Source organism: Oncorhynchus masou, chromosome 1 (genome assembly GCF_036934945.1).
Source record: "Oncorhynchus masou masou isolate Uvic2021 chromosome 1, UVic_Omas_1.1, whole genome shotgun sequence".
NCBI lineage: Eukaryota > Metazoa > Chordata > Actinopteri > Salmoniformes > Salmonidae > Oncorhynchus > Oncorhynchus masou.
In genome coordinates, this window is record NC_088212.1 from 61,019,648 (window position 1) to 61,091,380 (window position 71,733).

Genomic DNA, 71,733 nt, shown 5'->3' on the forward strand with positions numbered 1-71,733 from the left:
ACTTATTTTAATGAATTAACATTTCTAGTCATTGAGTTATTCTTGGTGATTTCAAGTGGAGGTGGGGACACTGTCACAAAATAATGCTATATGGGAACACTACTGTCAGTCAGTTTGGGTAGCATGCAAGCAAGTAGCCTATTCAAAGCCTTCATAGAAGGAAAGATTGACAAGACAAGGTCATCTGTGTGATTTGTAAAGATTCACTTACCATATTAAATAAACCAAAAATGAAAGCCTTGTGAATAATGTGATTTGTGATTTCAACGTGATGTACATTCAGCAAAGCAGTTCAAACATATGTCTGTAAGAGTTGTCATTAAATAAACAATTACGCCGAAGTAAGTAGTAGGCTACCTGCTTGAAGCGCACTGAGCCCAGGGTAATTTAGTAAGCACCTAAACAGGAAGACTGCACAAAGTTGTGCACTGTACAGTATAAAAAGTGATTTGAATACTACAGTACACTTCAATGTCCATTTCAATTTGCATACCAATGCCAGACACTGTTGCCGATCACGTTCTGTTGCCTCAGTCCAACTAGCATAATTTGCAGGAATGCCTGCCATTGAGGTACAACTACTCAGTCTTTGACAGTCTTCGCACTGCTATACAGTGTTTATGGGATGATTCTGGCGAAACCTCTTCAGCCTGTTGGCTGCAGCAACCACATAGAAGTGTTTCTGCAAGGAAGTAGAATTTAATTTAGATCACTTTATTATCAAAAATAATATTATTCAGACAATTCACTGTAACACAGATGAAAGGTGTAGACCTATGATGGGACCATGTATAACAGGCGTCAGTCCTCACCTTCCACTGTTTGTGAGCGGCCAGGTAGCGCTGGAGCTTGACTTGAGACTTGAGCCGCACCTGATGCAATTTGGCTTTATCCTCCAGATTGTTCAGCCAGGCATGCTTCATGCAGCCAGTTGCACTGAGTCGACTGCTACAATACAGACCCAGATAAGAGTGTCAGTACACATAGGTCTACGGACAAAATGGACATTCATCAAGAGAATTGGTTGACTATAATTTTACACGATGTGATATAACTTTCTAAACCGCATTAATCCTTTCTGTTTTATAAACAAGAGTGATTTCCGCTGCCATTGTGGGGTGGAAACATTCTCTAACCCATGCCTCATCTAATGCTGGTAGCCTATCATGAAATAGCTGCTGCTAACAGCAGGGATGTACCCATTCCCTGGAAAGTAAAGTAGCCTACAGAGGGAGGCTAATGATGAACCCACCATGGCTGAAAGTGGGTGTTGGGGTGAATAACACACGACTAAGTGCCCTGATTTAGCAATGACCAGATCATTAACAGTGACACAGCACAGAAAGAACAACAAGGAGGCTGTTGCCATCTGCAATCCGGGCTGTCGTTGTTTCCTGCCAGCTGATCACTCCGTGAACAGTCCAGTGTGGAAGCATACACACAACTCACTCAGGCCCTGGCAGCGTAGTTTGCATTTAAATGTGATTCAAATGTGCTACTTTCTATTGACCTTCTATATCCTGTTTATTCAACTCATTTGGATTTCATGGCACATATTCAAATAACCCATTTAGACAAATGGCAAAATGAACCAACAGTCCGATTGTGATTCAGTGGCAATGAGGTGCATTCAGTTGGAATATTCCTGCCGTACATAAACAATAGGTCTTTTCATTTTACTAAATGAGATGGTGCTACAGCCATGATTGAGTGGGGAAAACAATATAAATTAGCACCAACTACAAACATCTGCTATCTGAGCAGCTAACCGATCGCTGCAGCTGTACATAGTCTATTGGTAAATAGCCCACCCAATTTACCTACCTCATCCCCATACTGTTTATATTTATTTACTTTTCTGCCCTTTTGCACACCAGTATCTCTACCTGTACATGACCATCTGATCATTTATCACTCCAGTGTTAATCTGCAAAATTGTAATTATTCGCCTACCTCCTCATGCCTTTTGCACATAATGTATATAGACTTTTTTTCTTTTTTTTCTACTGTGTTATTGACTTGTTTATTGTTTACTCCATGTGTAATTCTGTGTTGTTGTCTGTTCACACTGCTATGCTTTATCTTGGCTAGGTCGCAGTTGTAAATGAGAACCTGTTCTCAACTAGCCTACCTGGTTAAATAAAGGTGAAATAAAATGTAAAAAATAAACGTCCCTTTTTCAGGACTCTGTCTTTCAAAGATAATTTGTAAAAATCCAAATAACTTCACAGATCTTCATTGTAAAGGGTTTAAACACTGTCTCCCATGCTTGTTCAATGAACTATAAACAATTAATGAACATGCACCTGTGGAACGGTCATTAAGACACTAACGGCTTACAGACGGTAGGCAATTAAGGTCACAGTTATGAAAACATAAGACACTAAAGAGGCCTTTCTACTGACTCTGGTAAAACACCAAAAGAAAGATGCCCAGGTGTCCCTGCTCATCTGCGTGAACTTGCCTTTGGCATGCTGCAAGGAGGCATGAGGATTGCAGATGTGGCCAGGGCAATAAATTGCAATGTCCGTACCGTGAGATGCCTAAGACAGCGCTACAGGGAGACAGGACGGACAGCTAATCGTCCTCACAGTGGCAGACCACGTGTAACAACACCTGCACAGGATCGGTACATCCGAACATCACACCTGAGGGACAGGTACAGGACGGCAACAACAACTGCCCGAGGTTCACCAGGAACGCACAATCCCTCCATCAGCGCTCAAGACTGTCCGCAATAGGCTGAGAGAGGCTGGACTGAGGGCTTGTTGTAAGTCCTCACCAGACATCACCGGCAACGTCGCCTATGGGCACAAACCAACTGTTGCTGGACCAGACAGGACTGGCAAAAAGTGCTCTTCACTGACGAGTCGAGTTTTTGTCTCACCAGGGGTGATGGTCGGATTTGCGTTTGTCGTCAAAGGAATGAGCGTTACATCGAGGCCTGTACTCTGGAGCGGGATCGATTTGTAGGAGGAGGATCCGTCATGGTCCGGGGCAGTGTGTCATAGCATCATTGGACTGAGCTTGTTGTCATTGCAGGCAATCTTAATGCTGTGGATTACAGGGACGACATCCTCCCCCCTCATGTGGTACCCTTCCTGCAGGCTCATCCTGACATGACCCTCCAGCTCCTTTACAATGCCACCAGCCATTCTGCTCGTTCTGACAGGAATGTCAGTGTTCTGCCATGGCCAGCGAAGAGCCCAGATCTCAATACCATTGAGCACATCTGGGACCTGTTGGATCAGAGGGTGAGGGCTAGGGCCATTCCCCCAAAAAATATCCCAGAACTTGCAGGTGCCTTGGTGGAAGAGTGGGGTAAGATCTCATGGCAAGAACTGGCAAATATGGTGCAGTCCACGAGGAGGAGATGCACTGCAGTACTTAATGCAGCTGGTGTTACTTTTGACCCCCCCTTTGTTCAGGGACACATTATTCAATTTCTGTTAGTACACATGTCTGTGGAACTTGATCAGTTTATGTCTCAGTTGTTGAATCTCATGTTCATACAAATATTTACACATGTTAAGTTTGCTGAAAATAAACACAGTTGACAGTGAGAGGATGTTTATTTTTTTTGCTGAGTTTAGATGAATAGAACATGAATTGTAAGGAAGATGTAATATACATACCATTTAGTTGGAATCAGCAGTCTGGTAACAAAGTCCTTAGCTTCCTCTGTGACATTCTCAAATGCCTCTGAATCAAAATCCCAGTTGGCGTGAAGGATGTTGTTCATAGTCTCTGCATCGTTGTCCCCCAGGAATGGAGACAGTCCACTCAGACTATTAAAACAGGGAGATATTCTTGGTTAGTCACATTTTCATACAGTCCTGTACATTCACTCATTAGAAAGACAAAGCAGTCATCGAAGTCATGATGCTACAGAGAGCTCTGCCTCAGTGTCCTGTTGCATGGAATGAGAGTATGGGCCAGTAATGTAAATACAAAGTTTGAGAATATGAATCTTAGACCCATACAGTGGGGCAAAAAAGCATTTCGTCAGCCACCAATTGTGCAAGTTCTCCCACTTAAAAAGATGAGAGAGGCCTGTAATTTTCATCATAGGTACACTTCAACTATGACAGACAAAATGAGAAGAAAAAAAATCCAGAAAATCACATTGTAGGATTTTTAATTTATTTATTTGCAAGTTATGGTGGAAAATAAGTATTTGGTCAATAACAAAAGTTTATCTCAATACTTTGTTATATACCCTTTGTTGGCAATGACAACAACTCTTCACAAGGTTTTCACACACTGTTGCTGGTATTTTGACCCATTCCTCCATGCAGATCTCCTCTAGAGCAGTGATGTTTTGGGGCTGTTGCTGGACAACACAGACTTTCAACTCCCTCCGAAGATTTTCTATGGGGTTGAGATCTGGAGACTGGCTAGGCCACTCCAGGACCTTGAAATCCTTCTTACGAAGCCACTCCTTCGTTGCCCGGGCGGTGTGTTTGGGATCATTGTCATGCTGAACGATCCAGCCACGTTTCATCTTCAATGCCCTTGCTGATGGAAGGAGGTTTTCACTCAAAATCTCACGATACATGGCCCCATTCCTTCTTTCCTTTACACGGATCAGTCGTCCTCCATAATTTGCAAATAAATTCATTAAAAATGCTACAATGTGATTTTCTGGATTATTTTTATCATTTTGTCTGTCATAGTTGAAGTGTACCTATGATGAAAATTACAGGCCTCTCTCATCTTTTTAAGTGGGAGAACTTGCACAATTGGTGACTGACTAAATACTTGTTTGCCCCACTGTACCACACTTCAACACAAAGACTGTGGGCAATTGCTATGAAGGTGCAGATGTACATGCCACGTTCCAGAGAAATTGAAACAAAACACACTCGCATGCTGATGCTTACTCTAAATAGAATAGAATAATTAAATTAGCATCATGGAGCCCTGGGTAGTGCTAGGTATTCAGGCAAGCTGGCGACATAGTAGGACAGCCACACTTTCTTATTTTGAGCGAACCCTCCTAAATCTCCTTGGACAGCTGTCCGGTTATTAGCATTAATTGAATCGTCCGGGTCCTGAGAAAAGACAGGCGACCATTGGGATGCACACAGTTCATTCAGGGCCATGGTTGAGGCTGACAGGCAACATTGTGATGGGGCAGCAGTAGGTATGAATTTAGTAATAGCTGAACAGTCCTAGTGTGAGTGACAAGAGACAAACGTGCGTTTACAGATGGATGGCAAGCATGTTTCCAGTGGCTAGGATACCATTGGTTGACCCTTTACAACAGATCAGATCCTCATGTTATGCCAGAGGAGACTGGTGGGAGGAGCTATAGGAGGACAGGCTCATTGTAATGGCTGGAATGGAATTCATGGAATGGAGTCAAGCATGTGGTTTCCACATGTTTGATTTTGTTCCATTTATTGCATTCCAGCCATTACAATGAGGCCATCCTCCTATAGATCCTCCCAACAGCCTCCAATGTGTTACAAGGTATGACTGATGCTGCTGCCGAGCAGAGGTGTGTGGTGAGTGTATTTGTCAAGCGGAGGTGTTTCTCTCTCTGTGTGTGTGGTAATACTCACAGCATATAAGTAATGACTCCTACACTCCACATGTCCGTTGGGAATGAGACAAAGTCGTAGTTGACCACCTCAGGAGCCAGAAATTCTGGAGTGCCAAAATTGACCTTTAGTTTCTCTCTGGGTCTATACCTGAGGGGAGACAAGCACATTTGAACAATGGGAACATAAAGATCTCACCTATTACAACAGAGCGTCATGGGTGGAGGCTCGGAGTTACAGAGATGGCCTACTTTTCACCAAACTGTCTACTGGGTGACTGTTACCATGACTACCCCATTGGCTACTCAATTGAGGATGATGGAAAAAGGGAGATGTCAATAGATGAGATTTGTAGATTAAAACAGCTCTCGTCACTTAATGGAGAAAATATTGAGAAACGTACTTTCTGGCCAGACCAAAGTCTATTATCTTGATCTGGTTCCCTGTGGAGTTGACACAAAGAATGTTCTCTGGCTGAGAGGAAATAAGGAGAGCATGTAAGAATCCTCACACCAGGGTGATACGTAATATAATTAAAATCCATGTCAAACTAACAAGTATTGCAATATATTCTATGTATAGTATATGATTTCTACCTTGAGGTCTAAATGGAGAATGTATTGCTGATGGAGGTACTGTACCCCCTCACAGATCTGTCTCATAAACACGATGGCATCCAGCTCTGTCAGCTGGTAGTTCTCGTCAACGATCCGGTCAAACAACTCACCACCGTCCACACTGCAAAGACAGGGAGCTGGTCAGTGCCGTAAAAGTGATATTGTTCTACTGTGCAAGAAGCAAAAGAGGAAATTGAGTGGCATAGAATTTAATTCCACTAAAACAATGCTTTGTAGCCTGGAACAGTGTTTGCCGTACCCACATGAAATGCAGATAGGTGGTGCTATTAGCAATTTCTAAATACTGACTTCATGAGAATAATGACTTACTACTCCATAATAAGCGTAAGGTTTGTCCGTGACTCAAAGGCATCATAAAGCTGAATCAGGTTCACATGGTTAAGTTGGTTCATCACCCCTATTTCATTCTTCACTTCATCCTGTGTTACCCGGTGGGAGGAAGGAGAGAGAGAGAATAAGGAAATAAGAGAAGAGAGAGCAGGAAGTCACTCAACCTCAGCAAAAATGAAAATCACAATCTATCACATTTCATGATTTCAGAAGAAAATAAATCTAACCACTCTGGAGGGTGCTTATGCCCATATCAATTGTATGTATATGACACTATACCTTAAACACTGAACATTGAACAATGTATTATGCAGACCTGGGTTCAAATCAATGATGAATATATACCCTAGATTGCTGATGCTATGTATTGGCCAGTGAGAGGCTTTGAAGCCACCGGTCAGCCATATTGGCACACTCCAGTAGGCACAGTCCTCCATAGGAATGAATGGAATTCTACAGTATTTCAATTAAATGTTCAAGGTCAAAATGACATGTATTTAAGTATTTTTGTTGTTGTAGTGGGAACAGTGACATTAGTAATCTATATTTTTTTTATAATTTTAAAGTTAACATGAAGGTGTCTGTAATAAAATAAATGTGGCAAAATGAACGTAGACGTTAATAATATTTTTTACAATTGGTGGGGGAGTGCTAAAATGGAGGCATGGTGACTTCAACACACCGCCCCCTATCAGTCATCTAATAGAACAGTTCTATCGCTTCTTATGCCAGGTGGACACTACATGACTTCAAAATCCAAACATCGCTGAACCTCTCACATTAAACAACTTTCTTTCCTGTGTTTATTTGTCTTGCTTGCGCACACTAATCGATCTGGCACATATACACCATATGTGCCAGATCGATTAGTGTGCGCAAGCAAGACAAAGTCACACACTACAAGATTCTTCACCTGATCATGAGGATTCTCCATACCACCACGCTGTCTTGTGAAAACAATGACATGATGATGTGATTCGATTGTTACCATAGCTAGAATGAGCTGTGGCTCAAAGCAGCCTCCGAAAAGCTTTCAGGCAGACATTCACGCTTGCCATACAGAGCTGACATTTGTAGCCAACATTTTGAAATGAATAACATTGCTTCTGAACTTCATAGCTGTAACGATTTTACACTTTAGCTTTGGTCAAAGGCAAGTACAAATGCATACCACCCCGCGTCCCACTGCTGGCTTGCCTCTGAAGCTAAGCAGGGCCGGTCCTGTTCAGTCCTTGGATGGGATACCAGATGCTGCTGAAGTGGTGTTGGAGGGCCAGTAGGAGGCAGTCTTTCCTCTGGTCTAAAAAAAAATCCCCAGGGCAGTGATTGGGGACATTGCCCTTTGTAGGGTGACATCTTTTGGATGGGATGTTAAATGGGTGTCCTGACTCTCTGTGGTCACTAAAGATCCCATTGCACTTATTGTAAGAGTATGGGTGTTAATCCTGGTGTCCTGGCTAAATTCCCAATCTGGCCCTCATACCATCATGTCCACCTAATCATCCCCAGCTTCCAATTGGCTCATTCATTCCTCTGTAACTATTCCTGAGGTTTCTGCTGTAAATGAGAATGTGTTCTCAGTCAACTTACCTGGTAAAATAAGAGATAATAAATAAAACACTAGTAGTAGTCATGGCTCCTGCAGGAGAGTACACTTTCTGGGTGATGTGACACTACGTCATCTCACTGGCTTCTTCTCTGGCGAGCGTTCATTGGCTACTGTTGATCACCTTTCACAAAAAAAATTGTTGCACTTCTCACACGACAAAAGCATTGCAGATTTTGCGACGATAAAATCAAACCCGTTTGAAAATATTGGGACGTCTGGGACTGCTCAACGGCGAGATCGGAAGCGCTCAGATTGTTTCTCTGATCCGCTCGCATTAAATGAGAGTCTGTGACGGCCGCATGCCCCGAGTAGGCAACGACATTGGCAACGACATTGGCAACGACATTGGGATTTTGTCTCTGATCTACAACAACTTGTCTGGGATAGCTAAATCGGTGTGAAAATTGTGTACTGTACACCCGGCTTTAAACTTGATGTCAATGAAAATAACAGATCAATAATTTAGATTTCTATGTGAATTTGGTCAGTTCACCCCAAAAGGTAGATATTGCGACTTTAATTTCATTGCATAGTATTTTTTAATTATTTTGAGACAGAGAGAGCTTTTGTGTGTGTGTGTGTGTGTGTGTGTGTGTGTGTGTGTGTGTGTGTGTGTGTGTGTGTGTGTGTGTGTGTGTGTGTGTGTGTGTGTGTGTGTGTGTGTGTGTGTGTGTGTGTGTGTGTGTGTGTGTGTCTGTGTCTGTGTGTCTGTGCGTGTGTGTACCCGTGCGTGTTTGTAAGTGTGACTAGCTCTTTAATCTGCGGCTAGAGAATTACTCACATTGAACCTCATAAATAAACTTAGAGAGAGGTCAGGGTGGGTGTGTAAGGTTGGAGTCAGAGAGAGGAGGGGTACAAAGACCACAGGTCTGTTGTTGTATATCCACTTACTCTCTCCCTCATTCCCTTTACTTTGATCAACTTCGCAGCGAGGATCAGGCCCGACGACAGTTCTGCGCACTTATGGACCTGCCCAAAACGTCCCCTGTGGAAACAAGGACACTTATGAGTGCATAGATACTTTACATACACTACCGTTCAAAAGCTTTTTTCTTATTTTTTGTCCATTAAAATAACATCAAATTGATAAGAAATACAGTGTAGACATTGTTAATGATGTAAATGACTATTGAAGCTGGAAATGGCAGATTGTTTATGGAATATCTACATAGGCGTACAGAGGCCCATTATCAGCAACCATCACTCCTGTGTTCCAATAGCACCTTGTGTTAGCTAATCCAAGTTTATCATTTTAAACGGCTAGTTGATCATTAGAAAACCCTTTTGCAATTATGTTAGCACAGCTGAAAACTGTTGTTCTGATTAAAGAAGCAATAGTACAGAGCATTGTATGAGATCTTCAGTTTCTTGGCAATTCTTCGCATTGGAATTGCCTTCATTTCTCAGAACAAAAATAGACTGACGGGTTTCAGAAGAAAGTTCTTTGTTTCTGGAAATTTTGAGCCTGTAATCGAACCCACAAATGCTGATGCTCCAGATACTCAACTAGTCTAAAGAAGGCCAGTTTTATTGCTTCTTTAATCAGCTCAACAGTTTTCAGCTGTGCTAACATAATTGCAAAGGGGTTTTCTAATGATCAATTAGCCTTGTAAAACGATCAACTTAGATTAGCTAACACAACGTGCCATTCGAACACAGGAGTTGCTGATAATGGCCCTCTGTACGTAGATATTCCGTTTAAAAAATCTGCCGTTTCCAGCTACAATAGTCATTTACATAATTAACTATGTCTACACTGTATTTCTTATCAATTTGATGTTATTTTAATGGAAAAAAATGAGCTTTTCTTTCAAAACAAGGACATTTCTAAGTGACCCCAAACTTTTGAACGGTAGCGTACATGTGAAAGAAACAGGTGTGAACGCAAATATTTGTTCATAGACATTTATGAACATACATCCTAGCCGCGCAAACACAGACTCAACGTTGTATTCTCAGAATCCGTGCTTCAGGTTATGTAGAACCTTTAAAATGCTAGAAGTCAAGGCTACATACACCCCGACAAAGGCACCAAAGAGCACAGCAAAGACCCACAAGCAGTCAATCTTGAAGGGTATCCTTTGCGTTGACCTCAGTCAGGGCTTTGCAGACATTCTCCAAGGACCTGTTTTACTCCTCTGGTTTCATTGGAGGTATATCATCATCCGCCACACATGGAGAGTCTACTAAGCCAACTTTTTTATGTAGCGAGAGAGCGCCTCTACTCTACATGGACCATGGAGATTTTAAAAAGCTCCTATGCAAATGGCCACTCAACACCTGCCCAAAATAAAACCCTGTCCATGACAAGCATAAAATAAGCCCGTGCTTATTTGCAGACTCTGTGGGGGATTAGCCATGTCTGCGTTGCCAGTTGTTCAGCTCTGCTGCTGCTACGTACTCTCTCTCCTTGCTTTGCCCATCGCCTTGTATCATGCTATACTGCACAGTCTGTCAGTCTGCTAGCCCTGTTTATCTGCTAATGCTGCACCTGGTTACCACTGCTGCAGCAAGCTGCTCCTCTTGTGTTTTCTACATCGTTGCTGTCAGTCAACATCATTGGCTAGATGCCAACCTGACAGTCTATTTATAGCAGTAGAATAACAGTTGGTAACCCTCACTTACAGTAAGTATGTTGTGTTTGGGGGGGGGGGTAACAATAATGGGAATAATATATGCAACACCACAGTCTGTGTGTATGGTAAACACATTCTCGTTGCCCTTAAGAATTAGGACTCACCCTCCAAGAACCGCGTTGGGCTTTACAGCGTAATAAGAGCCCATCGGGACTTGCTTGGCACTCACAATGCGGTGCTCAAAGGGAGCAGGCAAGGGTGGGCAGTCATCTGGAAGAGAAGAGCACCGGAGCATGATTTATTATATGCTTGGTGGTATGGGTAATGATCTGTGGACTTATTGGAAGATTGACAGACCACGAGGAGCATATTTCATACTGCATTTCACCCAGTAACATAGCGCTGTGAAATCCATATTGTGATGAAAATGACATTGATATTGCACTTCTTACCTATGACCAATAGTTGTGCATCCAGGCCTGCCGCCTGTGCAGCTGCTGTGGGGTTTTTAACAACTAAAGAGGGAGTTGGCTGAGGGATAACTGGTTTTGCAGAGTATTTCACTGTCTCAGACTCTGGTTGAGGCGGATCAGGTTTGTGCTGCTCTGTGGCCGCCACCGGCTCCGGCTGGACCTGAGGGACAATCGTTGCGGACTCTGGTTTGGTGACCACATCCAGTGGGCTTGTTAGCGCACTGCTGCACGGGGTTGGTGGTGTTACAATGATAACAGGTTCCTGAGGACTGACTGCAGCCTTTGTAAAGTCCTCTTCAGGAAGAGGGTCATCCTTGGAAGGAAGAGAAACTCTTTCAGGGGCTTGCTCCAGCGGTTGTTCCTCAGTGGTGGAGATAGGTGGCTGTGATACAGTGGGCCCTGGACCTTTTGGAACCTCGGGCTCCTTGACTTTGATGTACTGACTGTCTAACTCACTGCTCACCGAAATCATGGTCACATCAGGAGTCCTAGCAACACAGTAACATTACAAAACAGTCAACGTTTGAACAATGCATAGACCTACACTTTGTCTTCATTAATGAAACAACCAACGTGACAGCAATGTATTAGATTGCATTTTAGATTAGGGTGTGTTTATCAGTCACATGTACAGGGAAGCATATGTAATTGCAGGGTACAGTGAAAATATTATGCTCCGGGCTCCAAGAGCGCAGATCAAAATATAGATAGCCTATTTTGTTATTTTACCTTTATTTAACTAGGTAAGTCAGTTAAGAACAAATTCTTATTTTCAATGACGGCCTAGGAACAGTGGGTTAACTGTCTGTTCATGGGCAGAACGACAGATTTGTACCTTGTCAGCTCGGGGATTTGAACTTGCAACCGTTGCGGTTACTAGTCCAATGCTCTAGCCACTAGGCTACCCCCCCATCATCACTTATATTGTTACTATGAGTAGGGAGATACTGATTCTCAGTTCCCCCCATTCAAGTACCCCCCATTCTTGGAATGCCACTTAGAGTAGGCATGTAAAAATTGACAACAACAGAAGGACCCTTTGATGTTCTTTATCCTCTTTAGCATGTACCTCGTGTTGCTCACCCTACTCCGAGTGAGAGCCCACTGCCACTTGAAACCCTTTCATTAGAGACATGAAAAGGCAGCAGTGGGTTTTAGCTTGAGGATCATTTATTAAATCCCCCCTGTGCTTTCACATTTCTAGCTGAAAGTGTACGTCAGTGATTGCAGGTGCTTTGTTAGATCTCTTTGATGACAATTGATGTCAACTCAACAGATCCACCTGTCACGCTTTTCATAACCCTGTTGGGAGTAATGGTACGGCTATTTGTTGACAGCAAAAAAAAGCACTTAATAACAAGAGAGATTGCACTTTGGATAACTGGCATTTTCTATTGGTTAAGAATCAGTGACAGCCTACCTCCTCAGCTCAGAGAGCACTTCGATGGTGACCTCCACCTGAGCTACGACCACATCAGGGGCAAAGGTCTGGACTCTGGTGGGCTCTCTGCTCTTTAAGGTGACCTCTTTTGGCTTGCGAGAGCCTTTACTACCCCAATCACTATTGGTGGATGGGAATATGGCCTCCTCGACTGCAGGGCCCTCTGTGAGAGCTTCTGATAACCTGCAGGGATCAGGCTCAGGAGGAGTTGGGACTTCCACTCCATGGTCTGTGGCCTTCGCTTCCTTTACAGGGAGCTCTACCGCCTTCTGGTCACCTGTGGGAGAACAGCAGCATATTTACCAAAAGGAATTAGCTCAAGTAAACACTCTTGCTTATGGAATCCCCATCCACTCACATTAACTTTGCAGAAAATATCCAGGCAGTTGTCAGGAACTGGTCAACATTGACTGAAAGCACCTTAAAACGCATTTGATGTAAGAAATGGGATATACATTACCAGTCAAAAGTTTGGCACACCTCCTCATTCAAGGGTTTCTCTTTATTTGTACTATTTTCTACCATTGTAGAACAATAGTGAAGACATCAACAGTATGAAATAACACATGTGGAATCATGTAGTAATCAAAAAAAAAGTGTTAAACAAATCAAAATATATTTGAGGTTCTTCAAAGTAGCCACCCTTAGCCTTGATGACAGCTTTGCACACACTGTACACTGCGCACAATTGGTCAGTGTCGTCCGGGTTTGGCCGGTGTAGGCCGTCATTGTAAATAAGAATATGTTCTTAACTGACTTGCGTAGTTAAATAGAGGTTACATTTGAAAAAATTACATTAAATTGAAAAACATTAACTGAAAAATATGTATCAATGCCAACAGATAACACAGAGACAAGTCCAGCTTACCTGTGGCGATTTGTAAGCCCTCTTCCTGGACCTGAGTCCCCTGGTCGCAAAGAGTGACTTTAGGCTTTACTCTGCTATCTTCTGATTTTGTTTTCTGAGGGAAGAGAACATCTTTCATATATATTGTTGCTTACTACTTCATCACAATCAGGTTTAACAATCATTCTCCCACCAATGTGGTATCGTTTGAACAAGATAAACCACATATAGCAAACAGAATAAATAAAAAAGTTAAAAGCTGAAATATCTTATCTAAATGTTTGTTCACATTCACTCATCACCACATTGCCAATACGTCAGCCATGGAGTATGATTGAGGCATGGTCTTTTTTAGTATTAATGATGAACTGGTATGGCATATTTGAAATGACAACACATAACTGATAACAGATGCCTACTGGGCCGACTCAGCTGGACTCTGTTATTAGTTTACACTAAGCCATGAGTAACTGGGAAATGCCAGCAGTGGATATGGCCTGGAAGTACACCGCAGGGTCATAGCATGGGTGGGCAAGAAGCAATGTTGTTGTGATCTGTGTTCGCACGGCATACCTTACTGGCTCTCATTATAGAGTCCATCTGTCTGCCTAACACTAAATGAAACTGCACTATCTCCACTAGAGGTCCGACGGATTAATCGGAATGGCCGATTAATTATGGCTGAGTTCAAGTTTTCATGACAATCGGTAATCAGCATTTTTGGACACCGATTGTGGCCGATTACATTGCACTCCGCGAGGAGCCTGCGTGGCAGGCTGACTACCTGTTACGCGAGTGCAAGAAGCCAAGGTAAGTTGCTAGCTAGCATTAAACTTATCTTATAAAAAACAATCAATCTAACACAATCACTAATTAACTACACATGTTTGATGATATTACTAGTATATCTAGCTTGTCTTGCGTTGCATATAATCGATGCGGTGCCTGTTCAATTCTCATCGAATCACAGTCTACTTCGTCAAACGGGTGATGATTTAACAAGCGCATTCGCGAAAAAAGCACAGTCGTTGCACCAATGTGTACCTAACCATAAACATCAATGCCTTTCTTTAAAATCAATACACAAGTATATATTTTAAACCTGCAAATTGAGTTAATATTGCCTGCTAACATGAATTTCTTTTAACTAGGGAAATTGTGACACTTCTCTTGCGTTCCGTGCAAGCAGTCAGGGTATATGTAGCAGTTTGGGCTGCCTGGCTTGTTGCGAAGTGTGTGAAGACCATTTCTTCCTAACATAGACCGTAATTATTTTGCCAGAATTGTACATAATTATGACATAACATTGAATATATATTATATATATTTAGACTTAGGGATGCCACCCGTTAGATAAAATACGGAAAGGTTCCGTATTTCACTGAAAGAATAAACGTTTTGTTTTCGAAATGATAGTTTCCGGATTTTACCACATTAATGACCTAAGGCTCATATTTCTGTGTGTTATTATGTTATAATTAAGTTTATGATTTGATATAGCAGTTTGCCAGCAGCTCTTCACTGTGCTTCAAGCATTGACTTGTTTATGACTTCAAGCCTATCAACTCCCGAGATTAGGCTGGTGTAACTGATATGAAATGGCTAGCTAGTTAGCGGGGTACGCACTAATAGCGTTTCAATTGGTGTCATCACTCGACCTGAGACCTTGAAGTAGTTGTTCCCCTTGCTCTGCAAGGTCCTCTGCTTTTGTGGAGTGATGAGTAACGATGCTTCGAGGGTGGCTGTTGTCGATGTGTTCCTGGTTCGAGTCCAGGTAGGGGCGAGGAGAGGGACGGAAGCTATACTGTTACACTGGCAATACTATGGTGCTTATAAGAACATCCAATAGTCAAAAGGTTAATAAAATACAAATGGTATAGAGAGAAATAGTCCTATAATTCCTATAATAACTTTAACCTAAAACTTCTTACCGGTGAATATTGAAAACTCGTGTTAAAAGGAACCACCAGCTTTCATATGTTCTCATGTTCTGAGCAAGTAACTTAAACGTTAGCTTTTTTACATGGCACATATTGCACTTTTACTTTCTTCTCCAACACTTTGTTTTTGCATTTGTTTTTAACCAAATTGAACATGTTTCATTATTTATTTGAGGCTAAATTGATTTTATTTTTGTATTATATTAAGTTAAAATAAAAGTGTTCATTCAGTATTGTTGTAATTGTCATTATTACAAATAAAAAAATTAATCAGCTGATTAATTGGCATCGGCTTTTTTTGGTCCTCCAGAAATCGGTATCGGCATTGAAAAATCATAATCGGTCGACCTCTCGTCTCCACTCCAGAAATATCTACATTTCAATCTATTAGTCAAATGTATTTTATAAAGCCCCTTGTACATCAGCAGTCACAACGTTTTTTTTGTTGTTGTTTTTTTCCAGCTACCGAGCCTTAAACCCTTAAGAGAAAGCAATGCTGAGGCAGAAGCACAGTGCTTAGTAGCCCTTGATCCTGACTCTCAGTTCCATTACATTACACATAAGAGTCATTGGACGAAGGGGTCTTCTGTAGGGGGAATTTTTTTTTTCGATCAGCAACCTTATCATTCATATAATAATTTTCAAAAAACAGAAGTCAAATTTGTACACACCTTTATAGCGTTAGGGTTCCAACTTATCCATATTATGTTACAGTGCTTGTTTTTACGGAAAACAGATGGAAGTGAGAGTGGACTACCTATGCTAATTAGCTATCTGCATATTCAAACAGCTGTGTGTTAACGGAAGACAGATGCCACAAATGTGTTGTCACTGAAAAATAATGTTGGCTGCAACGGTGTTAAAACAGTGAGTGTGTGTATGTTGAAGTGATGTGACAGTAGAGGATTTATATTTCTAGAACTTTACCAAAGTAGACACTTAGATGTAAAAGTAACATTTAGATGGAGTACTGTATTTGTCTGTTTTGGCTTCCACAGCCAATTCACCCTTTAAACAGAACGTGTAAAGTCCTTGGACTAAGGACTCCAAGGAGTCCAATGTTGGGCTTTAAGAGTACTTGTGTGGCCATTAAGGCAATATTGTTTTACAAGGCGTATATTGGTGCTATATCTGAGTGTTTAACACCTTTTCTGTCTTCGGAGTTGGTCATTTTGGGGGATTTGAATCTGGATTGGCTATCCCTGGCCTCAGATCAATTTAAGAACATATGCATTGGTTTTAAACTCACTCAATTGACCTCAAAACCCACATGGCTAAATGTGAAAAACCCTGTTAACTCCTCCTTGATTGATTTAATTCTTACTAAACCGCATAAATGTTTGTCGAGCGGGGTATTTACATATGATATCAGTGATCATTGTCCCATAGTATGTATTAGAGATACGAAACAGCAAAATACTAATTCTCATTTAATTAAGAACATAACTTTTTTTAATGTTTCTCCTCAATGGTTTTTACATGACATATTCTACTCTGATTTAGCCACTGTATCCTGTATTCCTAACCCTGAGTTGGCTCTAGAATATTTATTCCTCTGGCAGATAAACACGCCCCTATTAAACAATTCCAAGATAGCTCAGAAGAAAACCAAGAGTTCTATCTAAGCTCATTCAGGTGAGAAATCAGGCCTGGGTCAAAGCAAGTTAAACTGACTCTGTAGTGGATTGGCAATCTTTCAGACAATTAAGAAACAGATACTATCTCGATTAAGAAAGCTAAGTCAACCTACTTCCTAAGCGTTGACCCTGCTGGTGATCCTTCTACATTTTGGAAAACAGTAAATGCACTGAAGCATACAAATTCCTCTTCATCCCTGCCTAAACAAGTTCTGTCTGACTCTGGCACCATATCTGAGAAGAATGGGATAAGTGATGCTTTTTAGTTTTATTTGAGAGAATTGGTGGTTTAACTGACCCTGGTCAGTCAATCAACTGTGCTTCCCTTTGCCAGCCTCTAGCTGACTGGACAGTTAACCCGTCAAATTCTAGTGCATCTCTGTTTTCATTTGAACAATTTACTATCTGTGGTGTGCTAGATGCCTTATTATATCCCAAATAATTAACCCAGATTTTTTACCTGCCTATTATATCTGGTACTATCCCCAAGGTTTGAAAGGCGGCCCATGTACTCCCCCTTCACAAAGGTGGAGACGCTTGTGACCTAAATAATTAAAATCGCCCTATTTCTAAACTTTCTTGCCTAGCTAAACTATTAGAATCCTTAATTCTCAGCTAAGATCTTTCTTATCTTTGAAATGCATTCTAAATGTACATCAGTCAGTGCTATAACCTGGTCTAAAAACTATCTCTGCTGCAACCCTAGTTATAAATGTGGTTAACTGTATGGTTAAAAGGCAATATTGTGCTGCCCTTTTCATTGACCTGTCAAAGGTGTTTGATACTGTTAATCACTCACTGCTAATTCAAAGGCTTTCCTCAATTGGCCTATACCAGGCTGCATGTAACTGGTTAATAAATTACTTGACAGATAGAACTCAATGTGTATCTACTGATGGTGTTAAATCAGGTTTCCTGGATTTTACAAAAAGGTGTCCCACAGGGTTCTGGGCACTATGTTGTTTACATTAACAATATTGATTTGTCTGTAAAAAATATTGCAACCTGCATTTGTATGCCAATGATACTGTTGTGTATGCTTCTCTACCAACTGAGCCACACAGGAGGATGGATGTTTTCTTGAGTGATGATTAAGCATATGCACTTTTGATGGTGTCCATATTGATGGTGTTCCCGCTTACAAATATCTGGGCATCTGGATAGTTGAAAAGCTGTCTTTTTAAAAAACTGTGATGAGTTAGTTAAGAAGCTGAGAATAAAAATGGACTTCTATAGAAATAGGTCCTGGCTCTGGCTAAATAGTAGAAAGCAGATTATTCAGTCGACGTTGCTATCGGTCCTCGACTAGGGCGACATCATCTACATAAACGCAGCTGCCACCTCATTAAAGCCACGAGATGCAGTTTATCATTACAGGCAACAGTTTAAGTGCTCATCACTGCATTCTCTAACCAGAAAGTTGGTTGGCTCTTTGATGTCACGTAGGTTGATACATTACTATGTTTTCATATATAAAGCCCTTTTACAAAAAATCCCACTGCAGCTAACATCTTTACTAAACTTTAGACATACGAATTATCACATCCGGTCTCCGGGATGGCTAACTCTGGAAATTCCTTTGGTCTCTACTGACTTAGGTAAATCAGCTTCTAGTGGAACAATCTTCTAAATGTACTTTACATGTAATATTTTGGTGCCTCTAGGCCAATTCAGAAAGCTAATTGAGGGCTTATTTATTGATGAATGTGTTTTGTTTTTTATGACCATGTTTTTCCTTTCTGCCCTGTATTTTGAAGTGTGTATTTTCTGTCATTTCTGTAGTGCTCATCTGTAAAAGAGACCTTGGTCTCAGTGGGACTCCCTGGTAAAAATAAAAAGGTTGAAATAAATAAATGAATAAATAAGAGATCATATTGAATGACTATTCTAATTCCTAATTATATGTTCAAACAAATAGATGACCAGTATTTGGTTCCATCTGCCTTCTAATGGTTTGTTAGTAGGCTACTGTATGTGGTAGCAAACATTAGTATTTAATGTCAAGATTATCAAGATGCCAGTGGTGAGAATCTAATTTTGATATGAATCAGAAAATAGATTATTCATATATTATATGTAATTCAGATTCTTTACCCTAAATTGTCATGAGCTGGGGGGGAAGCATACAGTCAGTGGGGAACAAATCCCTCGCACTTCAGTTTCACTTTGAACTTAATGCTAGCCAACAGCCTGATCTTGACAGTAACATTACTGAAACAGCTCACATTGTTTCCCAACAGCTGAACAAACATTCTAGAGACAGTCGGTGACACAGGTCGCCTGGTTAAGTGACATTGTACAAGGCTACTATAGTAGCAACACTTTGCACTGGGAATTTCAACTGACATTTTGCTGGACAAACGTCCAACTTCAATTTACACTCCCTCATTATGTTAGGTCATGACCTATGAAAATAGCAATGACCACTTATTGAGAGTTAACATTTAACAAAAGATGCTGTTACAGTAGTCAAATCACGAATATTGAAATCCTTTCCCACAAGCCCAAAGCATGAATTAGTCATTTTCAAAAGAGAAATTGTTCCATTTATTTTACACCACATCATTTGGTGAATTAAACCGGATGAACATTGCATATCCAATGCTGCAAATGAACTAATTTGAACTCATGTTCCCATTTGAATGAGAAAGTATTTAAAAAGTGTGAGAACTAAACATAATGACAGTGCACTCAGTACATAATGCACTGCGTACTTTCTAAAGGTTAAATTAAGTGGGTAATGGCTCACAAAAAGAACTGATTATAAAATGTTAAAACCATAGCTCAAACATTGTCAAGCACCTAAGGACATCACATTTAGTTCTGAAATGGCAAAGATGTGCCAGCCCCGCTTTAACATGAGCTCACTGACCTCCTCCTCCTCTTGGATGTACAGCAGGCCCTGTTTCCTCCAGGGTACGATGCCTTTCAAGATGAACTCCACTATCTTAGAGCTTCGGAAAACTTCCCCCACGTATCCCCAGAGCTTGTCCACGGCCGAAACCGAGCTCTCTATTCCTTCAATTTTCTCCCGTTGCCATTTACCCTCCTGCTGCAAGTTCTTCAGCAGTGCCACAGTCTCCCCACACATTACCCTGACCTCCGAGAACAAGGCTGGGTCCCCTCCACCTCCACAAGAGCCCCTGTCCGCTGCCTGGGGGTCCCTGTCTTTTCTGAGCTGGGCCAGGTCCTTCTCCAGCATCCCCATGCCCTGACACACCATATCCAGCCTCCTGAGGACCTCTGTCTGGCTACAGGCTATCTGCTCCACCTTCACCTCAAGCTGATTCAGCTTGACCTCCATGCCTCCCAGGCTGTTCAGCAGGCTGTTAGTTGGCTTTTTCATTGCTCCAGAAGGGGCCCCAGCATTGTCCAATTTACCCCCCTCGTACATCTTGGCAATGCAGGAGGCCAATGTCTCTGGTTTACTCATAGTTCCAAGAAATTCCACACAGAAGGGAACAAGTGTCAAGCGAGACAAAGGAAGCTGTGCTAATCCACCTTGCTCCAAGCTGAATTGGATCTATTTTAGTTCAAGCTCCCGAGGTGGTGTTGTTCCGCTCCCATACAGGCAGTCTGCCGGACCCTGTTGTCTGTATGTGCCAGAGACATGACACTACTTAAATAAACACCAACTCTTCGCTATCTTATCTTTCCACTTCTCCCCCCCCCTCTACCTACCTCTCTGTCCCAACCTTTTTATATAGTAGCCCCCCCACTGCCAAAATTCCAATGGTCGCTTGACGTCACCAAAACATTTAAATTCAACCTCAGAAGATGCTGTTGACTGGTGGGCATGCTAGGAATGACCTTTTGAATATGGCCTTTCGCCAGTATTAAGAGAGAGATGTTGTGAACTTTGGAAAGGTTGTTGTTTTAAAATGTTGACCCATTGTCATGTTGCTTCCCCATTGGTATGTACAGTTTGTTTGTTTGTTTGCTGGTTGGTATATGTTTTAGTTTGTATACTGGTGCTGATAGAGTGAAGTGAACCATTGGTGAATCTAAAGGTTCTGGTCCGCCCAGCACAGCTGCTCTGATTGGGTGACTGTCCCCCATCATCGCTCAAAGGAAAGTGACTTGACATTGGCTGACACTTCCCTTTAAAAATAAACCTCTGTAGACAGAGGAATGATGAAGTGCAAGCAGGAATCTAAGCAGTCGCCCTCTCCCTCTGGTCCATGGTAAGGGAGTCTGGGGTTGGTTGCCTCATGGGTTGGTTGTCACAGTGGATATGACTTTGAATCTAGAGGGTGCTGTGTAATAATAAAAAAATGTAAAATGTATGAATTATTTGTCTAAACATAACATGTGTAAACATAACAAGATTCACTAACAGACAAACTGAACAAGGTCAACAGATATGTGACAAACCGAAATGGAATAATGTGTCCCTGAACAAAGGGGGGGTCAAAATCCAAAGTAACAGTAACAGTCAGTATCTGGTGTGGCCACCAGCTGAATTAAGTACTGCAGTGCATCTCCTCTGCATGGACTGCACCAGATGTGCCTGTTCTTGCTGTGAGATGTTACCCCACTCTTCCAACAAGGCACCTGCAAGTTCCAGGACATTTCTGGGGGGGGGGGGGGGGGTCCAAGAAGTCCCAGACGTGCTCAATGGGATTGAGATCTGGGCTCTTCGCTGGCCATGGCAGAACACTGACATTCCTGTCTTGCAGGAATCACGCACAGAACGAGCCGTGTGGCTGGTGGGATTGTCATGCTGGAGAGTCATGTCAGGATGTGCCTGCAGGAAGGGTACCACGAGGGAGGAGCATGTCTGCAATGACAACAAGCTCAGTCTGATGATGCTCTGACACACCGCCCCAGACTATTTAATTTTTAATTTTTGTGTGCCACCCCATGGGTCTCCCGGTTGCCTGGACTTGAACCAGGATCTCTTGTGGCACAGCCTTAGTGCCTTAAACCACTGCGCCACTCGGGAGACACCAAACACATTTTTTATTACACACCCACACATGTGTGCAAACATGCGCATACACACACAAACATACTCAAAATGTCATACGTTGTTCTTAAGGTATAAAATTCTGAATTCTGTTAGGAATATCGTTCTATAAAACAAAGCCATTTCTAAGACTGTGCTATATTGCGTAATTTCAAGTTAAAAAGGAATAATCTACTAGCAAATGTGACAACCCACCCCATACGACAACCAACCCTGCGATGGGGCTGGTTGTCACAAGTGGGCAAGGTGGGTTTGATTGCTTGTTGGAATAAGATATGAGAATAAAAATAGTCCCTATTCCACCCAAGACATTTCTGTTAATGTTGAAAGGAGTCTTGTAAGATATAAGAGAGAGTAAAAACTGTGACATCCAACCCCGGTATCCCCTACTGTGTCCCCTACTGTCCCATTGGATAGGAATGTTTTCCTGGAACATCCTGGCATTTTGTACTGCATGGGTCTTTCCCCATTTTCCAGTTATTAGTAAAGTATTCGGGTATTTTAAAGAGTGTTTGTTCTTTAACCTAATATTGAAAAGACAGTTCAATGACAAATGGACCTCAATGATGAAATCTCTGCTTTTCAATGATTCAACAAGCTAGACCTTACATTTGTTTAGGCTAACATGCCCAGCTGTTGACAAATGAGCTCTAGCAAAATTATCTTGGTAAATATGCGTTAAGGCCATTTCTAAGAAGACAAAAGTGTTGTCTAATAATTCAATTATCACACATTCTGGGCATATGTCTTCATCCCAGTGCTGTGAATAGTGATGCAATGATTTGATGAAATGATGGGTCCCTGTCTCCTGGTCCGGAGAGCAGAAGATAGCCCATAGAACCATCCATATGCAACTGTAACACCGCCAAGTAGTGGACGGAGTCCCTTAGGCCCAGTCTAATGGGCAGAATGTAAGCTGGGTGCTTTATTTATAAAGTCCTACCCAATGAGACTACAGGCTAGCTCTCTGCCTTGGGCCTACGCCAGGAACCATCCCACTTAAATGTAACCACATTATGCAATGGAGTGGCAATGGAAATCTCTGGTAGGATGCTGGCCCATCAAAGGAATGTGGCTCCGCTGTGGTTTTCCACAAGGGGGTTTGGCTGACTCGGGAGGGGGGGGGGTCACAGCAGCTCTGGACAATCATAACAACTCCCTTTACCACCCCATAACCCAGGGCAGGCTAGCTAGCTAGCGTCCTAGCATATCAGAAAGTAAGCGTTGGCAGTAGCATTGCTCGTAAATGAATGTCTACTCCCCCAAAATGGGGCAGCCAGCTGCAATGAATAACAGGAAACAATAGATAACGAGAGGTGCGGTGACATGGGATCAGGCCAGCGATGATAATGTGACCCAATATACATGGGTCATGGAGGGTGGGCCCGTAATACCAAGAACACAACAACATTTCAAATATAGGCCGACTGTTGCCGGGAAGCAGGGCCGTGCAAAGACCTTTTGGTGGGTGTGTGTTGAAACAAAAAAAAAGGTCAACCCCGAAAAATCCGAACAATCAAGGTCATGGACTCGTTGAGCAATTATTAGGCTACTTTGGTTATTTAGTTACTGTATATAAAAACAATAGACAGTCACATTTTAATGGCACAAATAAATAACCGTTAGCCTGAAAAGTCATTTAATATTTCACCTATAATAACTCCGTCGTCATTTGGCACAGATCTATTACATTTATTGCTTTGCTTAACCCTTTACACTAGTGAAAACTGGTCTATATGGATAGGGGACACATTTTAATGTTTAACAAAATAACTATAAAAAGCATATGCATGACCATGGGAGCAATTGAAAGAGTACACTTAGGATCTTATGGGGAAGTTATCAGACCAAATGTGAGGACACAATAGTTCACCTGACACAAGGCTGAATCCAAACAACAAATGCTCAAAAGTTGCCCAATTAACGTGAGGGATTTCGAACGACTGTCAAGTTTAGAACCACTGTCAGTCAAAACCCATATAGCATTGTGAAGTGGAGACCCTGAGCTCTGACGTCATGTATAGAATGTTACCGTACAGCCACTGCGTTACAATTTAGGGGCTTATCAATCACCAAACCTACCATTCCGACTACTTTAACAATGATTTGTGGGCAGTGGCTTCAAAACAACAACAACGACAACAAATCTACAATTTAAAAAAACAAAAACATTTTGGTGGAAATTATACTTCCACCCAAAAGGGCACTTTGGAGACTGGAAGGGCAAATGGGCATGTTCTCTGCAAAGGTAGAGCCCTATCTATGCACATGCCTGCCGGGAGGGACCATTAGACATCAAACACACGGACAGTTTCCTTCATTTGCACAGCTGCTGTGGTACCGCTAGAGCTACTTAACACATTTACTTGTATTTAATGTCTGTAAAAGTATCTGTAACAATAGCAGTAAAATAAACATGGCTCCTGGCAGGCACCAATAAAATCAGAGAGTGGGAGAACATCAGACAGAGGAAATAAAGGAAACCCAACTAACTGGAGGGTTAACCTGGGTTATTTTCCCTCTGAAATGGAAACGTGACACCAAAGCTACCTCCCTGACACAACAACATTTCAGACCTGTGAGGTCACTGGAGAGGGTATTCTGGGTTTCGTCAAGTCCTCTCCATCTAACCCTGTACCATTACAGCCCATTGTCTACCAAAAGAGAAAACATGAAAACTGTCTGACTGAACGCCTCTGCATAGTTTCCATTCCCCTAGCTAGCGTTTACAGGGGCAGTTCTATGTTACGTGACCGAATTTTGTGAGGTGGGGTGAAGAAGAATTGTGGGTCCAGGTCAGTGGGAGGTTTGCCTTGAACCCACAATTTTTTTTTTTTTATCTTTCCCAATTTTACACTGAATGGAACATTCTGGGGTGCATGATCGGCTGACAGCATTGTGTGCATGGGAAATTCTCTGGTTTTGTATCTGACTGGTATACTGATTTATTAAAACAAGTCCATCATTTTCATGAAGTGTTTGATGCATCTAAGTGTGCGTGGCAAGGTTTGAGCCTAGTGGGTCTAGTTAGAGCTCTTGGCAGACCAGAGGAGTCAGTATTTTGATCTGTTTGGAGAGCTACTGATGGAAAGTCTTTTGCTGTACCTAATGCTCCTCTTTCTCCACGACCCCTGACATTAATATGATCCATGTATGTCAATCACAAGTTTAAAATACCATTGTGGTTCTGTGGGAGTAATACCACACAGCATATCAAATCAAAGTTTATTTGTCACGTGCGCCAAATAGAACAGGTGTGGACCTCACAGTGAAATGCTTACTTACAGGCTCTAACCAATAGTGCAAAAAAAGGTATTATGTGAACAATAGGTAAGTAAAGAAATCAAAATAACAGTAAAAAGACAGTGAAAAATAACAGTAGTGAGGCTATATACAGTAGCGAGGCTACATACAGGCTCTGATTAGTCGAGCTGATTGAGGTAGTATGTACATTTGAAGTCGGAAGTTTACATACACTTAGGTTGGAGTCATTAAAACTAGTGTAGTTTTGGCAAGTCGGTCAGGACTCCTTTGTGCATCACACAAGTCATTTTTCCAACAATTGTTTACAGACAGATTATTTCACTTATAATTCACTGTATCACAATTCCAGTGTGTGTTGTCTGTGCCTTTAGCTTTAATCCAGAAAATGATGTCATGGCTTTAGAAGCTTCTGATAGGCTAATTGACATCATTTGAGTCAATTGGAGGTGTGCATGTGATTGTATTTCAAGGCCTACCAACACCATGGGACCACACAGCCGTCATACTGCTCAGGAAGGAGACGCGTTCTGTCGCCTAGAGATTAATGTACTTTGGTGCAAAAAGTGAAAATCAATCCCAGAACAACAGCAAAGGACCGTGTGAAGATGCTGGAGGAAACAGGTACAAGCGTATCTATATCCACAGTAAAACGAGTCCTAAATCGACATAACCTGAAAGGGTGCTCAGCAAGGAAGAAGCCACTGCTCCAAAACCGCCATAAATAGATGGCATCATGACCTGAAAGGGTGCTCAGCAAGGAAGAAGCCACTGCTCCAAAACCGCCATAAATAGATGGCATCATGAGGAGGGACAATTATGTGGATATATTGAAGCAACATTACAAGACATCAGTCAGGAAGTGAAAGCTTGTTTGCAAATGGGTCTTCCAAATGGGCAATGTCCCCAAGCATACTTCCTAAGTTGTAGCACAAAGTCAAGGTACTGGAGCGCACATCACAAAGCCCTGATCTCAATCCTATAGAACATTTTGTGGGCAGAACTGAAAAAGCGTGTGCGAGCAAGGAGGCCTACAAACCTGACTCCGTTACACCAGCTCTGTCAGGAGGAATGGGCCAAAATTCACCCAACTTACTGTGGGAAGGCTGCATGACACATTTGACCCAAATTAAACAACTTAAAGGTAATGCTACCAAATATTAATTGAGTGTGTAAACTTCTGACCCACTGGGAACATGTTGAAAGAAATAAAAGCTGAAATAAATCATTCTCTACTCTTATTCTGACATTTCACATTCTTAAAATAAAGTGGTGATCCTGACTGGCCTAAGACAGGGAATTTTTACTAAGATTTAATGTCAGGAATTGTGAAACTGAGTTTAAATGTATTTGGCTAAGGTGTATGTAAACTTCAGACTTCAACTGTACATGTAGATATGGTTAAAGTGACTATACATATGAACAGAGTAGCAGTAGAGTAAAATCCTAGAGAAAGTTTGCCATATTTACCGTATGTAAAATGCATCTCAACAAAAGTAATGTTGAAATAGGCCTAGTAATGGTTGTAGACTTCCCAAAGTTCCCATTGTTTGTTTGTATGCTCATAGTGGTGGTCATCTCATAAACAAACTTGAACATTGTGAAAATTCTGTGCAATTTCCAGCGAGTGTTTACTGTGAACACCGAGGCTGTACCCAGTTAAAGTTAACAGTGGCCAAGCATTTGATCCTAATGTAGGCCTACCAGAGTGGCCTACCATCGAAAACAATGAAGAAAATGCATCCCATACATTTTAATATGGAAATAGCTGTTTTCTCATACAGTCTACAGTAGCAGCAAATGTGCAGTGTTCAATGTAGGCCTACAGACATTTGAAAAAAACAAGCAGGTCTTAATATGATACATGTCAATCACAAGTTCAAAATACCACTGTGGTTCTGTGGGAGTAATACCACAGCATATCCTAGTGAAAGGTTGATGTAATATTTACTTTACTGGGCCGATGGTGCCTGCATCTATGGTCAGTCTCAGCAGAGAGAGAGAGAGCAGCAGACTGATAATCCTAGCCTCTCAACATCCCCTCCGCTCTCGCTTTCCTCCACTGACACTGACCAAAAAGGGACACTCTTCCAGTTGATGGCAAAACTTGATTCGCATCGCATTATTTCTGCCTCATGTTGTTACTTCTATTAACAGAAAAAGTGTAAAATTCCTATTAAAAGACCCAAGCAGCTAATACTAACAACAACGCATGCCTATCGATACACTTTCCTACTCATTGATTACTGCTGCAATGCTTGTTGTAACGTAAACTCACGTAAACTCGTACATCGCCTTGGTCTGTACAATTGCCCTTATTTTAGCCCCCCAAAAACATGATACTTCCAGATCAACTGTAATGTCAATACCATTGTAAAGCACCATTTCTCCCCTTTCAAACAGAATCAATTACATGACCTAAACGCTGCTCGTTTCTGCATAATTCAAGCAGGCAATGAGCCCTGTCGGGTCTTTTTAAAAATGGCGGGTGGGGAAGTGAAACTAATGCGTGATAGTGAGAAGGAGGGATGTTGTGTGGGAAAATGGCTTTTTTCACTCGATCTGTCCAACTTATCACCTTATCGCCTCTAAAATGTAAATAAAACAATATAAAGAGTTTATATAATGTGTCATTACATACCTATTTGAAGGTTTGTGTCGAATTTGAATCGGGTTTTTAGGGCGGTGCTTAAGTGATCTTAGAACAGAGACTTTGAGAATGATGATCGCATGCAATGATGACGAAAAAAATGACTCGGTATCCACCCTTACCCCTGTCACTGTCCATTTCTTGTTTTTAGAGGATGATAGAAGTGCTACACCTGGTGGAGAGAGATTGTAAGACAGAAATAGTTGCTTAACGTGTGCTGTACGTTACGACATGACACGTAAAGATGTAACTGGAGGGTCAGATTTTCCAATTTTCTCCAATACTATAGAGCCATTGCCATGTCGATCAACGCTTGAATAGAAACCTAGTTCACACCCCCGATTTTGACGTCAACACAGTCGCTACAGTCCCATTAGTTTTCTTTGTAGCCTCGTTTGAATGTTGCGGTTGCGCACATTTGTACGGAATGGGGTGAGTTTACGTTAGTGCTAAATGGAAATAGGAACAAAGCCATTTCATGGTTTACAAAGTGTTGACAGTGCTGAGTAAGAATTTAAACATGAACTCACTGAATCGGGTGCACCTACAATTAACAGCCCGAGATTAATAAATTAAAAAATAGGAACACAAGGATTTATTTTTTATTTAAACTTTATTTAACTAGGCAAGTCAGTTAAGAACAAATTCTTATTTACAATGACGGCCAAACCCAGACGACGCTGGGCCAATTGCGCGCTGCACTATGGGACTCCCAATCACGGCCGGATGTGATGCAGCCTGGATTAGAACCAGGGACTGCAGTGCCCTTTATCGACTAGAAATGACTTGGAGATCGGACAGGTTGGTGACCACTCTAGAAAATTGACTGAAATTCAATCTCGAGTGGTGCTTCTCTTCATTGGGTGATATGTATTCTGCATGGAATTCCAGGGGAGCTGCGTGGCAGTCTCAGGGCTACTGCGCGCCTGCTGCTAAAAAATCACTCAAGTACAGCTACCCAGAGGATAATAGGGATTTGTGTATGTTCTTAAACCAGCTGCCAGAGTTAAAGTTATGGATAACAAACAGATAGCATGCTAATACACCAGTGGTGGTTTGTACCGTTTAAGATGTTGGAGGACAATTTTTTTTTTAATGAGCATGGCCTTATTTTTATTACAGCATATTGAATGGCTGTCATGCATATTCCATTCACCTAGCTCACTGTAACATCGATAGGCTTAGGATAAGGATAGTGCATGCTACTCAAATTTCCCTATACCGATCATAAGGTTGCTACAACCTAGCCTATGAATTAACATTTACATTGTAGGTGCACAGGTCGAGAGAAATTTGAGTAATCAAGGTGACAGACATTGACACATTCAATACCGCCTTGCACACTCTTTCCTGCATCTAGCTAATCTAGGATGTAATCATTAGTCCAACAGTTGAAAACAAGAGTTTCTAATGGACAAAATCAGGTATTTTTTTATCCCTGTTTCGATCCATTTGCCTCCGTTTAAGAAACGTTTTCCAACAGAATTGGCGGAATGAATACACCCCATGATCCCACACAGCCTACATCGTTGTCACCATATTAAAGTCATAGTCAACATACTGTAGCTACTAAAACTAACACATTATTAAATCCACTACAATCATGCAGTGCAGTGTTCAGTCAGCAGGAAGCAGTTTAGCAGCTACACCGGCGGGCCCCATGGCAATAAATGTATAACACCAAAATCTTACCTTGACTTGAGAGTTGCAGTTTTGGATAGGCATAGCCAACTGTTCAACTATTGTCTTTCTCTCTCTTTGAGTCAACGACTCACCACATTGTATGCACTGAAGTGATAGCTAGCTGTAGCTTATGTGTTCACCACAAGATTCATTCTCTGATCTTTGATTGGGCGGACAACATGTCAGTTCATGCTGCAAGAGCTCTTATAGGTTGGAGGACATCCTCCGGAAGTTGTCATAATTACTGTGTAAGTCTATGGAAGGGGGTGAGAACCTCAAGCCTCCTAGGTTTTGTATTGAAGTCAATGTACCCAGAGGAGGACGGAAACTAGCTGTCCTCCGGCTACACCATGGTGCTACCCTATAGAGTGCTTTTGAGGCTACTGTAGACCTTCATTGCAAAACAGTTTATTTTAATTATTTGGTGACATTAATATATTTAGTTTAGTTTTATCTAAAAAGGGTAACTTTTTTTAATGTTTCACTATTTTTATTTTATGAAATTCACTTAAGAGAATGGTCCTCCCCTTCCTCCTTAGAGGAACACACAAACACACACACACACACACAAACTGTCTTTTGATATGGATAGACAAATACAGACCTTCAAAAATACAACTTTTTTTTTCTGCAAGAAGTCATGTTTTCGGCAAGCTTGATGAACAAATGATCTAACCCTGAGGGCTATGCTTCATATATTATTTAATAACATAAAATAAGTTTTACTTCATAAGAAAATCTTAATTCAAGGACTTAAATAGTAATTGAGAAAAACAACACCGTAATAACTCACTCTTCTCCCAAATGTTCTTTTCCACCTGACCACCTCCAAATAACATTCCCGATGCTCCCATGCTGTGTTAAGGGCAATGATTTAAAAAAACTAATGGAGTTAGATATGGTACAGTAAATGTGACTTGGTCTCACTTCACTGACCAAGCACTAATGTGATTTTGAGCACACAAGGCTGTTTGTTTGTTTGTTTGTTTGTTTCTGTTCAATGATGTTGATGCATCATTTTCTTTGAGTGTATGATGATTTGTGATTCAATATTATGTAACCCTTATGAATATTAGACACAAAAATATTCTAGAATCTAGAAAGGAATTAATTTAGTTTTGCCTAGCATCTTTTATTAGATGCCTATTATTAATTAGGCAGCCTTGCGTGACCAATGGTCTGTCTTGAATCTAACTTCATCCATGAACCTGATTTAAATAAAATGACAAAAATAAAACTAGCTTGTATAACCTCAACCCAAAAGCAATGAGTGCCAAGTCTCTTACCGTGAACTTTTGAATGTAGTCAGACACGCTGAAACCTCCAGTGCGTAGAAGGAGAGTTCTATAGACGGAGGTTCCCATCACTTTCTCTCTGCTCAAGGTTAGGACCTACGGTTCTCCATACCAGGGTCTCTGGGCCTTATGGAGAGGGTGAATGGGGAAGCCGGGCCCTCTGGGTACTGAAACATAGTGGAAAAGAAAGATGGGTGCTGACAGAGACAACTCTATCTTATCGCCCGGTGCCTCGTCCTGGGTCCCTATCCTGTCCCCTCTCGTAGTGATATCAGCACTGCTCCAGCACCACGGCCGGCCCAGAGCAAAGAGCACTTCCTGCAGGGAGATAACAGCTGCCTGAGATTAGGCAGGGTATGCACGAAATGTGAGTGTCCTGCTTTATTAATAGGGGTTCAGATTGGCCTTTTTGTTTTGGAAGGTCTCTGTGGGGGTCCTTCTCCCACCCAGTGATGATGAGAGGATGATTCCTAGTCTGAGGTGAAGAGAGCCCGTTCTCAGATCTCTCACGAATGCCCTCTCTCTGCACCCCACTGAGGTTAATACCAGTGTAGCCCATCCTGTTTACCCCTCCGTGTGTGTGTGTGTGTTTTGAGTGCGTGCGTGTGTGTGAACCTGTTAGGGATCTGATCCCACACAACTCTGCTTTGGGGCAACAGAAGTTGCGTCACCAACACTCAAATGCAGTGGCATCGTGTTGCTGGTCTTAACCTCAAAACCACCCATGTCTTACACTCAGGGATAAAGAGGCCCCCTCTCAGCCTGGCAGCAACAGGGTTTGGAATGGAAAAGTCTTCACCTCCTGGCAAGCATCCCACTGCAGTTTTTTCCTCCTCAGAACGCCTTGTTTAGAAGTGCATGGTGTTTTTGGAATATTGTCTACAGGCTCTGGTGTCTGCAGGGGTCAGTGTCAGCTCTATGATGCAGGAAGAAGTATGCACGCCAGAGGGATAATGTCCCAATGGTCCTAAGGAGATGATGATGATGCACATTTTCATTAGGGCTGACCTGTTAATGTGTCACTGTGTATGTACACGTGCTTGAGCCACACATATGACATATCTATTATGAACAGCATGTAGGTGGTGTGCCGGTGGACTGTCACAATGTCATAATCCTCCTTCTGATGTGGATGATGCTTCAGTTAACTGTCTGCCTTTAGACATCACAGGACAGCTGGTGGGTAAGGAATCAGCATGATTCGAACTGTTGTCATTGCTGGTGTGTATAGAGTTTTACACAATCTGTCTTTCTTGGATGCCTGACATGTGTGTCTGTCTATGCTGTCGCACTTGTCTCTGTCTCTGACTCACTTAACGTGGAAATTGTACTCAATGTCCTGTTCTCTACGACCAAGTTTTTTTTTGGTCAAAACAGCCCACTGGGTCCTCCAAGACAGATACACATGCACACTAACATGACTGTTAGTTAAATGAAAAGCTGGATGATTCTTCCGAACAAGACTTAATAGGGACGTTTAAATCTCCTGAAACAACTTGTTGTTCACATTGTTGATCTCTTACTGTAGTGGTCCCCTGGATGCTAAGACCTCAGAATGACTGTCCAGTATTTCATTGAAAGAGATGTTTCTACCACAGGAGGTTGGTGGCACCTTAATGGTGGAGGACGGGCTCGTGATACTGGTTGGAGCGGAATGGTATCAAACACATGGTTTGATGCCATTCCATTCGCACTGTTCCAGCCATTATTATGAGCCATCCTCCCCTCAGCAGCCTCCACTGGTTTCCTTACATTTTCCATCTAAATCCAGAGCCAGAGAAAAACTCTCTGGGGAAACAAGCAACAAAGGCAAAAGATTCTCTCATCCATCAATCCATTTCATAAAAAATAGATGGACTGACTAATGTTCTTTGAAGTAGAGTGGCTTATAATTATAATAACCACTTTTCATTTGATGTTTGTTAATTTGAAGACATTTAATTAAATTCTTTCTGCCACATATGATGTCATAGCAGAGGAGACTGAGAGATCACCATTTCACAAAAATTAACATTTACTGTTAATTATGTGAACTCAGCACCGGATTCTTATGTCACTGGATTGCCCTCCAGTGGTTGAAAGAGAGACTACATAGCATTTTAACATTTCAATGACAAAGAAAAGGACAAGGCACTAAATTATTTACATGCAATAATTTCACATGTTACGAAGGGAGTAGGGTCTATAGGAGAGAAAGTGAAAACATTTAAATGTTGGTCTCTAGGACATGAGGGTGGTTCACAGTTTGACATTGGTTTTCCAGTAGGCAACATCCTCAAGCACACCTTACAAGCATGGATTATATGCAAACTATAATATTGGGCAAATAATAAACCGAACAGATTAGATTTTAAAATAATGTTAGGAGTATTAGCTACTGTATGTTTAATCATTTTTTTAATTATAAAATTGTCCTCAAATTCCATAAAGCGAATAATATACAGTATCTCATGTTACATTGGAAAGTAGCCAGGTTACATACGCCAAGATCTGAACAAAGAACTCTCTCGCTGGTTAATGAGAGCATATGTGAGTCATGTGACTTGGGGAACACTCCACACGGAACAAATGGCAATTTTGTTTGAGTAACGATAGACTTTTAGTGTGCACACGTATCTCTCTCTCTCCCTAGACCCCTATTCTCTCTCTCCATCTTTCTGTCTATGGGCATGGGTGCTCAGTATTGCTCACTTCACTATTTCCTGTTAGATAGAAAGCCAGGGATCTCAGTGTTCCTGGGGGCATGTGGTAATAGGGAATGGTATTCAGGCTGGGCCAGGCATTTCATCATTAACAGCCCTGCCCAGCCTGGGCTCAGCGTGTTAATTTCAGTCCCACTACCAGCCATATGCAGTAATGATACTGTCATCATGGAACTTTCTCACATTACAGTACATGATTTCTGAAATGTGCTCATCAGGTAGCGTCCTTTATCCTTATACCCTTAAGAAATCCAAATAAGGTCTGACTGCGTGAGTGATTTCCATTAACAACCGATTCTCATTTCAATCATGTTCTACATTTCACAGAACATAGTCATTTTCTCAGAAAATGTCATTAAGAGTGAGTTTCAGAATTTGGAGCAGTGGTTGACTAATATCATGACTTTCGTTTTCAAATGGTGCTTGTAGATAGCGGATGGATGTGTATTATTTAATGTTTGAATGTATTCGAATCAGAGGCCCAATGTGAAAGTTGACACCCATCTCCTGTGGTTTTGCATTGCAACAGGCAGGCTTTACTCAAGTATCTTATGTAAATGTTGGCTTTGAGAAGAAAGAAAATCCCGGGTTCACCCTGAATCCCTTCTTCATTGTGTCCAAGTCTCCTCTGAATATTTGAGGGGAATTAATACAATTTCTTAGGGCAGCCAATCCACATAATCCCCATGACATAAAACAAAATGCATCCAGGATAATTTATAGCCATATACTTCCAATGCCCTCCTCTTATGAAACTGCATCTGGGTTCTGTCAATTTCACAGTGAATTTAAGGGTCAAAGTTCTTTAATCCAACTCTCAAATAACCTTTTTATTACTTCACTTAGATTAAAATTCATTACTTTCCCCCCTATAAGAACAGCACTGTCTTTTGTTTTTACTCACATGTATTTCCCATTGGGGCATGCTGAACACGGTCTCTTTCTGGTTCACAGAATGGCCACAGTTTCTCACAAGGACTGAGGTGTCAATAATACAGCACACAGAACCCTTTTCCTAACCAAGAAGAAAAAGTCTCATTATAGCTCATCATTAACAGCCCTGCTTTGCATATTCAAACACCAGCAGTGTTTACTCTCTAGGTTTCACTCATTGTATGAATAACCAGGATATGACGTACGCAAGTTTCTGTACATTCATACATGTACAATGCCGTTTGGTGAACAAAGAGGCCAGGCAGTTGAAAATGTCTCCAACAGGATTATCCTGTGAGGTTGAGATCTGTTGAGTTCCATGGAAACTGGGATGTCTTCCAGACGGATGAGCCTTTAATGGCAGGGCCTTTCCCCTGTGGAGGGAGGTAGAGCAGAGCTGGAGAAACGGCAGCAGCAGCTGTCTCCAGGAGAAGTGGGCAGGTTACAAACAGGTGTCTCAGAGGCCAAGCCAATCCCTCTGCCTGCCGCAAGGTAACATATAGACATGACGGTGGGTAATACACTATAGTACCAGTGAATGATGTGTATGTGCAGTAAATCAACAAAGTACAACACACTCTTAAATAAAAACTTATATTTGCTCATTAAGGCCCAACATCTGACAGTGGTGGTTGTGATTCATCTCTTTTAATGACAAAAATAAGTCACATTAAAGAGGATTTGTCTTTGACATTTAAATTACAGGTGTCCAAAGCAAATATGACATATTTAATATATTGTCACCAATAATAAAACAAAAGACAAAACAATATGCATTTAAATTAAGATGGTACACAAGCATTATAAATATAAATGTGCAAGGCCTTCTCCCAAAGTCTTAAGCATGATACAAAATATATTGAACATTATGTTCCAATGGCATCTAGACTTAAATAAACAATGTTTACTAGCACTACAAGCCAATAACATTATAGAAGCCAGTTACAATGCTAGGATGGCCCTCCATGCTTCAACATATTTATGCCCTTTTTTAATAGAAATGTTTTGCATTTGCTACCGACAGCTTTCTTGGCTGACAAGGTGATAAATCTTATACCATATCATCTATATATATATATATATATATATATATAATATAAAATCTGATTAAAAGATAAATATTCAGATGTCCTACCCCCTCCAATTCCATAAGCTACTCTAAAGATACAAGTTGGTTCCAACATTTCCTCTTGAGCAGACCAGGTGCCTGCTTCTCAATGTTCCCCAACATCTCCATTTTCCCAAGGCTTTGACCAATCGGGCAGGGAGTTCATGGGTCAGAGTTCATACCCTGTTAGACACACTGTGGTGGTCATCCATGGGTTTCTCCACAGTAACAATCTTAGGTTTCACATGTCAATCCCTCAAAGCAACCATCTGGTCTGTCTATAGGATCAGTCTTTGGCCCAGGATCTTTCGGTTGATCTCGGCCAATGCCACCGAAAACACAAATGCTTTCTCATCTGAGAGGTTGGCATAGATATCAACTTCTTTCTCAAATTTTTCTGGTAAAAAAAAAAACACAAAAGAAAATGAATTAACAACATTCCCTGGTTAATAGAGAAAACCCATTCAGAAACATACATCATTTGCATGTGACAACAATAACCTTGGGCAATATATTAACATAATTTCTGTCTTCCACACAGGAGGAACCTGCATAATGATATTTCTCTTTATAGATCAGCCGCTAAAGCACAGGCAGAGTCAGGGACACCATGATTTATTCATGGGTGAGAGGAGAGAGCAACCCTCTCTGTAAATCTGTCATCCAAACACAAATCCCCCAGCTTTGTCCCAATACTGCACTAATCACCAGCCTTATGTCCTGTGACTGGAAAATACTGAAATATTACTAAAAGAGTAATAGTAAAAGAGTCAACACAAAACAATGAAGAATAACAAAGCTTAGAAAGTATCTTGGAAACGCTTAGTATATCATAACTTGCACCATTGTCATTGAGTGTCACTTTTTATTATTGTTTTACCTTTCTCCTCCTCCTGCTTCTTCAGCCCAACTGTCTTTGGCCTGCCCCGCCCTCTCCGGATCTGATCAGATTGGCTGTTGGAGCGGCATCGCCTTCTGTTCTCCATGTCATTGGTTGACGGAGAGTTGATCTTCTCTCTGCGAATTCTTTCAGTTCTCCTCCTCTTTGCATCCAACTTGTCTAAATAGAGCAGATTTTTTTTTTTTAATTGTATGAACACTAAAAATATGCCATATGGAAATGAAAGATTAATGTAAAGTAATGAATTGCCTTCAAATATGTCAAAGTATCAAATGCATCATACATCCTAAGGACAAATCGTCTTATGCCAATGACTCCAGTTTAAATGTATGTTATGGAAAATTTGTGGGAAGGCTATATGGTATTAAACATCTTAGCCTCCACTTTTTCTCTCCTACCAACCCCTCTCTACCAACAATACAGCCTTAAAATAACAACAGAATAGCTCCTCTCATATTCAACACGATTCCACCAAAAGGAAGACGCTTGCATTCTTTTTTCGGTGATTCCAATGCATATCTAGCATCCTAGGTGTGCTGTTGCCTCAAAACCACTAAGTCATTGAATCAGTGGAGTGTTCTTATTACCAGAGCAGGAGGTAGGCCTATATTTCACTAGGAGTTTCTGTCTAGTGGCCTTTTAAAAAGCCTTCCTCTTCAGAAATTTAAATGACCACATATGCTGCTTCCTGAGTGGTGTAGGCAGTGAGTGTGCACCCGGGAGTATTTTGGTTTCAAAACCAGGACTGATTGAAAGGGCCAGATAAAATAGTGATACAAATGGACAAATATTTGGTGCCCAAAAGGGTAATGCTTTATAACTGTGTAGCAACCCACTACTAACAATATTGTATTAACATATTATTGCATAGTTTTTTAGTAACTCTGTAATAATTGCAAAGCAATAGTATTGCTATTAAATTCAATTGATTGTTTCAAAGTCTGGACTAAGCCTGAAAATATATTTTCTACATCAACCACGTTTCTGCTATGCGAGAATACACACAACTTCAGAATCTCCCAGGAATTCTAGCCTTATCAACAGCTTGCCCAAACAAGAACACACATCCTCTTCAGACTGACAATATTGTCATAAAATTGTGACATAATCAATAGTCCGAGAAAACTATTGCACTCCATACTATAACATAAACATCATATACATAACTTACTTACAGTCTTATATAAATATGTTCCACTGAGGAATCATGAGCGAGCAAAAAAATAAATACAACTATTGGCACTTTTACCCAGAAAAAAAGGTTCAGTGCAACCTTAGTCTTCCTAGTCAACAATAATAAATGTTTTATTAGTGTCTGTTCAAAGTTACAAAGGAAGTACTCAAATTTTAACCTGAAAACCTGAGACAGTCTACAGAAATTACAGCGAGGAGAGGCAAATGATAAACTATTTAAGGAGAGGGGGGAAGCCAAAACCCATCATTAAAAATCACAGAGCTGAAATTCAAGACTCCTTCCTCTTCAAATGGAACCAGTCTTCTCTGCCTTCAAAATACTTATTAACTACAATAGCTCAAAGTTCATTCTGTATCATAAGAAACTAATGAAATTGTATCATAAAGCAAGAGAAGATGCGAGTAATTCTACTCCATAAACTGTCTAATACTAAGTGTTTAATACAACAAAGTTCAAAGGCATGTGTTAACATTCCATTCATAACTTCAGGCACTGCGATAGCCTATACACGATGATTTCACCCCTACCTAGATATTTATTTTTTAAGTACTAGCCTACGTTTAGCATTCCAATCACTCCATCTTTTAAAAACTAAACAGCCGTATTGTACTGGTTCTCATCCTTTAAGGTTGAAAATATATATATTTGCAGAAATGTGTTTATTTTCAGGTAATAAAGTAGCACTAATCTATTTAAGGTATTTCTATGGCATATTCTTCAAAAAACTGATTAAAATAATTGCTTAAATGTTACTGCATTTTTAAACAGTCTGTTTGGAGGGAGATGCAAGGCTATGGGCAGACAGTAGCACATTGATGACACGCACACGGGAAAAGCCCTGATTGGAATAACAGTGAACTAGTATTCTGTAAACATGCTCAGATACACAGGCAGGCTTCTGTGCCCTATATCGATTTAATCCTTACACTTTCCACATTTGACAGGATCATAGCAGCATGAGCTGGCATTTAATGGGTTATATAACAATTCTGTATTCTAATTTATTTTCCTAATCACCTTTTGGAAATGGCTTAATCAAATCCTGTTAGATATCTGTATTCTGAAAATGTCAAATTTCATGACAGACAACATGATCTAACTCTACAGCTAAATGTAAGATCTAACTTTTCACAGTCAGCGATATAGGCTGCCTTATGCTACTGCAAAAGCCTACAAGAGAGAACTGAGGGAACAAGCTTTTCAGTCAGGAATAAAATATCCCATCCCCCCACTTCTTGCAGTAGGCTACTCACTCAAGCAAATAGCCATTTAAACCAGCCAGCACTGCACCACTCAAATATTATACTCTGATCCAACTGACAAAAAATAAATAAACACCAATACATCTTAAGTGAATAACCAGGGGAGGGGGAATGTAATTGTATTAATACATGACTAAACTCAGCAAACTCATTTGATACAATTACATTCTGACTACTTTATCATCAATCTCATGTGAATGTTTTACAGGCTCATAATAAAACAAAATACCTAAGTTAATAAACATTGTAACATTGAGTGTGTGAAGAGGACTTCAAAGAAACTATGATTTGTAGGCTCCTGAAGTATGTTAATTTACCTATTGCTGGTGGTGATCTCTCATTCAGTTTGGCATTTAGAAGCTTTCGACTAATGAATACATAGCCACAGGGACAAGACTTGCAAGCAACTGGAATCTAAAAATGAAACAGGATAAAACATGGTTAATATAAAATATTCCTCCAAACTGAGGAAACTTTGTTGATGAAGTCATCTATTAAGCATAGGCTACATTCCAGAAGCTATATAAACTTTAGTATTTTTTGTTAAACAAGGGCGTAGCCAGTGTTAACCCCCATGATAACTATATTGCCCAACAATTTTGAGATATTAGAGGACTGTCCTTTGTAATTCACGAAAAAGTCCTTAGCGCAATCTTGCTGAAACGCACCACATATTTTGGACACGTGCCGACAACAGCGGTGACATTAAAACGTTCTAATGAATAAAGCGTTTTCAAATCGAATGTAGACCAGTAGCCTACATTTCGTCGACACATTATTTTTTGAAAATCAATTCATCGATGCAGTTTAGAGAAATGATATCAAGAAACGATCTAAAAGCTAGATCAAAATGTCGCCGTATAAACTACGATTTATTTGTGTAATATGTTAATTTTTACAATATATCAATGTCAGCAATGCAGCTACATTTAAGACATTTCAACGCGCGATATTGTTCTAAGGCTATATATAGCCTATGGTTTGCAAAGTCAGATCACGATGATTAACCAGTTTCAGTTGGGTTACAGTATGACAGTGTATCAAAAATAAGGAAACGTCGAGCCACATTTGGCGAGCAATAACATTCTGACTCTTTAATCGTATCAACGTGTCATTGAAAGCACTTACTAGCTATAGTTGAGGTACATTGTAACAGTGTTTGAGATCTAATGCACATACTAATTTAGATGATTAGCCTGATTATTTGCATTAGTTTATACTATGTTGCTCCAGATCTTGAATTCATAGGCTACCATATGGGACTTCAGCAGCCTACAGTGGCTTTAAATCACATGCCTGTGAGGCAAAACAACATTTCCACTAAGTCATAATATATCAAAATGAACAATATCTATACATTTTCTCACCTGTTGGTCGCACTCAGGGCATGATTTGGTAGCCATTTTTACTTTCTTAGCTTTGTTTACCGACATATTATGTTTCCTTATCCGATGATTCCTTTGAAAAAAGCCTACTTCAACGCCGTAAAACTTATTTCTGCAATACATGAAGTGCAGCTGATCTTGCTCAGACGGACATAAATTATACAAAAGCAATGACCATGCGCACTGTGGTCAATGAGAGAGGATTCATTATGCTTTTCCTTTACTATGACATGGGGCATGCGCACCACTCAGCCTAAAAAACAGTTGGCTACATACAGTACACTAGAAAATGTTCTGCATAATGCTTGCATTTTTAATCCTATCCACTGAGCATACGTTAACCTCTCACAGAGTCGGAAACAGTGCTCAGCTGGAACAAATTATTTAAATATACACAAGTGACTAGATGACCAGAAAGGGGGCGCTGTGTTGAGGCCACTGTGCCTCCATTTTGGCACTCCCCCACTGTACAAATACATTGGGAGCTATACAAATGTATTTATTAATTAATCCCTACATTCGTTTTTGCTACATTTATTCTATTACAGACACCTTAATGTATACTTTTAAATTATATTATGTGAGCTAAGCATAAAAAATGAACACATATATAAAAGCATGTTCCTTAAAGTATAGTTAGATCATTTAGATGATTTAGATTAATGTTATTTTCCCCACTACAACAACACAAATACTTAAATACATCTAATTTTGTCCGTGAAACATTTCCATTCATTCCTATGGAGGGCTCATCCTACTGGGGAGTACCAATATGGCCGACCTGTGGCTTCATTGACTCTCAACGGCCAATACATAGCATAAGCAATCCAGGGTTTATATACATCGTTGGTTGGAACGTTCGTGGACTATTTGTTAAACCATATTTAATTACATACATCAAATGACTATAGCCAACTGAAATTCAATTACTGTGAATGCTAGGCCAACTTGTATTTGATTAGGGCACAAATGCACACCCATTGTATTCAATCAAACCCATTTGTTTTCAGTGGCTGTGATTTTATTGATACAATAGACATCCAAGGTTTTAGAAAATATTGTACTTATTGTGGTAGGCCTACATTGCATGTATTATGTCTATGTGCCTGTATGATGTAGATTAAAGATAGATGGCAATATAAAAACATTGTCTGAAAAGCAAAGAGGCTTAGTGTACATGGCTACCATCCCCCATACAAGGTACCACAGGATGCCAGCAAGTTTGCTCTGTACTATGATCAGTGAGATACAGTGGTAATAATGGCGACTAAGACAAAACATGTTTTCGATTTGAAGTCAATTCTACTGAAGTATCACAGTGTACAGTGATCATGATGAGTTATGGTGTACAAGGTGTACGATTACAGCATTAATATTGCTTGGAAACAAATGTAAGATTCCTGTGGGATAGGCTATAGCTCAACAGTTTTTTGCGTGACCAAGCTTAGTAGGCATGCCAAAATCTGTCTCCTATATAATTTTCTTCACTTTCCATTTCCTCTTCATCATATTCAGATATTGCAGGAAGCTCTTGTGTCGTAGGAAATAAATACAAATTCAACTTCACATAGACTTTGAAATAGTCATTGGATCCACTGCTGCCTGTGAGAGAGAATTTCTCCTCTCTTGTTTGACAGTTTTTGAGTTTTGTGTCAGATTAGAATTTGTGTATCATGCACTCACATCTCTGACTGTCACGCAGGACTAGGTGGGCGAGGAAGGAATCAGGCGCCGAGAGTTTCACTGGGAAAAAGTCTTCTTTTAATATGGCACAAAAAATGACAAGCCCAACAACACAGGGCGCAAACAGTAAATGTGACTACCCAAAATACAGGGTGCCAAGTCCAGAAAATATTAGACACCTCTACCTAAACGCACACACGTAACACAAAGACAATCACGCACAAAACAAGGGCGGGTACACATACTTTAAATAAGGAAGCTCATTAAGCACATACAACAAGACACAGGTGAAACTAATAAGACAAAACAAACAGACAAATGAAAAAGGGATCGGTGGTGGCTAGTAGGCCGGTGATGACCTCACTCTCACATCCTTTGTGCTGCAATAGACAGGCTCTGTTCTCCCCCCACAGCTATTTATGCCTTATCAGGCCCTGTCAAATAATATTCATGACAGGAAAGGTGAAGAAACAGTTGTCATTTTACAAGTTACCTCGTCACCATAGACGTTTGATAACAAAGTGATTCATTGTTAACTACCTATTATTGGACAGTTGGTCAAATTTAGTTGATTAAAAAAGCTTTTTAAGTGGTGTTAAAATAGAGAAGTCAGTAATGCCTTTGTTGACATTGATCATTCTTGCACAGTTCAACCCAATACCAGCTCAGAGGGCCTTTACAACAAGAACAGCCCTATCATTAGTGCAAGACGAATATGTCACTCAGTGGTTTAATTTCCAGTGCGCCGATGCTGAAACCAAACTTGAAACACTTGGAACCAAACCAGAGTTAAATAGTGATTTTTGTACCAAATGGAGAAAATGTATAATAACTCCACGTAATAAAGCATTTCTAATGGATTAGTAAATCATTTATTCATCATTTATTAATCATTACTTCCACAATTGTAAATGTTAGTAACTTAGTTATTCACACATTTATAAACAACTTATAACAACTCATAAGACCATTCATAAGCTGTTTAATATAGGTCCTTTAACATCCTGTGTTGTGTGCTTATTATTTTACCATTGATATGATCTAGGCTATTTTGAGACCTTAAGGCGCATCACGTACTGCTGCTGGAATGTCTACCAATGGCATGTCCATCTTTTTTTGTGAGAAATAACACAGGTCACTCAAAACATCTATAAAGTATTTATAAACTATAAATAGTTCACACTTTAGATGAGGCCATGCAAAATGGCTAATCCATTATACATGCTTTATTATGAGTTATTGTAAAGTGCTACCATAAAATCACTGGCGGATTTACCATTAGCAAGTAGAGGCAAATGCCTCAGGCCTCACATCATCAAGGGGCCTCATGAGCTGGGCATAATAATAATAAAACAAATATTTTAATAATTTCGGCCTTCCCATCTGCAGTGGAAGGTGGCAGAGCTACAGCGCTGTTTGTCAGAACAGAAGACATCCTGAAAATCGTCTTCCTCACGAAAACATCTATGGCGTCTGAACAGTTTGGGCTACACACCTCTATGGAAAGATGAGACTCTCACGAACCTGATGGTTTTCTCTGCTTTGCTCTACAAACCCCACAAGTGTCGGCACTTGGTTTCAACCAATTGCAAATTGAAGGAAAATTGGGGGTGCACAGTGCACTGTTCGGATGCTGGAATGATTTTGAGTGAACATGCGAAAGTAACCAACTTTTTGAAGTGATTTGAATGTGTTCATGGCACATTAAAAGGTAATACATGTTTACAGTTCAATTACAGGTCTTTACTATAAAACCCATAATTGTGCATGCACACATAGGAGCGGGGGGGGGTCTCAGATTGGCCTCTGCCTGGCGCCTCCAAATCACTAAATCAGCCCCTGCCTAAAGGAATATATAACAGAGCAGCATACAGTCTTTAAGATACTTGAAATTCTTAAAGTGTTATAATGTTCTCTGACAAAATGCCTAGTTGATGTTTCCTGGATTTTAGTTCAGTATACTTAACACGTTATAAATGTCTCACCAGGGTGAACCACCCATGAGTAAACGTTCAGAGTAAAATCTTCCAATTTGATCCAGCCCTGAGAAACACTGAGGACAGCAATCTGGCACTGAGAACCAAGAAGTCTGACTGATCAATGGGCCTCCATGCATAGCAAAGGAAACTGTAGTCACTAAACGTGGTCGAAGCCTTCATTTGTGTAGGTAACGCCACACACATTTACATAGAAAAAAAGCCTAAACATCCCTTGTCTGTCACGAATGTTGAATAAAATCATACTTGAACATACTCTGCCAATTGCCCATAGGAAAGTATTATTAAACCGACTTCAAAACACAGGTCTATGTGTGTGGGAATCAAGATGCTCATGACCGAAGGCCCATCCACAAGACAGAAGTATACTAACAGATGTTTACATGGTTTTTCTCATGTGCTAGATAATATACATTTCTCGGTAAACAATACTTTCCTATGGATATTTTGTCTCAAATTTCAAACAGCTGAAGAACCAACTGCACAGACAACCGGTGGATTAAGTTCAAATGAAATGTTATTTAATATTCTGGTTTGTAAGGAAAATGTCCACGATTTTGCAGTGCTTTGTTTCAGACTGTTTACCAACAATTGGTATCAAAAGTAAGATTTATTAGGCAAGGAAAACTGCAGTACATGGTTCATATGCAAATTATGGATTCATGACTCACAAGCATTTCGCTACACCCACAATAACATCTGCAAAACACGTGTATGTGACCAAAAACATTTTATTTGATTTCATGAGAAATGTAGAATTCTTTAACCTTTTCTGCAGTGTATCTGAAAAGTTTACATTATTATTACTATATTATAATGACTAAAACATGTATCTTTAGTTTGAGAATTGTATTTCCTTTATTTGAAGAATTGAAGAAATTCATTTGAGAAGCAAAATTACCTTTAATTGAGGCACTCTTTTACTTCACATGATTTGCTTGTGCATTTTCCAGCCAAAGCCATTCTGTTTTTGACTTAGCCCTGAATCCCCATACTGGTAACTGGATTTCCCCATACCGGTAACTGGACTATTTACATTGACTCCCCCTTTACAAATGACCTCGACGAACCTGTACCACCCGCATATTGATTCTGTACCGGTTCCCCCTGTATATAGCCTCGTTATTGTTATGTAAATGTATTGTGTTACCTTTTTATTTTAGTAAATATTTTATTAACTCTATTTCTTGAACTGCATTGTTGGTTAAGGGCCTGTAAGTAAGCATTTCACCGTAAGGTCTACAGCTGCTGTATTTGGCGCATGTGACAAATACAAATAGATTTGATTGAATGTGGCCCGAGGTTATTAGGACAGTAAGAACACAGTGCAACCATGTATCCAGTAGATGGCACTATCTGCTTGTTGACCAATCAGCTAACCTCCCATCCCATGCGCTGAGTGTAGTTTGGTTGGATTGATTGAGTAACGAGCCAAGTGAATAAGTGTGGTGCGTTTTATTTGAGAAAAAGTGTGTATGGTCAGTGTAGTATCTTGAATAGACCAACATATAATTGGAGGACACAGGATGTAATCTTTACTTGTCATTTATTAGGATTTGATTTACACCACTATCTATCATGAAGACCAATACTCAACTATCTATTTTGCTCACAGAACGGTTACCAACCTAGGACCGGTGATAGCGCCGCCTGGTTCGATGAGCCAGCATCATTTATCACCATTATCAACAGTCAGAAAAAAACCCCACTTAGAAACTCTTTAGCTTCATTTGATGTAGTGTGCCTGGTACAATTGGCACCAATGGAATGGTCCCAAAAGTGCAAACTCCAAATTAAAAACAAACCCGCCTCAAATACTTTTTGACATATATTCACATTTTGACATGACACAGACCCAGGTTTGGTATCATATTGGCAGGTAGTCCTCACTTTTGATCATAACAATTCATTTAAAGTCAGTGTTGCAGTGGCTGTCCAGTTCCATTTGCTGTCCTGTACAGTCTTAGCAGTCCAGTATTGAAGGTGTGGGAAATGGTAATTCAACCTAACTCGGGCAAATTCAAACCTTCAGAACGTTGCATACAGAAATGTAACCTGATTGGGTGATATTACCACAGACTATCCATTATGTTGACCAGATACTCAAGTGGCTACTCTAACAATGAAAATAAATGTCTTAAAAAATGGAACGCAGTCAGGATGAGGCGAGATCAGGTGAGACCATTCTAACCAATGTGAGGGAAGATACGTCTCCGAAGAACAGGAACAACTCTGAAATAAAGTGTTTGTTTTTGCCGGGGTGTCACGTGTCCTACTTATAACTGTACACTCGTAACAACCTAACAGAAACACATTTCCGATTAAATAAGCCTCGCGTCACAATCAAGCCATTCCATATTTTTGTAGACCAAATTCGACACTCACTTTGATCTCCAAACTAACACTCCTCACTTGGCTATGGCGAAAAAAACACAACTTCGCCACCTGCTGGAGAATACAGATTTCGCGCTCAGTTATCCCTCTAGCATCGCCTCTTCCTCACATACTATCGTTCTTCATTTTCAGCGGTCATTAATTTCTGTGCTTCTTCTAGCTAACCTTCTGAGATCATGCATCGACTTCAGCACTTGGCAAATAGATCATCGATTGCACGTGTTTTTAACCAGTTTCCAGCCCTTGTGCGGACAAAGGCTCGGGAAACCTCATGTTTAGTGCAGTCCATACGACTGAAAACACAAGGACCCGTTGAACAGTATGGACAGAAGAGATTCAGTACAGCGGAGGCAACCGTGGTTTTAAGAGAGAATGGCAAGATGCGAGAAAAGAGTCTGACCATGGACACCCTCAATCCGCAAGTGAAAGCGGTGGAGTACGCTGTGAGAGGACCCATTGTCACGAAGGCTGGTGACATCGAGAGAGGCTTGCAACAGGTGACAACAACACATTTGCCTATCATTCTAACTAGCGAGGGGGAAAAAAACAATAGGTGAGCTTGCTACGAGCTCATGTAACCAGCATTTACTGGCAACTAGCTATTTACACAGCCGTAACGTCGGCACCCCCAGCAAACAAACAAGCTAAGATTAGTCACGGACATGTGTGCTCTCATGCTTAATATGATCAACTAGAATAGTGGACGACAGTTGGTTAAATGGAGGAGTAACGTTTGCTTACTAGCTAGTTTATATAGAATTATATGTGTAGCGTCTTCCCTCAGTGGGGATACAATGTTGCATCATCCTACTCGAGTCGCGATGCATCCATCCGCTTGTATGTGTGTGATAAGGAGCCAATCCTTGTTCAACCTTTGTGGTACCTCCTCGTGGACGTGGCAGTGATGCGTTTTGACAGGGGACCACGAGACAGTGAATTTCTCAACCTACCGTCTGGGATTTTTCTTTGTTTGATTTTGGAAACGGTCCTCTGCAAACCGAAATGTTGAATACAATGATATTTGAAGTTACTCTATCGGTTATCTGCGTAGTTGGTCCTTTTGCAGGTAGGACTTTGACTACCGACAGGAAAGTCTTAGCACAACTTTTCAAAGCACTGGTCGTCCGTTCAGATAACTATCATGCACACATTATGTAAATACTTGCATGCATACTTGCCAAACATGTACAGTGCTCATGTTTACATGGTTTTATGCCTGTTTCAAGTGATATAATTGTGAACACAACTCGGTGCTTTGAAAAGTTGGTCTAATAAGACTTTCATATGGCTCAAATTCCAACCTGCAAAAGGACCAACGACGCAGACAACCAGTAGAGTAAACTCATTTTATTATATTCAACATTTCGGCTTAAATAGGACCTGAGAGGTCCATTTCCAGAATCATACACTCTGGGGAAAAATGCTCGGACAAATGCCCTGAGGCCGATACGTAAAGCTTAATAAAGAACAGTGATAGTGGCTTCTATTTTCATTCATGTTATTCAATTGTTACCATGCACCCGCAACAGAGATAGTTCAACTGTGCAAGTACCTTTTTGGATGCAGAATCAAACACAGACAAATGCCAGAAGGCGCCATCTGATTCCCAGGCAATGACGAACTTTGCTAGTGAAAGCTCAACCAAAGTTACTAGTAACTAACCTTTAGCTCAACTGTTTTTCATGTACACGTTGTGCTGTTTAGTGATGCCTTTACATTACATTTACAGACTGTTGTGTGGGGTTGTTTAGGCTAGTTTACTTTAATGATGACTATGAGCCACAACACAGAGATCCTTTTATTTACATGTCATTATATGACCTACAAGATCCGTGAACTGGAATTCATTCATTCAGACTGATGCTGTGACTGACCTATAGCCCACACTCCACTTGAATGAAAGCCAGTCTTCAAAGTCTACTCCCACTACTCAAAATCTACTCCCACTACTCTTCTTTCACTTGAGTCTTACACTCGCTTGTTTCTCTGTCATGTTGAATAAGTTGATTGATGTGTGCCTTGGGCAAAGGTAGTTCAACTAATAATAGCCCTGAAACAGGTGCCTTCCTAGGGGCTGGTAGGAGCACATGATCCGTGTACCACCCTGACATATACAAGACCACACTAGGGTGGGTCGCTTTGTTATGTCCCCTGCATACTCTTGTCAAAATATGATTTAGATACTGGGCCACCACAGGGGCATTAAAGTGAAATTGTAGGACTACAGCACTTAGGTTAGGCTAATACATCATGTAAAGGATGGTGTCAATTAGAGGTCGACCAATTATGATTTTTCAACGCCGATACCGATTATTGGAGGACCAAAAAAGCCGATACCGAAAAATCGGCCGATTTTTAAACATTTATTTATAATAATGACAATTACAACAATAATGAATGAACACTTATTTTAACTTAATATAATACATCAATAACATCAATTTGGCCTCAAGTAAATAATGAAACATGTTCAATTTGGTTTAAATAGTGCAAAAACAAAGTGTTGGAGTAGAAAGTAAAGTGCAATATGTGCTATGTAAGAAGGCTAACGTTTCAGTTCCTTGTTTAGAACATATGAAACTGGTGGTTCCTTTTAACATGAGTCTTCAATATTTCCAGGAAAGAAGTTTTAGGTTGTAGTTATTATAGGAATTATAGGACTATTTCCCTCTATACCATTTGTATTTCATTAACATTTGACTATTGGATGTTCTTATAGGCACTTTAGTATTGCCAGTGTAACAGTATAGCTTCCGTCCCTCTCCTCGCTCCTCCCTGGGCTCGAACCAGGAACACAACGACAACAGCCACCCTCGAAGCAGCGTTACCCATGCAGAGCAAGGGAAACAACCACTGCAAGGCTCGGAGCGAGTGACGTTTGAAACGCTGTTAGCGCGCACTAACTAGCTAGCCATTTCACTTCGGTTACACCAGCCTAATCTCGGGAGTTGATAGGCTTGAAGTCATAAACAGTGCAATGCTTGACGCACAACGAAGAGCTGCTGGCAAAACGCACGAAAGTGCTGTTTGAATGAATGTTTACGCGCCTGCTTCTGCCTACCACCGCTCAGTCAGATACTTAGATACTTGTATACTTGTATGCTCAGTCAGATTATATGCAACGCAGGACACGCTAGATAATATCTAGTAATATCATCAACCATGTGTAGTTAACTAGTGATTATGATTGATTGTTTTTTATAAGATAAGTTTAATGCTAGCTAGCAACTTACCTTGACTTACTGCATTCGCCTGACAGGCAGTCGCCTTGTGGAGTGCAACGAGAGAGAGGCAGGTCGTTATTGCGTTGGACTAGTTAAGTATAAGGTTGCAAGATTGGGTCCCCCGAGCTGACAAGGTGAAAATCTGTCGTTCTGCCCCTGAACGAGGCAGTTAACCCACCGAGGCCTTCATTGAAAATAAGAATGTGTTCTTAACTGACTTGCCTAGTTAAATAAAGGTATATATAAAATAAAAAATACAGATTTCCGATTGTTAGGAAAACTTGAAATCGGCCCAAATTAATCGGCCACTCCGATTAATCGGTCAACCTCTAGTGTCAATCAATGATATACCCCGCCAGGACAGCGGAGTCAATCACCACCTTCCGGAGACACCTGAAACCCCACCTCTTCAAGGAATACCTAGGATAGGATAAGTAATCCTTCTCACCCCCCCCCCTTAAATGATTTAGATGCACTATTGTAAAGTGGCTGTTCCACTGGATGTCAGAAGGTGAATTCACCAATTTGTAAGTCGCTCTGGATAAGAGCGTCTGCTAAATGACTTAAATGTAATGTAAATGTAAATGTAAGTATGCATAATCATGCAATGTATTTGCTCTTAGACCACAACCTTGACAGGAGTAATTATTTAACCCATCACTTGCTGTGACAACTCATCTAATGTATTTTTCTGTCTTGTAGGCCTAAATCTGCCTCAACAGTTACGCTGATAGAAAGAGTAGCCTACTGAACAAAATATAAACACAATGTTTAAAGTGCTGGTCCCATGTTTCATGAGCTGAAATAATGAAACCAGAAATGTTCCATTTGCACAAAAAGCTTATTTCTCTCAAACCGTGTGCACAAATTTGTTTAAATCCCTGTTAGTAAGCATTTCATCCGTCGTCAAGATAATCCATCCACCTGACAAGAAGCTGATTAAACAGCATGATCATTACACAGCTGCACCTTGTGATGGGGACAATAAAAGGCCATTCTAAAATGCAGTTTTGTCACACAAAACAATGCCACAGAGGTCTCAAGATGAGGGAGCATGCATCTGGCATGCAGACTGCAGGAATGGCCATCAGAGCTGTTGCCAGAGAATTTAATAAGCCGCTTCCAACGTCATTTTAGAGAATTTGTCAGTACGTCAAACCGGCCTCACAACCACATACCACGTGTAACCATGCCAGCCCAGGACCTCCACATCCGGCTTCTTCACCTGTGGGATTGTCTGAGACCAGACACCAGTCTGATTGGCTGGGCCTGGCTCCCCGGTGGGTCGTCCTGGCTCCCAAGTAGGCGGGCCTATGTCCACCCATGGCTGCGTCCATGCCCAGTCATGTGAAATCCATAGATTAAGGCTGATTTCCTTATATGAACTGTAACTAAGCAAAATCTTTGAAATTGTTGCATTTTATATTTTTGTTCAGTATAGTTCTTCATATGTATTTGTATTGAACTATTTATTTATTTATTCATATGTGCAGAGGTATTTACAAAATTCTAATTTTCTCTCAATGTGAATCTAAATTGTACTTTTTTTCTCTCCAGGGTCAGAAACACCCCTTCACTGAGGTCATCAAAGCCAACATTGGAGATTCACATGCCATGGGGCAGAAGCCAATCACCTTTCTCCGTCAGGTGAGGGGCAGGGATTGGTCAGGAAAAGTGTTGTCTTGCAAAGTCATATTTACATCACCTGTCGTACCACCATAACCACCACAAGGTCAAATAGACTTCTAATTCCATTATCACCCTCTCTAACTGGACTGTTGATTCGGTGATCTTGCTAAGGAAATATTCTGTCAGGACGGCTATCTGTTTATTCCGAGTTACTAAATCAGTCATCCATGGCTGGGCATCAGTTTGGCTGATGAGGGTGCACATCTACTGTTTTGTTTAGGCTACTATTTGCACTCTGAAACATTTAGAGGAACGTCCTCGGCTCATGGAGAGCTTGGAAATGGGATCACATTCATTACTACTTAATAATACAGTCATTTCTTAACAGCAGCACAAAATGTGTTACCTATCTCTATCTGGTGTTCTAGAAGAAAAGCATCTAAAAAACATTAAGCATATTCTTACTCGACTTACTGTTGGATTCCACCCAGCAAATTTGTGTTGGAAAGGCTATTGGTATGAGCACAGAGTATGGTCTCTTCTAGTGAAAGGGCACATTTCAGAGAAGGGGCTACACTATGTCCAGTCTTGTGCTCCACATTGTTATAGCAATCAACTAGGGCTGGGCTATATTGAATTATTTATAATTCATGTATGATCTTCCAAATGCCTATATCTCAAGAATCAAGTTTATATATATATTTTTTTAATGAGAGTTTGTCTGCTTATTCTCACGTTGTCTTTTTGGTCTCGTCTCATTTGCTCCTTCTTTGCTGTGTGCAATGACTTGTAAGCTGTGCACCTTCCAATATACAAACACACCAAGCCCCCCCGGCCACTCACGTCAACAAAGATGAGAGATCACTTCTTCCTCTCTGACAAGTGGATTCAACTCGCTATTTGAGGTTTGGTTCAACAGGATTGGTCAAATACATTTTTATTTGTCACATCCGCCGAATACAACAGGATTGAATCTTACTGTGAAATTCTTACTTAGGAGCCGTTTCCCAACAATGTAGAGGTTTTTTTTTTTTTTAGTTAAGGAAACTGAAGGAAAAATGTACACCGAGACATTATTTTACTGTAATAGAGAAGTTAACCTTTCTAACTATAACCTGTCTCAACTCTTCAAATTGTGCGCAGAGCAGACCCTACTAAAACAAGAGTATCACTGAACATTGATTCTGGAAAATGTATGCTCAATTTGTTGCGCGCGACATTGCAGTACCATGTACCGCTATTAAGTATTTTAGCCAAAGACTGTTATACTAGCTGTCTAGCATGTGTTTTTATAACTTTGCAATCAGCATAAAACACTAATTATATATGGAATTGGCAACTCATTCTCATTCTGAGAATTCAAAACAGTTGGAGACAGACAGAATGGTGTGTTCATAACGCTTCAACTGTTCTACCTTGTTAGCAAGCAAATAGATCGAAGTTGGCTAAACTTGAAATGTAAAGATTGAGAAACACGATTCTCTGGTCTGATGAAACCAAGATTGAACTCATTGGCCTGAATGCCAAGTGTCACGTCTGGAGGAAACCTGGCACCATCCCTACGGTGAATCATAGTGGTGGCAGCATCATGCTGTGGAGATGTTTTCAGCGTCAGGGACTGGGAAACTAGTCAGAATCAAGGGAAAGATGGAGCAAAGTACAGAGAGATCCTTGATGAAAACCTACTCCAGTGCACTCAGGACCTTAGACTGGGGCGAAGGTTCACCTTCCAGCAGGACAACGACCCTAAGCACACAGCTAAGACAACGCCGGAGTGGCTTCGGGACAAGTCTCTGAATGTCCTTGAGTGGCCCAGCCAGAACCAGAACTTTAACCTGATCCAACCGGAGAGACCTGAAAATAGCTGTGCAGCGACGCTCCCCATCCAACTTGACAAAGCCTGAGAGGATCTGCAGAGAATAATGGGAGAAACTCCCGGAATACAGGTGTGCCAAGCTTGTAGTATCATACCTATTAAGACTCGAGGGTGTGATCGCTGCCAAAGGTGCTTTAACAAAGTACTGAGTAAAGTGTCTGAATACTTATGTAAATGTGATATTTCAGTTTTTTATTTGTAATACATTTGCTGTTTTTGCTTTTCCATTATGGGGTATTGTGGGTACATTGATTGGGGGGGGGGGTATATCAATTTTAGAATAAGACTGTAACGTAACAAAATGTGGTAAAAGTCACAGGGTCTGAATACTTTCCCCAATGCATTGTGTATATATCTCGTGAATCGTCCATAAGTTTAGGCCATATCGCCCAGGGCTACATTCGCCCTCAGGGCAGCTCACTTCAGATCTTCCATTATCATTAAAATAATAGCCCCAGTGCTTGAACTTGAACTATTCGGCGAGCTGTACCAGGAGGCCTGTTTTTTAAATGTTATATTGTTGAAGTACCGGTATGTGAAGTCTATTTTGCCTAGTTTGAGTAGTTCTATAAAGCCTAACTCTGCACCGCCCATCTTACTTTGTCTCTAATAAACTTGCGTTGTCAGGTGGCTTGAAAGTAAATCTGTCAGTTGCCAATGACATTGTGTGCAGACCAGTGTGTCCATGGAACTGTCGTGAAACTTTCCATGTGATTCAGTAGCTTGGAAGGCAGCAAGCTTTGTTGATGCCAGTCAATGCCACTGCTATGTCACTGTCCAAGGTGACTTGTGTCCCTGGCCCCACTCCCTAGTATTTCCTCCTCTGGAACCATAGAACCTGTGTGCTAATGTCATGCTGCCTATTTTACTGTGGTCAAAGGTTCTGTCCTAAATCTCATCTGCAAACTCTACACCACCTAGCAACTACACTGCGAACAAATAAACACAGAACAGATTGTGTAAATTACTAGTGGCTATGCTACACTTGCCTTCTATTTACGGATTGGCCAACGTCAAGAAAATGATGCGCGCGCGTGAATTGATCAGGGAAGCTGTGAGTTATGAGTCTGAACAGTCAGATGGCAAGAAGCTGCCATGTGGGGAATTGTAGGAGGCACGTTTCAGCAAGTTTTATCTTGCTCTTGATATCTTGTTTTGACTTATTTCATGTCGATGCTAATATGGCAAATATACAAATTAATTTGTTTTCAATTAACATTGGAGACTAAATATAGTTTACATGTTGTCCACAATCTAAGTCAACCCCGTCTGTTTTGCACCATAGTTGCATATGCATCAACCAACTTCATATTGGTGAAATGGAATTTCGTGGTAACCAATTGTTTTAGTAGCTACTATCTTGTCTCATCTCTACAACTCCCGTACGGGCTCAGGAGAGACGAAGGTTGAAAGTCATGCGTCCTCCGATACACAACCCAACCAAGTCGTGGCCGGTTACGACAGAGCCTGAGCGCGAACCCAGAGTCTCTGATGGCACAGCTGGCGCTGCAGTACAGCGCACGTAACCACTGCGCCACCCGGGAGGCCCCGGAAGACCATTTTTAAGTGGCTTATTTTATGTCTGTCATTGTGTGAACCATGTATGTAACACCATGTATTTTCCTCCTCCTCACATACCAGTCCTTACATGTAACAAAGGCTACATACATGAATCATAAATTCCTTTAGAACTGTCAACATGATTGTGTGGAAGGATAACTTTAGTCACGTTCCTCCTGCAGGTTCACCTGGGATGCTTATGTAAAGCTATTTACATAATATGTCAAATAAATTGGCATATTAAATTGTGAAAGTGTCTGTGTGTCTTGATGGGGGTGAAGTTCACATTAACACCTCCTGTCTTTATGTTCAGGTGGTGGCTCTCTGCTCATTCCCAGAGCTGTTGGACAGCTCTAGTTTCCCGGAGGATGCCAAACAACGTGCCCGTCGCATTCTACAGGGCTGTGGGGGACAGAGCTTGGGTGTGTACTGTGTGCCTGTCTGTCTGAGTGCACTGCACTCACATTCCTGTGTTGAAATAGCCTAATAATATAGATTTAAAAGCTGACCAAGTAGGAGCTTTGGCCTCCTGTGCATGGTTGCGTTCAGAATTGTCTCACTGACAAAGAACAGGATGCCAAGTTAAGCTCTAATGACGTTGTGGCCTGAAAAATGCAGAATCTTAGCATTGTTTTGGTTACAACAATATGCATTTGAAACATTCTTTCTGTGACCTACTGTTGCTGCAAGATATGCCTAATAGTTCATTTAACACTGCATGGTACAGCGGAGCTAGAAAGTGTGTGCAAGTTGAAGTTATCTAAGCTCTCATTTATTTCCTGAAACGGAACATAAAAAACAAATCCAGAGTTTATACCATATTGTGTGTGTTTTAACTCCAGGGTCGTACAGTGCCAGCCAGGGAGTGGACTGTATTCGGCAGGACATTGCTGTCTACATCGAGCAACGGGATAAGGGTGTGCCTGCCGACTGGGACAATATTTACCTCACCACCGGAGCTAGTGATGGCATCGTGGTAAGTCTTTAGTTCTTGACCCCTTCGAATAATCTTCTTACAAACAAAAGAGAGTTGGTTGGTCTTTGTTTAGTCTGAGCTGTCACTGAAAGTTAATTGGATTTATTAGGTATTTTCATGTTTTTTTCCCCCTCTTATAATCATTATCGTTTTCATTTGGGATGCTTTCCTACTAGTTGTTGATGTTGTGCAACGATATTCTCATTTGACCGTAGAGCATCTTGAAGATGCTGGTGTCAGGCCAGGGCCGGTCCAGGAGTGGTGTGATGATCCCCATCCCTCAGTACCCCCTGTACTCTGCAGCCATCTCTGAGATGGAGGCCGTTCAGATCAACTACTACCTGGACGAGGGCAACTGCTGGGCCCTGGATATCAACGAGCTACACAGAGCCTACCAGGCTGCCAAGGAGCACTGTCACCCCAGAGTCATCTGCATCATCAATCCAGGCAACCCTACCGGTGGGTCTTGCCAGCCAGAACATTGAGATAAGGTTACTTATGTAATGTGACTGTTCAGTGTTCAACACATCAAAGACCAGTATCACACACACCCAAGACCAGTATCACACACACACAAGACCAGTATCACACACACCCAAGACCAGTATCACACACACACAAGACCAGTATCACACACACCCAAGAACAGTATCACACACACCCAAGACCAGTGTCCACCACATTCAAGTCCAGTGTCCACCACATTCAAGTCCAGTGTCCACCACATCCAAGACCAGTGTCCACCACACCAAAGACCAGTGTCCACCACACCAAAGACCAGTGTCCACCACACCAAAGACCAGTGTCCACCACACCAAAGACCAGTGTCCACCATATCCAAGCATGATCATCTCAAATCTATATGTTGCAAATGTTTACCATGTCCCATAAGGCTAATAAGCATGATGATGAACTTTAAGAGGCAGCTATGTTGATACTGTAGCACCATTGAAACAAGCAGGCCAAGGGTTATGATGTCAGGTTGTGTAAGATATTATATGTGGAACCCCCTCTACTCTTCTGTGTCATGTAGGGTAGCTGATGGGTGTAGATAGCCTGCATAGGAAACGGGATCTGTCTTCACATGTTGACGTTAGGGTAAAGGAATTGGACTCCCTTTTACAATAGCTGTAACTTAATAGTCTGTCTGACACCTAACTTTTAAGTCTTCCTGACTTCAGAGTCTGGAAAGGCTCCATAAGGTTGTAGGCAAGATGTGTTGATAATGAAGGGAGCTGTGCTTTTTTTGTGTGTGTGATTGGTTCGCCTCTTTCTCACTCAAACATCAACATTAACAGCCACACAATCAAAGCTCAAGCCAACTTATGTGCACTAAGAACGGGCTCCTCTCCAGACCAGTGTGTCACAGTTCTCCCTCACTGTGTACCACGTGAATCGCATCCGGCAGGCTAGTAACCGTCCGTGAAGCAATACCGTGGTCCTCTGGTTTCCAGCTGCCTCCATAATGCAGTACATACTGTCTTTGTAGTCATGGCGTCCCCTGTACAGATGGAAGGCCCATGTAGAGTTTCCCATGTTCTCATTTTCAGCACCTGTGGTGACCGCTCTCCCTCCCCTCCCCTCCCCTCTCCTTTCTTTCTCTCTGGCAATATCCAGGTCAAGTGCAGAGTAAGAAGTGCATCGAGGAAGTCCTCCACTTTGCCTACGAGGAGAATCTGTTTGTTATGTCCGATGAGGTAATTGTTTGCTGTTTCCAACTACCATGGTGTATTGAACTGAATGGACGCAGACTATTTCTCTCCATTTCCAGTCCTATGAGAAGTATCAATTCTCCACTGATGTAATCCACCTGTGTGTGTGTGTGTGTGTGTGTGTGTGTGTGTGTGTGTGTGTGTGTGTGTGTGTGTGTGTGTGTGTGTGTGTCCAGGTGTATCAGGACAACGTGTACTCCTCAGACTGTCAGTTCCACTCCTTTAAGAAGGTGCTCTATGAGATGGGCCCTGAGTACTTCAACACTGTCGAGCTGGCCTCATTTCACTCCACCTCCAAAGGCTACTCAGGAGAGTGAGTATTCACATCCACGTGTCCCTCGCACGGGGTCACTATTTATTTCCCCCAAAGTACCCTTAAAACACCACACGTTGTCTGTGCTCCCTCTGAATCCTCTGTCTGACCCCCATAAGTAGTCACTGACGTACATTACACTCTCCTATGTATCCGTAGCAGGCTGTCCAGCTCGTATAGCGCCTTAGTCTCATGTATTTGATCTACAAGAACACTATAAAATGTTAGCCTTTGTGTTAGTACGCCATGTTGCCCTGGGAAACAGGTCCATGCTGTGCTTTAGCCAACTCCTCTGATTTGCGTTGTCATGCTTGTATAAATGTCAGACGGGTTGGCTAAAATCACAAGGCTACCAGGCCCCCCTCCCCCCAAAACAATTATGCCCTTGGAATGCAGACTGACTGGCTCATGGGATTATCCTTGCCATGGTTGATTTGATCTGGGATAAAGTCCAATTTGGTTCTATTGCGTGTGACTGTGAACCCAACACTAACGCTCCTCTGTCCTCCTCCCCTACAGGTGTGGGTTTAGAGGGGGCTATATGGAGGTTCTCAACCTCGACCTGGAGGTCAAGGCCCAGCTGGTGAAGCTGCTTTCTGTTCGACTGTGTCCCCCTGTCTCTGGACAGGCTGCCATGGATGTCATCGTCAACCCTCCTCTGCCACACGAACCCTCCTATCTCCAGTTCCACAAGGTCTGTCATTCAATGTGGCGGTGGGGGGTTCATTTGTTAGTATTCAGTTCTGATTGCCATCCAAGACCAATGTCTGACCTCTGTGTTGTGTATGCGTGTTGTCTTCTAGGAGAAGAGTGCTGTGCTTGGAGCTCTGGCTGAGAAGGCCCAGATGACTGAGCAGATCCTAAACACGGTGCCTGGGATAAAATGTAACCCTGTGCAGGGAGCCATGTACGCCTTCCCACGCATCTTCATCCCCCCACGAGCTGTGGAGGAAGCCATGGTCTGTTCACCTAACACCCATCTAGAAACCTACCGCTGAAATGTGATTCCTTTCTACACCCATTAGTGAATTTGTCACTTCTCAACTCACCCAAAACTAGAAAAACTGATTTTTAAGTGTGTCTCTCTTCTGCAGTCCCTGGGAATATCTCCTGACATGATGTACTGTCTGAGACTACTTGAGGAGACTGGCATCTGCCTCGTTCCAGGCAGTGGCTTCGGCCAGAGGGAAGGGACGTATCACTTCAGGTAACTGTTCAAATAGTGGAAACCTTGCGTCATACATTTACAAAGACAATCATTCAGAGAAGCCTTTCAGAAAGATGTCTGTGATGACAGTGTTTTGTTTGTCCTGATTCACCAGTTGGAGTTAAATCAGAATGTGACAGTAGCTAGTGACCTATAGTTGAAGTCGGTAGTTTACATATACTTACGTTGGAGTCATTAAAACTTGTTTTTCAACCACTCCACAAACTTCTTGTTAACAAACTATAGTTTTGACAAGTCGGTTAGGACTATCTATTTGTGTATGACACAAGTAATTTTTCCAACAATTGTTTACAGACGGATTATTTAACTTATAATTCACTGTATCACAATTCCAATGGGTCAGAAGTTTACATACACTAAGTTGACTGTGCCTTTAACAGCTTGGACAATTCCAGAAAATTATGTCATGGCTTTAGAAGCTTCTGATAGACTAATTGACATCATTTGAGTCAATTGGAGGTGTACCTGGGGATGCATTTCAAGCCCTACCTTCAAACTCAGTGCCTCTTTGCTTTATATCATGGGAAAATCAAAAGAAATCAGTCAAGACCTCAGAAAAAAAATTGTAGACCTCCACAAGTCTGGTTAATCCTTGGGAGCAATTTCCAAATGCCTGAAGATACCACATTCATCTGTACAAACAATAGCACGCAAGTATGAACACCATGGGACAACGCAGCCATCATACCGCTCAGGAAGGAGATGCGTTCTGTCTCCTAGAGATTAATGTACTTTGGTGAGAAAAGTGCAAATCAATCCCAGAACAACAGCAAAGGACCTTGTGAAGATGCTGGAGGAAACAGGTACAAAAGTATCTATATCCTCAGTAAAACGAGTCCTATATCGACATAACCTGAAAGGCCGCTCAGCAAGGAAGAAGCCACTGCTCCAAAACCACCATAAAAAAGCCAGACTATGGTTTTCAACTGCACATGGGGACAAAGATTGTACTTTTTTGGAGAAATGTCCTCTGGTCTGATGAAACAAAAATAGAACTGTTTGGCCATAATGACCATCATTATGTTTGGAGGAAAAAGCGGGAGGCTTGCAAGCTGAAGAACACCAACCCAACTGTGAAGCACGTGGGTGGCAGCATCATGTTGTGGGGGTGCTTCGCTGCAAGAGGGACTGGTGCACTTCACAAAATAGATGGCGTCATGAGGAGAGAAAATGATGTGGATATATTGAAGCAACATCTCAAGACATCAGTCAGGAAGTAAAAGCTTGGTCGCAAATGGGTCTTCCAAATGGATAATGACCCCAAGCATACTTCCAAAGTTGTGGCAAAATGGCTTAAGGACATCAAAGTCAAGGTAATGAAGTGGCCATTGCAAAGCCCTGACCTCAATCCTATAAAAAAAAAATTGTGGGCAGAACTGGAAAAAGCGTGTGCGAGCAAGAAGGCCTACAAACCTGACTCAGTTATACCCGCTCTGTTAGGAGGAATGGGCCAAAATTCACCCAACTTATTGTGGGAAGCCTGTGGAAGGCTACCCGACACGTTTTGACCCAAGTTTAAAGGCAATACCCTCAATTAGTATTTTGTAGCATGTAAACTTCTGACCCACTGGGAATGTGATGAAAGAAATAAAAGCTGAAAGAAATAATTCTCTCTACTATTATTCTGACATGTCACATTCTTAAAATAAAGTGGTGACCCTACCTGATCTAAGACAGGGAATTTTTACTAGGATTAAATGTAAAAAAATGGTGAAATACTGAGTTTAAATGTATTTGGCTAAGGTGTACGTAAACTTCAGACTTAAACTGTACATTGACGCATTGTAACCTAATTATTACAGTGCCACGTCTACCAGGCTCAAATTGGTCAGGCACTGACATCTCGCTTGCATAAGTGAACTAAAAAGATTTAACTGAGCTGGAAATTGCAAATATTACACTAGCCGGAGAGGAGCTAACTGAATAGCTGGCCTCCTTTCATTCCAGCTCTATTTTTATATCTTACAGATGCTGTGTTTACTTTGCAATGATCTCTTCCTCCCTGTCTGTCTTTTGCCCGCTAAGTAATCTCTCGTGGAGAGATTTACGTGTAACAACATTCGCGAGAATTTAACTTCTGGGTATCTGAGATGACCTGCTAAGTTGTCTTACATATGATTTTCCCCTAGAATGACCATTCTGCCCACAACAGAGAAGCTGAAGGTGCTCCTGGAGAAGCTCCGGGATTTCCACATCAAGTTTCTGAAGGAGTACGCGTCATTGGAGGAACCAAAGAGATGAGAGCACAGAGGATGACACACAGGACGCACTGAAACAGTTCAGATAGTTCCAGTTTGAGAATGTTTAACACACAAACAAAAACAGCATTTACAGCGGTGTGGACTAACAATGTAAAGTAAAAAAGTAACCCCTTTTTTACTCTACTAGTGTAACCTATGATTGCTTGAAGTTTTATCTGATTTTAGGAACAGTACTTGTTTGAGAGACATTTGTGCCTTTGTCAGACGAGGTAAAAGTGTGGGGAGAAACTATGCCGTCTGTACAGAGATGTTAAAGGGGCAATCTGCAGTTGCTACATACATTTTAGGACTTGTAAATTAAATTGCAGTTCAATGTACAAATTGATTCTTGAAGAATACAACTTATAAATGCTTCATAAGCTGTCATACCCCATCAGAACACAAATATAAGCTTTGTAAATGTAAACAAACTATATAGCCTTACTTACCATGGTTAAAACTGTAATATTGATTTCATGGATGATCAGTCCTTGCATCCATTGCTCTGGCTATGAATTTGGTTACAATTCTCCAGTCCCATCCCTCAGATTTTTATTGAAACTGGCAGTGAGGACGTTTTATTGTAACTACTGCTGATTGCCCCTTTAACACTAAAGCAATGTACATTGTGATGTACGCAAAGGTGCTCCATTATAGAGGATGCACTGGGGAATTATTTTCTAGCACTCCATTTTGTTGTTTTTGTGCCCGGGAAGTTATTTACACTGTTTTGTATTTTCTACCTGTCTTGAGGCTTTTCTGTCTCCTTAGAGGAATTTTGTGTTAGTGCTCTACACTGTGGGGCACCGTAAGTGCAAATATTATCTTAGAACCAGCTGTACATTTCCATGTGCCAAATGGAACTGGGGAACAGAGATTGTTTCTGTAGGTCATGGACTCCGGACAATGAGTACTGCTACATCAGCTCTTTCTGATCCGAAAAACAGCAGGGAGGGATTCTCCTCACCATTTATAACAACATCCTGTCTCTCCAAGTCATAAAGCTTTGAGCCTGCATAGCTCCCTGTTGGGCACAATTTTACCCATATAGTACCTGTCTAGCATGACAATGATCTGAGGTGTCAGATGCACTTGGAGAGGTTTTTTTTCAAGGGGGGTGTGTGTGTGTCCCGTACTCTCTGCCTAGTTGCAGTATTATGTGCTTGTTATGGAAATAAATGCAGTTGTTTGTGTGCTACTTTGAAATGAGCTTAAAGGCCAAACCAAGGGAAATGTAGGTTCTGATAATACTGTATATCGACATGTGCCCTTATTAGGCTATTTATTGCATAGATTACACTTTTTTACTGACCGTGGCTTTATGTCTTTCATTCACATTTGTATCACCCGAGAACGAGAAAGGGAGTACGGTGACATCTCAGACGATGGAGATGGTGGGTTGAATGTACTTCAGTGTTTTTGTTTGTAAAATGTTTTTGGGATCCTTCCGCCTGTGTCTCTTTCTGCACACTGCAAGCGGGAGGAAATGTCATTGTAAAGTGAAACACAGCATTTACACAGCATTTACAGTGAAACACTTTCCAATTTCCTTTTTTAGGTTGGAGATAAGCATAGTGACCCACACAAGGCAGTCTTAAAGCTTCAGTCCAATGATTTCAGCCAGCCGATGAACTGTGGTTCTCTGATACCGTATCATCTCATCTCTATTTTTGTATGCAGTTTAATGCTGAATGAAGTGTTGAAGCATTAATGTAACCTCGGGAGCCATTCAATGTATGAAACTCTTGACTGACCTCAACATGAATTGTTTTTAACCATTTGACGGCAATGAGCTGTAATTTACATTGAGTGACTTTTGAGAATGTCAACAAATTAATATTATTTTATTAATAGTATGAAATTTTAAAAAATGCAAATTTTCAGCTACATTTTTCATTTGTGTGCCTGCTTTCTTTATTTTCAACATTCTTTCTTCATGAGCTGAAAGTTAACTGGAAAAGGTTTTGCGTTCAACATCGATGTGCTTATAAATATCAAGTTTCTAACTGAAATAAGACTTGACCCTAGTTTTATCTTGTCATGTTTATGTTTTGGATATTAATAAAAACAATTTTTTTTCCAGATTTGGATTTCTTAGTTTGTTATTTCTGTTGTGTTTTGTACAATAAATACTTTTGCGATCCATTTTGAGAGATGATTCAAATATTTTTTTTTGTCTCAAACTAAGGCTGCATTTACACAGGCAGCTCAATACTGATATTTGTTTCATTGACACAAACAACTGGATTTGTTATCCCTTTCATGGCCTGCCTCCAGTCCACTTACTGATATCTGAACGAGAGCCACATCGAAATTGCAACAAGCGGTTCTGTGAAAATTGAATTTAATCAGAAACCACTGCCAGATTTCTGGATTGGGCTGCGCTCAGAGTATCCTGGCTTTGGCAAATCGTGCTGTTAAGACACTGATCAGATCAGATCAGCTCTGAAAAAGATCTAATGTGATTGGTCAAAATACCAATTAGTGGGGGGAAAAAGATCAGAATTGGTCTGCCTGTGTAAACGCATAAATGGTCTCTGAAGAAATATCCACAGATTCAGTTTCATGCAATATGAACTGAATTGAATGATTGTACTTGGGGAAACTACTGAATCTAATATTTAGCCATTTAACCAAACATCAGAAACTACAATGACACAGTTCAACAATAAACGGTCTATCCTCTAATACAGGAGGACAATTTGCTCTCCACCAGTCATTGAATAACTGCATATCACACTTCCACCTGAGCGCTGAACTGTTCATAAATCTTAAACTTGGCCGTCTTTTAAAGTAATATTAGATTGACTCACAGGACAAGGGTGCAGTTTTCTCCTAGCCCAGCACTAATGGTTAGTGACTTGAGTTATTAGTGGTGGATTCTAGGGTCAATTTGAGGTCAATTGACTGGTCAGGAACACCTGGTGTCCGTCCTGAAGGTTATAAATCAGCGTTCAGGAGGTGTGGCGGCAGGGGAAGACGGCGCACGGTTGAAACCATGGCACCAAGAAGGATAAGGAAACTCAGCAATCAGACAGAAGGACACGCAGATGGTCAAATTAGCAAGGAGATACGCAAAAAGCAAGGGACACTTTTTATTCAACAGTTCGAGAAAGAAGGTTGTTCATTTTAAGTAGGCCCATCTTTACCGTCAGTTTTCCATGTTCCTCAAATTAACTGAATTCACTATGTTCTCCCTTTACAGCACAAGAACGTATAAACGAGATGGAGGAAAAATTGGAGCAGACTCTTGCAACAGTAGATCGGGTTTTCAAAGTGGAATTGATGAAAATGCCACCTGCGCTTCAAAAAACCGTGATAGATTTAATAAATGGTGCGATTTTCAAATGTATTTTAAATGTTATTTGGAATGCATGCATGTTGACTTTATTTAGGTCGTTTCCCACTTTTCTTTCCTAGCGGATGGCAATTCGGCAGGTGAAGTCACCATCGCCATAAAGGTAGGACTTAACATTGATTATCAGACAGGCTGTAACTGGCTGCCTCCTTGTGGCATACTACAGAATGTCAGAACAACTTTTTTTTTTTACAGACGGAATCACCCGAGATTCACCAGCCTCTCACAAGGAAGGTCAGTAAAGGTAATTGTTTATTTCCTCCATTAGTTAACTTAAATGCGTGAACTTGCCATTAACGATACACTTCGTATTTCTGTAGTCAAAGTAAGTGAAGGTGCATCAGCTCATAAAAGGAAGACTACAACAGAACCATCAAAGGTAGCTAGCAATTCAATTTAAAGGGCTTTAATATCATGGGAAACGTATTGTAATGAAATAGCATAGAGCAGGTCTCGAACCCTCGACCTTCTAGGCCGAAGTCCAGCGCGCAATCGACTGCCTCAGAGTCGATGTCCGCGCTTATAAACACAGGGTCGTTATTTATATTTACATCGCAAAGCACGTGACAGGAATAATAAACTGTTAAATAAACAAGCAAAAATGAACAGTAAGCATTACTCACAATTTTCAAATAATACATTTCAAATGTCATATGGCTATGTACAGTGTTATAAAGATGCAAGTCTACCAAGGTGTACTATCTGGTTAGGTTCAAATAGCATTCCAGTTTGCTCTGTTTTTGTTTTGGTAGTCTTTCCAATATGTCAATGAATCTTTTTTTGGTTTTCTCATGATTTGGTTGGGTCTAATCGTGTGGCTGCCCTGAGGCTGTTTGGGGTCTGTTTATTACCAGAGCCCCTGGACCAGCTTGCTTAAGGGACTCTTTAGGTTAATCTCTCTGTAGATGATGGCTGTAAGGTTTGTGAATAGCTTATTTTAAGGCAGTCATAAAATGTAATGGGTATTGGCCTAATTCTGCTCTGCATCCATTTTTTGTTGTACACCCATGATTTTGCAGAGTCTCAAATTGGTGTTTGTCCAATTTGTATTTGTTGGTTGGTGAGTGGATCCCAGACCTTACAACCATAAAGGGCAATAGGTTCTATAACTGATTCAAGTATTTTTTGTAATTGGGATGTTCAATTGTATGTTCCTTTTGATGGTGTAGAAGGCCCTTGCTTCCTTGTCTCAGATCTTTCACAGCATTGTGGAAGTAAGCTGTGGTGCTGATGTTTAGGCTGAGGTAGGTAGTTTAGATCCCACTTTATTTGCATGGCATTAGGCCAATTGTGTGATTGGGAACAGAGCAGGCATTTCCCCTTAAATATATACAATTTAATACAATTACTTTCTTCAAAAGGTTTCCAAGAAAGCCAGATCACTTGCCAATGGCTCAAGCACTGGAAGCCTACGGTATGTCTCCCTATATATTATCAGTCCTGGCGAGCAAACGGTTGGTTGCTAGTTTTGTTCCAGTCCACCACTTATTAAACACCCTATTGAACTAATTCAGTAGCGTTAGCTGAAACGCCCTCTTCTGGTTGATTCTGCTCATTTGCTCTTGCAGGAGTGCCACATCCACAAGTACAAAAATAACCAAAACTCGCATTGCCAAAATCAGTGATCAATCTCCACTGACTGGGATGAAACACAGGTTTGTCTTCACTTATCACAATCCCTTATGAAAAAAAAGATTGCAGTCAGAGTGCAGTTATTCTGCAATTACTAGGTCCAAAATACTATTAGTCAACTGCACTGTCACTCATTTCAAAACTGCTATCTTTTAAGGGATGTCTGAGTTCATCAAATTAATTCTGTCCTAAATTCTCCTTGGTTTCTAGATCTGTTTTGCGGTCAGCCAGTGATGACCACCTGTGTTGCTCCCTGTCTGGATTGTCTCCACATGTAATCATCTCTACATCCCATGGAGAGGTAACTTTTCATATTGAGGTTGTTGGGCTTTAAGTTATTTCAAGCAGTCTAATCTAGTCCCATTTTCTCCCAAGACTTTGTGCCTCTCGGATGATACTGTTGAAGATGTTGACATCGGGTTACTGGATGATATGGCTGTTCTCCAGATGCAGAAGTTGATGGTAAAATATATTCTTGTGAATTTCTCATATTGAAACTAACAATTTATCCCCTACAAATCTGACATTTTTCTCATTTAGAAACTGATGGACCATCTTTTCAACAAAGTCAAAGCGACTCAGCCTATGAATTAGTCTGCAATGATACCAAGACGTCTAACATTGAGCCACTAATGCCACTTATTCATGTTTTACTTTCAAATTAAAAGTTGATTCAATAAATAGTTCTGTATTTGTATATTCATGTTTACTGGCTGGTGAGGAATATATAGCCCCACAAAGTTGGTGGTTGTGAGCAGCCTATTGAATATTTTCGTATTGACAACTGTCAAACTTAATAATATATAATCAACTGACTGGCTTTATTAATATCTACAGTATTCCCCCGTATGCAATTTGGTTTCCGCTCAGGTTATTGATGTGTCATTGCCACCTTAAAGGTCCTCAATGATGTCACCATTGCCCTTGTTTCTAAGCAATGTTGTGCTGCTATTTTTGACTTGGCCAAAGCTTTTGATATGGTAGACCAGTGTTCCCAAACTTGTTATAGTTCTGTACCCCTTCAAACATTACACCTCAAGCTGCATACCAGGGTCAGCACACTAATTGTTTGCCATCATTGTAAGCCTGCCACACACACTATACAGTACATTTAATAAACATGAGTGTTTGTCACAACTGGGCTTGTGGGAGTGACAACTTATAGGACCAGGGCACAAATTAAATAATATTTTGCTCTTTATTAAATGTGAATATCTCAAGTTAATGGTGTGCTTGGATGCAGATAACAGCAATGTAAGGTTATATTGGCGAGTGTAAAATAATTGTGCTGAGAATCCACTCATCCAAAGGTACGTGGATGCAGTGTCTTAACAGTGTTTTGCCAGGTTAGGATACTCTGAGCGCAACCCAATCCAGACATCTGGCAGTGGCAACTGATTTTAAATTATATTTTCAAAGAACCACTTGTTGCAATTTCAATGATGCTCTCTTCAGATATGGATAAGTGGACTGGAGGCAGGGCTTGAAAGGGATAACGAATCCAGTTTGTGTAATTGCGTACCCAATTTGGGTGCTTTGCTATATCAACCTTGAGTTCAATTGCACACCATACAATTATGGAAAAATCTGTTCTTAATGCAGAAAGAACTCTGTCCCGCACATTGAATATAGTTGTGGAGAGTCCCTGTAATCCGAGATTCAGATCATTCAGGCAAGAAACTAATGCAAGCGTCAGGCAAGTGAACATTATGGTCAGTAAGAACTAAGCTCGTCTCAAGGTGTCAATACTTTGCCCCTTGATAACCACCAGACTTCGGTATGTTGTAAGAGCGTTACATGGTCGCTGCCTATATCATTGCATAGTGCAGAAAATACAAGAGTTCAGTAGCCTTTAACAACTTTCACTTCAGTCTTTCAAGCATTCCTTTGGCAGCAAGCGCCTAGTGGTGTCGGGAGCAACTGCTTGCACGTGCATTACCACTCCACTAGGTCTCCCTGTTATGCCTTTCGCACCATCAGTACAGATGAGCAGCAGTTACGTTTGGCTACATACAGACTGTTACTGGAATTCCCCAAGAGTAACTTAAGCACACCTCTTGGAGGGAATCCAACACCCTGCTACACAACTCCCCGTGGAGTGAGAGGTATGTGATTTTAGGTGCAGGTAAGGATGACAGAGGCAGAATATTACTGTTAACTGGGAATTTATTTCCTTAATGTGGGGAAAAGGGGCTGGATGGAACCAAAGAAAGTTAGTTCTCTCTCCTGCCTACCCACAACTTACCTAACCTTAACGCCACCTGGCACGCTAACCAAAATACAGGGGGTGGTCCGCCCAGGTCTTACCTAGTGTGCAGTATGTGTGTATGCCCGCAGGCCTCTTGCCTAAGCACTCCCAAAACAGAATTACTAACTTAAAGTGAACTTCAATAATCAAAAAACACAGTCCTATTGGCACACACATACCTCAGAAGTAGCAGCTACAAAATACTTTCAACTACACTGTCTGCACAACAACCAACACAGGACATCCAAGAAGCTCTCTCTCCTAACAAGGGAACACTGGCTTTTATCCAGTTGGAGTTTGTAATTGCAGACAGCTGTATCTCCTGACGAGAGGGCGGGATCAGAGCTCAAATCTGCAATGGGGCTGACCAATCAGCTGCTTGGGGGAATCCAGGAAACCATTTCCTGCAATATACACAAACCCACAACACAGAAACGTAACACTAATGGTTAATGTGATTGGATGTTCATTATTTGACTTCACTTCCTGTATTTGACATTGTTATTTCGCTGAACACTAGAAGGTATAATTTTATTTTTGGCAGTGAGTCAAGGCTACTCAGGCGAGGGGGGAAAAACTTCCAAATGTATAGCCCCGTTGGAAAATATGTACTGTTTGAAAATGTGAAGCAAAAAACATGAATCACATTATTTGGCGTACCTCTAGCGACATTGCGTACCCCCGTTTGGGATTACTTGCGGGAGACCATTCCATTCTTGTGGGCCGGCTAAGGAGTGTCTCTGAGGGGTCTTTGGCCTGGTTTACTAACTACCTCTCTGAGTGCAGTGTATAAAGTGAGAAAATCTGCTGTCTCAGCCACTGCCTGTCACCAAGGGAGTACCCCAAGGCTCAAACCTAGGCCCCATGCTCTTATTTAAATAAATAAAAATGTAACCTTTATTTAAACTAGGCAAGTCAGTTAAGAACAAATTCTTATTTACAATGACGACCTAGTGGGTTAACTGTCTTGTTCAGGGGAAGAACGACAGATTTTTAACTTGTCAGGTCGGGGATTTGATCTTGCAACCTTTCGGTTACTAGTCCAATGCTCTAACCACTATGCAGTAGGAAGCTCTCTCATACATTTATATGCAGTCTTATACTCAGCTGGCTCCTCCCCAGATTTTTTAAATGCTCTACAACAAAGCTTGCTTAGTGTCCAATCTTGTTCTGAACACATCCAAAACAAAGGTCATGTGGTTTGATAAGCATGCCCTTTTCCCCACAGGTGTGATGACTACCTCTGAGGGTTTAGAGCTTGAGGTAGTCACCTCATACAAGTACTTGGGAGTATGGCTAGATGGTACACTGTCCTTCTCTCAGCATATATCAAAGCTGAATGATAAAGTTACATCTAGACTTGGTTTCCTCTGTCGTAGTCGCTCCTTTTTCACCCCAGTTGCCAAACTAACCCTGATTCAGATGACCATCCTACCCATGCTAGATTACAGAAAGTAAATTTATAGTTCGGCAGGTAAGGGTGCTTTTAAGAAGCTAGATGTTCTTTACCATTCTGCCATCAGATTTGCCACCAATGCTCCTTATAGGACACATCACTGCACTCTATACTCCTCTGTAAACTGGTCATCTCTGTATACCTGACAAGACCCACTGGTTGATACGTACATATAAAACCCTCTTAGGCCTCACTCCTCCCTATCTGAGAGATCTACTGCAGTCCTTATCCTCCACATACAACACCCGTTATGCCAGTCACATTCTGTTAAAGGTCCCCAAAGCACACACATCCCTGGGTCGCTCCTCCAGCTAGTGACTAGAACGAGCCGCAACAAACACTCAAACTGGACAGTTATCTCCATGTCTTCATTCAAAGTCTCAATCATGGACACTTACTGACAGTTGTGGCTGCTTTGTGTGATGTATTGTCTTCTGCCTTCTTGCCCTTTGTGCTGTTGTCTGTGCCCAATCATGTTTGTAGCGTGTTTTGTGTTGCTACCATGTTGTTGTCATGTGTTGCTTCCTTGCTATGTTGTCTTAGGTCTCTCTTTGTGTAGTAGTGTCTCTTGTCCTATATATATATATATATATATATATTTTTAAATCCCAGCCCGTCCCTGCAGGAGGCATTTTGGTAGGTCGTCATTGTAAATAAGAATTTGTTCTTACTGACTTGCCGAGTTAAAGGTAAAAAAAAACATTAAAATTTAAAAAACTTGATAGTTGGCTATATGAGCAAATATAATGGTCTTGCAAACAGTGCTCGACTTGAGCAAGAGCTCACCAGGGCTGAGTACCGGCACTTCAAATGTTCAACTGCTTGAGCTCCTGTTCCTCTTTTATAGAATATTATCTCTAAGGTATTTGGCGCTCCTGCACCAAATATAAACAGTACCGGCACCTATATCTATCCAAGTCGAGCACTGCTTAAAAATATAAAAAGCCCACCTTCTTGTGCCTGAATTTCTCACTTTTTGAAAAGATCTGCCAGATGAAACTGCTGGGTGATAATGAATAACCACTCATTGTCTGATCCTAGGACAAATACTTAATACAATTTAAGGCTGTTGCTAATCATACTCTGAACCAATCCCACTAATCACATGCTACAGGTCAAACACCAACGATGCTGAATTACATTTTATATGGTAAGTGTAGGCAGGGAGTAGTGTTGGCGCTAGCAAGCTAGCGATACACAACTACTGTATATACACCGAACAAAAATAAACAGTTCATAAAGAAATCAGTCAATTGAAAGAAATTAAGACCTAATCTATGGATTTCACATGACTGGGAATAGATATGCATCCGTTGGTAAAATACCTTTAAAAAAAAAATACAAAATAGGGGCGTAGCTCAAACGGAAGTTACGAATGTAACTATGGTTCTACGAATACCTTCAAAATGGTGGAAAGTATGGATTATATCCCTCGTGCTCCGCACAGATTGAGTAATAAAGTCACGCCGGTGACGTGACAGCTTGGGAGGACGTGCCCCTCGGTACAAATATAACCAACTGTATGTCGGACCACACACTATCTTCTCGCTCAAAAGATTGAGTGATGTGTAAGTACTGACAGTCTTCCAGGTATTGGTAGAACCAGTTACATTCGTAACTTCCATTCTACTTCATACCTTTAAAGACTGTCAATACGGTACCAACAAGGTCACGAGGAATAGACTACTAACCCCTAATGCACCAGTGCAACTAGAAGAATGGCAGAGCCCATGGTGTGGCAAGATGAAACGTTGACCTTGTCAAATCTAGAACGTGCAGTGCGACGACCCGGTAGCAGCTGCACATATCTCATTCAGGGGGATGCC

The 71,733-nt window shown here is 41.1% G+C and overlaps 4 protein-coding genes across 6 annotated transcripts; 2 read left to right on the plus strand and 2 right to left on the minus strand.

Annotated features, from left to right (window-relative positions):
- Positions 1 to 239: 239 nt before the first annotated feature.
- LOC135547470 (myosin light chain kinase 3-like) lies at positions 240 to 34,687 on the minus strand. Of its 3 annotated transcripts, XM_064976522.1 has the most exons (14): positions 34,502 to 34,687; positions 30,887 to 31,062; positions 13,482 to 13,575; positions 12,593 to 12,890; positions 11,152 to 11,660; positions 10,864 to 10,969; positions 9,015 to 9,108; positions 6,494 to 6,603; positions 6,143 to 6,284; positions 5,950 to 6,020; positions 5,568 to 5,696; positions 3,636 to 3,788; positions 813 to 948; positions 240 to 682 (listed from the first exon to the last, which is right to left on the minus strand). In XM_064976522.1, exons 2-14 carry the CDS (start codon positions 30,962 to 30,964, stop codon positions 608 to 610), a joined length of 1,995 nt encoding a protein of 664 aa, XP_064832594.1. In that variant the 5' UTR covers positions 30,965 to 31,062; positions 34,502 to 34,687; the 3' UTR covers positions 240 to 607. The 3 variants fall into 3 exon arrangements, with proteins under 3 accessions (XP_064832594.1, XP_064832602.1, XP_064832586.1); XM_064976530.1 differs by lacking the exon at positions 34,502 to 34,687 and having other exon boundaries at positions 30,887 to 31,159; XM_064976514.1 differs by lacking the exons at positions 30,887 to 31,062; positions 34,502 to 34,687 and adding an exon at positions 19,910 to 20,700.
- Positions 34,688 to 35,108: 421 nt separating this feature from the next.
- On the minus strand, positions 35,109 to 40,727 carry LOC135547492 (UPF0547 protein C16orf87 homolog). Its single transcript, XM_064976556.1, has 4 exons — positions 40,364 to 40,727; positions 39,314 to 39,410; positions 36,519 to 36,698; positions 35,109 to 36,035 (listed from the first exon to the last, which is right to left on the minus strand). The coding sequence occupies exons 1-4, from the start codon at positions 40,502 to 40,504 to the stop codon at positions 35,917 to 35,919; spliced, it is 537 nt and encodes a 178-aa protein (XP_064832628.1). The 5' UTR covers positions 40,505 to 40,727; the 3' UTR covers positions 35,109 to 35,916.
- Positions 40,728 to 46,524: 5,797 nt separating this feature from the next.
- On the plus strand, positions 46,525 to 63,297 carry LOC135547497 (alanine aminotransferase 2-like). Its single transcript, XM_064976570.1, has 11 exons — positions 46,525 to 46,952; positions 51,237 to 51,326; positions 55,058 to 55,166; positions 55,587 to 55,720; positions 55,936 to 56,179; positions 57,338 to 57,417; positions 57,609 to 57,745; positions 58,265 to 58,439; positions 58,549 to 58,704; positions 58,840 to 58,952; positions 61,103 to 63,297. Exons 1-11 carry the CDS (start codon positions 46,632 to 46,634, stop codon positions 61,212 to 61,214), a joined length of 1,671 nt encoding a protein of 556 aa, XP_064832642.1. The 5' UTR covers positions 46,525 to 46,631; the 3' UTR covers positions 61,215 to 63,297.
- A 989-nt stretch (positions 63,298 to 64,286) lies between these two features.
- LOC135557715 (borealin-2-like) lies at positions 64,287 to 66,884 on the plus strand. The gene is made up of 9 exons (XM_064991290.1): positions 64,287 to 64,332; positions 64,419 to 64,547; positions 64,634 to 64,674; positions 64,767 to 64,805; positions 65,933 to 65,985; positions 66,140 to 66,226; positions 66,414 to 66,504; positions 66,579 to 66,665; positions 66,744 to 66,884. The coding sequence occupies exons 2-9, from the start codon at positions 64,439 to 64,441 to the stop codon at positions 66,795 to 66,797; spliced, it is 561 nt and encodes a 186-aa protein (XP_064847362.1). The 5' UTR covers positions 64,287 to 64,332; positions 64,419 to 64,438; the 3' UTR covers positions 66,798 to 66,884.
- Positions 66,885 to 71,733: the final 4,849 nt, after the last annotated feature.

Coding starts and splice junctions, on each gene's coding strand:
- LOC135547470 (XM_064976514.1), bottom strand. CDS start 20,470: ATGAGTAAACCAGAGACATTGGCCTCCTGCATTGCCAAGATGTACGAG. Junction 9,109..10,863: donor CCCAACGCGGTTCTTGGAGG/GTGAGTCCTAAT, acceptor TTGTTTCCACAG/GGGACGTTTTGGGCAGGTCC. Junction 5,697..5,949: donor GACTTTGGTCTGGCCAGAAA/GTACGTTTCTCA, acceptor GTCTCCCCTCAG/GTATAGACCCAGAGAGAAAC.
- LOC135547492 (XM_064976556.1), bottom strand. CDS start 40,504: ATGTATTGCAGAAATAAGTTTTACGGCGTTGAAGTAGGCTTTTTTCAA. Junction 39,411..40,363: donor GCCCTGAGTGCGACCAACAG/GTGAGAAAATGT, acceptor TTTCATTTTTAG/ATTCCAGTTGCTTGCAAGTC. Junction 36,699..39,313: donor GAGATCACCACCAGCAATAG/GTAAATTAACAT, acceptor TGCTCTATTTAG/ACAAGTTGGATGCAAAGAGG.
- LOC135547497 (XM_064976570.1), top strand. CDS start 46,632: ATGCATCGACTTCAGCACTTGGCAAATAGATCATCGATTGCACGTGTT. Junction 46,953..51,236: donor TCGAGAGAGGCTTGCAACAG/GTGACAACAACA, acceptor TTTTCTCTCCAG/GGTCAGAAACACCCCTTCAC. Junction 58,705..58,839: donor GAGCTGTGGAGGAAGCCATG/GTCTGTTCACCT, acceptor TCTCTTCTGCAG/TCCCTGGGAATATCTCCTGA.
- LOC135557715 (XM_064991290.1), top strand. CDS start 64,439: ATGGAGGAAAAATTGGAGCAGACTCTTGCAACAGTAGATCGGGTTTTC. Junction 64,806..65,932: donor ACCAGCCTCTCACAAGGAAG/GTCAGTAAAGGT, acceptor TTTCTTCAAAAG/GTTTCCAAGAAAGCCAGATC. Junction 66,666..66,743: donor TCCAGATGCAGAAGTTGATG/GTAAAATATATT, acceptor TTTCTCATTTAG/AAACTGATGGACCATCTTTT.